Below are 65,331 nucleotides of genomic sequence, written 5' to 3' on the forward strand. Positions count from 1 at the left end.
ACTTGCAGGGAGTTGACACTCTACCTGCTGTGACCCGCTGCTGTTTAAAGATGTGCCAGTGGACGCACTATATTATCATCCTACGGACAGGCTTATCCATTACCAGCCCTCTTGCGATGCGAGTGAAATACTCGTATTAGAGCAACTGTGCGTTCAGAGGCTTCATTCAGGACAATGAGCTATAGCCAGAGAGTGACAAGCTAGAAAAATGTCCCCACTTTTCAGGCTGTACAAATGACGTTTGGCCACGATAACTCACAACTGGACACTTCATTCCAGGTCCGGAGCTGGCTGGCCAGTCAAAAGCTATTATACCATCTTCTTTATTTGTGGCCCATGGTTTTGGTAGTGGGGCCATCATATAAATACTGCTAAAATGCCACTTCAGTCAAAAATATTGGCCAATTCCTTCTCTGGTGTGACTGGGTCCGGATGGCAACCTGTTTCTGATGGTATAAACCTTTAAGAGTCAGGTGGTCAGGCAGCCAACATCCATCAGGTCCAACAGCACCGCGAGTTAGCTATTGGATATATATGAAAGTGGAAAGGAGCGACCAATGCCGCCGATCCCTTTCAGCCATTCTCAAAGCACAATAGTCAAATGAATTGATTACCAATCTATCATCCGTCAACTGCTTGCTTAGAGGAATAATCACTTTGGGATAAAGTACAAATGGCTATGAATACATTTCAGGGATGACAATCTTGGAGAAATAATGGTCTAATTTGTCACTTGTGACAGTCTATTTGATTGTTCTCGATGTTTCAGGCTAGAGGAATATTGGTCAGAATCACGCCGGGTTGTCAGAGCCAGGCCAAGGTGTGTGTGAATTTGTCAAGTGGTGCTTTAATACGGTAATAAGGCAGTCAGAAGAACACTTAGACTTCCTGAGGTGACAGCAGCTTTATCGCGCATCGCCTCATAAAGTCCCATCATATCTGTTTGCCTCTATTATCTCATGGCTGTTTCGCATGCTTCTGTGTGTAAGTGTGTGGGTGTATAAAAGAGGGGAAAGGAGTGTGTGTGTTTGTGCAGAGGGTTATGACATGGGAGCACAAAAAGATCAGCATGAAAATTGAGATGATCCTGTTTGAGGGCAGAAAAAGTGATTTTGAGCTTTTTATAAGAAAAATAAGCGAATCCTCCCACACTCAAGTGAAACATTTCTCTTTTTAGCTCGCATTCCCTCCTGAAGCCCGGGCAGCTCTGGTCAAACTTGGGTCAATAAAATGTCTGTCTGTCCATTGAGTTGCCACATCCATCAAAAGATGGGAGTTTGTCTTTCAAGGAGAGATAGAATTCAGTGGAGACAGAGCGAGGCTTTTCTGTGAGGCATGCAGGAAATTAATCAAGGAAATGGGGTTTTTGCTGTGCCTATATCACATCTAATCTATCCTTTGTCCACATATGGTCGGCTCCAAGCCTCACCAATCAAGAGCGACACACTGGCTTTATGAAAAGCCACTTGTTCTCTGCATAATTGGGGGGTCTCATTGCTGAGTTAAATAGGAGGTGGAGGTGGAGGGAGGGGCAGTCTTGTTTGCCAATGTAAAGTGTGATCCAGATAATAGCATTCTCATCAAAGGCGGCAATTACATTCATTACAACAGCACAAGGCGCGCTTGCAAGGAAATTAAGTGGTGAGAGGAAAGAAAAGCTTAATATATACCTCCTTTATCCAATCCCCCACCCCTTAGTTCTTTTTCAAATGCTCTTCGTGGAGCTGGAGACCTCAAGAAAGAAACTGTCTCAGTCACAGAAGAATAAATCTTGTCTAAGTCCCCCTTCACCTTTCTGCCTCCAAGAGGCTCCCGTCTATCGTTACTATGGCTGCACTTGTCTGGGATTCAAAAGCTTTTCCAGGAGGGTAATCTCTAATGCAGCCCAACAAATGACACCAAGTCTTTAAAAACTGCTCAAGACCTTCTCTAAATTAAATTCCAATTTCTTTCAGGAAAGGAGGAGCAAATCAATTGTCTTGCGTGGCGTTACCACAAACAGCCTGTAAATCAAGCGCTTACAAGGAGAAGGGAACCTTTTCATTGAGGCCTTTTAAAAGTGAATCAGAGCAAGTGGATAACACTGCAGCCTTCTCAAAGACAGGTGTTATCCCTGAGCCCATTCTGCATGTGGCAGTGTGTTTATATTCAAACTCGCTTGAATAACTTTGATTAATCCTGTAAAGGTTTGGAGTTCAAGTTACACCTTTTCAAATGTTAAGTATATGAGTAATTGTATAAAAAAAAAGACACATTTTGTATTTGCTTGTTTATATGTCATTAGGTAGCAATTGTATCCATGCAACACAGGTTTTCAGCTAACTAAAGTGAAGTGTAAGGAGTCGTTTCTATGCAAGTTTCAGTGTGTGTGACCACAGCATTTTCGAGTTTAAATGCCAACCTTACCAGGCTCTATTAGGAGTATTACCTGACCTGTTCTCTGTCTCATTAATACATTCTCACTGCCCTTTAACAGAACAGCTTAATATATCGTGCAGTGGACATTTCATTAATGCAAAATTAAGTTTGACCAATTATTCCCCTTCAGTATTTTTAGGCTTCATAAATCTTCCCTTCAAACAAAAGCTGTGCTGATTCCAATGTGTAGTTGGAATTATAACACAGCATTATTGTTTAAATGATTTGCATTACTGGGACTAAAAACAAATGAGAGCAGAGAAATACACACTTTGTCTTTAGGTGCTGACAAATCATTGTGTCCGTGTGTAAATTATTTAACAGGTTCTGGCTCTGGTGGAAACCTGAGCATAATTAGATTGCAATAAAATAACATTAGTGTGGATAGGCTGTTAGGTGATGTAATTGGCTGCTCCGGTGGTCATGGTTCAAATGATGAGGTCGACTGTCACATCTTCCACTGGTCCTGGACACGCTGTCCCTAGAGACTGGCAGTCGACACAGACAGGGCCTCACTGTATGACTTTACACACTCGGCTTCCTGTGCAGTGGAAGCCATGATGTGTGCAAAGTTGATAAGTTGAACCTATATCTGTAAGGTTAAGGGAACACTGGCCTACATCTCTTTGATTTGTGAGTTGTGTCATATGTTGTGTCTGAAAACAGTGAGTGGGAGAGAAAAAAGTGAGAATACCTGTTTCATTACTGAGACATGTGCGCCATCTAGTGTCCAGATGTGGAGCTGCACTCAAATGTAGGGAGTCAAAAGCCAGTTTACATGCAGGACCACATGCACCTGTCAGAAATGTGAATACAAATTTTGAATAATGCTATGTTATTCTGTATACAAAGGCACATCATACACATGCTCAGTTCCTCTACAGATTATGTAGATAGGTAGTTGAAGTTGTTACACTAAGCGAGTGACTCATGTTACAAAGTAAAGAATTCACAGGCAGGTTTACATTACTGCTGTAACTCTTTAACTCTGACAGTAGCAGTTGTAAGGTGGTAAAAGGATACAGAGGCCTCGCTCAGCTTGGTCGTTTATCATCTACTCCTCAGTGGCTTTCCTACAACTTTGACACAAATAGGGGAACGCGATCTTCACCAAGTGCTTACTGTTAAATTATTGATTGTCATAAAACATGAATGAGTCAATAGCTGCAATGCAATTGTTAATCATCATTTGCGCATAACTGCGAGCTGTAGGCCCACATCTGAAAGTCTGTCATGTCACTGATGTGAGTGAATATGCCATCATTTAACTTAATTAGCAGGTAGAAATAAATGGGTGTTTTAAATGCACGTCTGTTCAAAAAAATATGCCTAATGGATAAAAAGGTGCATTGTTGAAGAGGTGAATGTAAGATAATAGTTTTACACTTTGTACTAGTAAGAGTTTTAAATCGCTTACAGCCAATAACCCTTTCCTTTATGTTAAAGTATTAACACTTGAACAGGTAAGCAGCTGATGCTGTAACACCAATTCACTAGTAAAAGCCTCGTCAAAAGGATTGTTTATTAAGAGTTACAGTATATGGACGTTAGATTTAAATACATACATTTACTGTCTTCATACTATTAATGAAAATAAGCAGAAAGCATAGAAAGTTTACACATTTTATCACAGAACTCGTAACACGCTGTGAAAAAAAAAAAAACTTTCAGGAGTTTAAAAGTTTGTTAGTAAATGTTTGGAGGGCACTGCTTCATACATTTATTTCAAACAAACAATTGAAACACCTTTTATACCATGAACCAACCACCGAAGCGCTAGGTGAGTGCTTAGGTTAATAACACATTATTCATGATAAACTTTTTCTTACCCAATCCTCTGTAGCGCTTCCCTCCAACCCTGGGCATTTTCGTCTTTTAATAAGCGATAACGTCAGTCTTATGGTCCTTAAATTTACATATAGACGTATTGACGACGTATAATGTAAGTTTTAAACGTGTAATACTGATGTTTTTATATTTCATACATTGTGAGAACGAAGCTGCATTGCTCTGTATTCTGACCACAGTTTCAGCTTTGTCGGTAGGAACCTTTCTTCGGTGGGGGGAAAAAATCGCTTGAACTGGGGCGTTTTTAAACCGGTGCACACAAAGTGAACTGTCACCCCTCGAATAGGCTTATTGTTTTGATTTAGCAGGCTGTGTTTCAGTGTGAGGCGGCTGACGGAAAGATACATTAAATACAACCAGTACCGCTTAATGAAACATATACAAACAGTGTAAATAATGAACGCGTCGCACAGATTCCGGCGTTTCTGTTGACAGACAGATGCTTTCTCCAAAATAAGCTAAGCTAACGTAGCGCACGTAGCTTTGGCAACAACATGACGACGATGCGGAGCTGTGTGTAGGAGCGACCCCAGCAGACATTGGATCGAGCCGGTTTCCTGCTTGTCAATCAGTCAAAGATTATCTTGTCTTTGCGTCTGAAAAGCAACAACTCGGCCTCGTAAAACAAACAACATTTGTCAGATTTCACCGAAAGTTATCTTGCAAGAGGTAGGTGGACATATCTGAAAATTTGGCTTGCTAGCGTTGACCGAATTGACTTTTTTAAATTAAGTGTTTTTTTATAATATTGTAGCCATTTAGTAAAATGTCAAATGTCTCTTTGCTGTGTAATAATTGTGGTCGGTGAAACAACATTGCAGCGCTTCATTTCAATGGGTGAGGAAAAGCCGGACACGCTGGACTTTGTGAAGGATTTCCAGGAGTATCTGAGCCAGCAGACTCAACATGTCAACATGATATCAGGCTCCGTAAGTGGTGTTAAGGAGGCGGACGAGCTGCCACCAGGTAAAACTACCTATGTGTCATTTTAATGTGACCAACCTTGAGCGTTTAGAAGTGTTGATTCAGCTGGCAGGTTTGTAAATAACCATGCTCTTTTATTTAACGCAGTCCAACACACATGATACTAAAGTGTTGGACTACATGTTTTCTTAGATTAACAGCAATGTCTGTTATTAAAATACATTCAAAGCACTTGTCAAGTAAAGTAATAAGTTCTGTTACTGTGCCTTAACACAGACTGTAGTCAGAATGGACTGGATCACCCCTCCGTGGACATATCACTGGAGGACAGCACAGGGATCCTGGTGGATGGTTTTGAGAGGACCTATGATGGCAAACTAAAGTGCCGCTATTGCAACTATGCCACCAGAGGCACGGCCAGACTCATTGAGCATATCCGAATTCACACCGGTCAGTAATCGTAGTTTTATTTGAGCAAGAAAATACGGCATTGGGAGGGGGTTTTGTCATTAAGCCTGTTTTTCTTCATTTTTACAGGAGAGAAGCCTCATCGTTGCCACCTCTGCCCGTTTGCCTCGGCCTACGAGCGTCACCTGGAGGCCCACATGCGGTCCCACACAGGCGAGAAGCCGTACAAGTGTGAGCTGTGCTCTTTCCGCTGCAGCGATCGTAGTAACCTGTCGCATCATCGCCGTCGACGGCACAAACTCCTTCCAATGAAAGGTGCTCGCTCACTGTCCCACAAGAAGATGCTGAGTGTTTTACAGAAGAAGGCCAGCTCTTTGGGCTATGGCCGACGACTCCTAATCAACTTCAGCCCCCCTTCTATGGTGGTACACAAGGCGGACAATGTGAATGACTTCTCCCATGAGCTGCCTCACTTGCGTCAGGAGACCTACGATAGTCAGAGTCGAGCAGTGGAGGATGGGCACTCGTCAAATCAAAACCACCATCACCATGACTTGGTTATGGATAACCCCTTGAACCAGCTGTCCACCCTTGCAGGCCAGTTGGCCAGCCTCCCCTCTGAGTCCCAGGCCCAGACTCAACCTCCCATGTCTCCAGGAGCAGAGTCCATCGTGGACGAGAAGCCTTTCCTCATCCAGCAGCCCCACCCTGCCACAGCTCCCGTTGCTGTCACGGCCAGCATGGCCCACGCCTCCTCCTCTTCCCCAATCACCCCAGAGCCGCGGGCTCCTCCCCACAGCCACTGCAGCCCAGGAGGGGGACCCTGCAGTGAGCACAGTGGGCGCACCAGTACCCCTAGTATCTCAAACAGCCAACCTAGTACGCCTGCCCCAGGCCTGTCCGCCCCGCTCCAGGATCCCCATCACTGCCAGCACTGTGATATCTACTTCCCTGACAACATCCTCTACACCATCCACATGGGCTGCCATGGCTACGAAAACCCATTCCAGTGCAACATCTGTGGCCACAAGTGCAAGAGCAAGTATGACTTTGCCTGCCACTTTGCCCGTGGACAGCACAAGTAAAGGACCACTGAAAAGGAAAACTACAAAAAAACTTTTAATGGACACCTTGTTTTATTATTTTCATAGTCATTTTATTTATTGGCCTCTTACTCGGCCTTGATGTAGCCTAGCCTTTGAAAGTTGTACTCAAACCAGAAAATGGTACCTTTCAGAGGGTTTTCTTTTTGTATTGTGCCCATTCAACTGTATTATGAAGGGGTGATCAGTGTTTTTAACTGGTTGAGAATTTATTTGTGGTGGTGGAGGAAGGTTCATGATGTTCTACATAGCCAAACTACTTAACCTCCCTGAATGTAGTAGGTTGCAGAATACACAATTTTCCTTGATATTTTTTCTCCTTTATGGTTTGGATTTTCTGTAAATGTAGCACAGACATGAATGCTGTTCTCAAAGTTGAGCCTCCAGTACATTGACACATTTCTTTAACAGTGGCTAATGGAAGGAATACAATCAGTTGTTTAACGTTTTGTTAAAGTCATAGGAATCTACTATGTGCGGAATACATCATTTGAGGAAACCATACTCTTGTTTACCTTCCAAGAGAGTTTGGGTTGGAGGGGCTCCTCACACAACTGGTTGGCTCTAGTTCAACGCGTCCCTTTCAGAAAAATACAAGCCGCAAAATAAACAACTTTTTTACAGGGTATCTCTAGGTTGGCCACCCAAATAAATTCTCACCACTCCTGAAGTTTTGTCAACAGATTGATCTGATGATAAAAAAAAGAGTGAACCTGCTCGATCTAGAGTGGTCTCACTTAAGCCTTTTTGAAATTATTTCAATGCTTGGTGCATTACTACTCTTACTTTGCAGTGCCTGATATGGTCACTTCTCTTGTGTGGCCTAGACAGAGAGGACTGTTAGTTGAATAGTTATTATCACAAATCTCCTCTGCTTGCTGTAACGAAAAGGCCCAGAGCCTTCGACATAAAAGGTTTGGCCACTGTAGTCTTCTATGGTAGCCATGACTTTTTGTTGCCAAAATTATGTTCCATGAATGCTGCTAAGACATGTTGGGATCAAAACTAAACAGAGGACATCTACAGCAAAAACCTGGCCAAACTTTGTATGGGTGTGTTTTTTTTGGTCAGCCAATCAAGTTGTGACACTAGATTTTCTATAGAAGTTGTGTGTTTGAGACCGTCTCCACAGTGCCCTTCTTCATCAATTTCACTTGTTTTGTTAAAAATGTTTTGTTGTAACCATTTAGTTCCATCATTTCACCATTGAAACTTTTGATATTGTAAGAAATCACTTTGATATCCAGTATCTCCATGTTTAGGAAAGAATCACCAAGTCTTGTGTTTCATGTTTTCAGAATTGCTGTGTAGCAACAGGGATGCTGTTTTTTAGCCTTTGTGGTAACACTCACTGAGATTCCCCCATTGGATCCCTTTCTGAATATTACTTACTGAGTATTGTATTCTGAGTGGTTGGATAGATGTTCAGTGTCAAAAAAGCAAAACATTTTGCAGTAAGACTGCTACTTTATCAAGATTGTTCTTTGTATTGGGTACGGTTGTCTGTTGCTTAGCAACATGTGTGGAGAACATAGTTACTGTTTTTAGGACCACCTCCGTGTCACCATGCTAACCAGTAATAGGGGCCTCCAGTAATGACTGCCGTACGTTGTCTCAGTGTGTCGTAGGTTCATTGGTAATGGTGAATGTCGAAGCCTGATGGCGATCACTCATTCCCTCTGGGATGGCAAATCATTTTATTGTGACATGGATTAATAATCATACTAATTTATAAGTAAAGTGTTTTATAACCGAACTGTGCTTTGTCTTTTATTCATCCCATGTTTATACAAGATGTGAGCGTGACATAAGGAATTTCACAAACATGGTCTGCTTTTTGATAATGCTTTTAATCAGATAATGTTATTAAGAGAAAAGATGAGAAAGGAAAGTATAATTCAGTGTCACAATGGACAGAATGAAAAGACTTGTAATGATTGTTAAAGGTGACTGAAGCTGCTTGTTACAGATTGGTTTAAGCCTTGTCCTCCTTCTGAGTCCCTTCTTCCTTTTTCTCGGGGCCTGGAAAAGAGAGCAGTGAGTTTTGTTTTAGTTCTAAACGTATTAGCTACCATTATTCTTCAATGTAATCCATTGTTGTCAAAAGCAGGAATATGTGGCTACAAACCTTTGAGCTGGATTGGACCCAGGACCAGAGTTTGGTGGTCATGTTCTGGCCCCAGGTCTCTGGCCAGACGTCTGACGCAGCCGCGGCGGCAGCGAGAATTTTTGTCAGAGGCTTGGCAAACCAGGACCTTGCATTGAATGTACACAGACTCTGAGGCTCGCAGGAACTTGAAGGCCTTAAAGGTGAATTGGGCATAGGGTCTGGTGCCAGTGGTGTAAGCCCTGTAGGTGTTGTCTGCAGTACATCTAAAGAAAGACAGAGTTAGTGGACGAATGTTTTAGTAAGAATAACAAGAGTAGGGTCCTATATCCACCAAATACTATGATTTATTTTATATATATTGTAGTGGCAGAATTAAGTATTTAGTTTAATTAACTAATATGTTAAAATCCAACCTGCCTATTTCTGCGCTAAAAGCTAAAAAGCAGTATCAACGAAAGTTAAAGTACACAATTTGCAGAAAAATGTTCTGTGGCAGACATATTGTCAAACACAACTTTATCAGACTGTTAGTAAAGATGCATCAGTGTCTAATGATCTAAAGTAATCTATTTCAGTTGCTAGTTTATACAAATTAGTTAGGTCTACTGGGATGTGAGAAACACGAGGTACATCTGAGATAATAATTGTTTTATTACTTTATCAAAGCTGTCCTGTAATGAAAACTTATGAGGGCATGACTGGACACTCGGCTGAGGGTAACACTTCTCATTGTCCACCAGCGGGCCGGTCAAGTGGCTGTGCAGTTTGGTGAGGTTGCTAGACAACTTAAAAATTCAGTTGACAGCACCCACATAGACTTCCCCAGGTTTGTTGTGGATGGCCAGATGTGTAAGCCCCCACTCAGAAGGGGTAAATCATTTGAAGGGCGGGGGTTGGCCTCCAGAGAAGGATGAGCTCATGATGATAAGCAAGAGGAGGAAACTTTTCATTCAGCTCATCATTTTGTATTGCTATTCAAATAACACCAACAGTTCACTAGAAAAAATAATTTGTTTTTTCATAATATTTCCCCTTTAAGCTGCTGTTTAGGAGTTTATCATTTTTGTGTTTATGAGAATGTATAACTTGTAAAGTAACTATAAGCCTATCTGAAAAATGTAGGTATAATAGTTCTCTCTATAATGTAGTGGCATGTTTGTATAGAGAAGCAATATATGGAAATAATAGAGTGCCTCAACATTATATTTATACCTCGACTTCCTAGTCTTGATTTTAAAAACTTGCTATAGAGCCCAGTGCAGGTTATTCGCTCTATCTGCACTTTTTTTTGGGTAACAAAAAAATCAACCCACACCCTCTTCTTACCCGTTACGGACCAGGTAGTAAGGTCTGCTGGTGAAATCGTGGGGTGACGGTGAGGTCACACAGGTGTCAAGAAAGAGGACCAGGTTTCCCTCATGACTCTTCAGATCCACTTGAACGTACAAGTTTTGGTTGAGCGTCACCTTGTATGGCACTTGAGTCACCTGAGAGGATGAAAGTAAAGATGTCACCAGTGTTCCTGAAAAAAAGTTGCACAACTTAACTCTGCGACCACACCTTATTGTAGAAGTTCCCAGATGTGTAGTAATCCATGCTGGTGTTGAATTTTCCTGTCCCTGTAATGCTGCTGTTATCACGATGATGGATGAGAAACATCGTCTGAGCCACCGAGTCTTGATCCATTCGGCATCCCACGCTCAGTTTAAAGTAAGACTCCCGCGTGATCTCTCCATGGTTGGTGGTGTAGGCTTTGATTGTGTTGGTGTACACAACTCTGCCATTCTCTAACTGTCAAGGTGAAAACAGTTAAACCACTCAACATTTCACTGAACTTGTGGTACAATAGTTAAGAAGTTAAGGATATTGTTTATGTTTTCCTGAAGGTGATGAGTCGTCTACCTTTTGAACGTTGCCACAAGTATCAATGGGGTAATTGAAGACCACCTGATATCTGTTGACCTGGGGTCTGCAGTTCGGGTCGTTCAGGTACAGACTGTTACCATCGTAGCCGAGCGAGCTCAGGTAAGAACGCTCAATCGCAATGCTCATGTTGTCTGAGGAACAGCTCACTCGACCTGACAAAACACATTTCAACTGTTTGGATTACTCGAGGACAGAGTTAGAACGTTTTGAGGCCATGCTTGTGAGTGGGTCGCACAGTTGGTTGACTGAGCTATCCTGGTTATTTTTTTAAACAAATTGAATCAAGTTTGGTCCCTAAAATGTCTAACAATGGGTACAATGTTGACCAGTGACCTCAGATGTCTTTTTCTGTCCTTACATATGATCAGTTGACCGTCTAACAGAAGTAAAGAACACAGAAAATATTCACATTCTATAAACTGGATCAGAAGTTGCACTGAAAGCAGCCATTGAGACTCATTTAAAAAGGATAGTGGCCATAAATCAAGAAAGCAAAGTCTGAAATTTCCATTTTTTTTGTCCCTATTATGCAAGTACCTGAGCTTGGTGGTAAAGAGGTCAAGAAGTCAGCACTGAACCCTCGACCAACCACAGAACTGTCAGTCCTGAAGACCACAGTCATGTATTTGGAGGTAGAGTAGAAAGTACTCTGACTGTCATTGCAGACTTTCCCCAGAAAGCTTGAGCTGACAGACGGCCCGTCGTAGATTGAAATGGAGTCACAAGAGCAGCAGTTCTCCAATCTGCCCATTAAGAAACAATAAAAGCCATGATTTTTTTTTTTTATCGCAATAATAAGCAAAACTCATTCATGATAATTATCAATTCAGCAGCTGCATCAATGGTAAAGGATTTTCTGTACACAGTAAATTGTTATATTTATATCCAATTATAATGTGTCTCATTTATACTGAAGATCTCCAAAAAGCTCTTAATTCTTCACTCACTCCAGGTACGTGAATGACAAGAAGATTCTGTGGTCGTCTGCAGCTCTGAGATACCAAACACAGTAAGCATTGTCGTGGTAGTAGTTTGGGTGGTTGGGGCTGGAGAAGTTGCCAGAGCCAAACAGTGAGCCTCCACATGGGCTTGCTAAAGGGTGGGTAAGAGGGTACATGAGAGTCATTACATTTAGATACAGTATGCTGCTTTATTTGTACATTGAGGATCCTACCGGTGCCTGGTTGTTCAGTTGTGGAATAGCAGTAGGCTGTTTGGGGGGGGGGGGGGGGAATCGACCATTAGTTTCAGTATAACTTTGGATGATAAAAAAACAATTGCTGAGCTTTACATGCTAATACGTACAGTAGTAGTCACGACAACAGTTTCCTTTGTATTCACAGGAGCTGGAGCAGGAGCAGCTTCCCATGTGTCTGCCACAGTTGTAACGACAGGAAGGCTGATCTGAGCGACGTATAAGAGAAGTTTTAAAAAAAAGAATCAGTAAGCTCTTCTTCGAGCAGAATATGATGGTCACATTTTCCACATATACTGTGTTTTGAGATTTTCACACCTGTTGTGGCTGGCCAATCAGTGGTGGAGCTGCAGTACCCTGTATGACAGAGAAGGAACGGTTAAAATCAATTACAAACTTCTTTCACTTTTTGTAATTGAGTTAAATACACATGCTCATAGGTCTGTTGAATCTTAAACTAACAAACATTGCCAAACCAATGTCCTTATTGCTATTCAATCCTCTAGCAGCAGGACTTTGCAGTAGTCTAAGTTACTGAAGTATAATGTTTGAGTGTGTAATAGCAGCAGGCTGTTTGACAAAATTAACATGAGTGTCAGTATTATTTTGGTTGAAATTTTGATCTAAGTTTACTAAACGTTGCACGACACATGATACTTACAGTAGTAGTCTTGACAACAGTTTCCATAGTATACACAGGAGCTGGAGCAGGAGCAGCTTCCCATGTGTCCGCCACAGTTGTAACGACAGGAAGGCTGATCTGAGCGACGTATAAGAGAAGTTTTAAAAAAAAAAAGAATCAGTAAGCTCTTCTTCGAGCAGAATATGATGGTCACATTTTCCACATATACTGTGTTTTGAGATTTTCACACCTGTTGTGGGTTCGACTGGCCAATGAGTGGCGTAGCTGCAGTACGCTATATGACAGAGAAGGGGCCGTTAAAATCAATTACAAACTTCTTTCACTTTTTGTAATTGAGTTAAATACACATGCTCATAGGTCTGTTGAATCAGGCTGTTTGACAAAATTAACATGAGTGTCAGCATTTTTTTGGATCAAAGTTTACAAAGCGTTGCAAGACTCATGATACCTACAGGAGTAGTCATGACAACAGTTTCCATTGTATGGACAGGAGCTGGAGCAGGAGCAGCTTCCCATGTGCATGCCACAGTTGTTGCGACACGAAGGCTGATCTGAGCGACGTATAAGAGACATTTTTTTTAAAAGAATCAGCAAGCTCTTCTTCGAGCAGAATATGATGGTCACATTTTCCACATATACTGTGTTTTGAGATTTTCACACCTGTTGTGGCTGGCGAATCAGTGGTGGAGCTGCAGTACCCTGTATGACAGAGAAGGAACGGTTAAAATCAATTACAAACTTCTTTCACTTTTTGTAATTGAGTTAAATACACATGCTCATAGGTCTGTTGAATCTTAAACTAACAAACATTGCCAAACCAATGTCCTTATTGCTATTCAATCCTCTAGCAGCAGGACTTTGCAGTAGTCTAAGTTACTGAAGTATAATGTTTGAGTGTGTAATAGCAGCAGGCTGTTTGACAAAATTAACATGAGTGTCAGTATTATTTTGGTTGAAATTTTGATCTAAGTTTACTAAACGTTGCACGACACATGATACTTACAGGAGTAGTCATGACAACAGTTTCCATAGTATTCACAGGAGCTGGAGCAGGAGCAGCTTCCCATGTGTCCGCCACAGTTGTAGCGACAGGAAGGCTGATCTGAGCGACGTATAAGAGAAGTTTTTTTTAAAAGAATCAGTAAGCTCTTCTTCGAGCAGAATATGATGGTCACATTTTCCACATATACTGTGTTTTGAGATTTTCACACCTGTTGTGGCTGGCGAATCAGTGGTGGAGCTGCAGTACCCTGTATGACAGAGAAGGAACGGTTAAAATCAATTACAAACTTCTTTCACTTTTTGTAATTGAGTTAAATACACATGCTCATAGGTCTGTTGAATCTTAAACTAACAAACATTGCCAAACCAATGTCCTTATTGCTGTTCAATCCTCTAGCAGCAGGACTTTGCAGTAGTCTAAGTTACTGAAGTATAATGTTTGAGTGTGTAATAGCAGCAGAAATTAACATGAGTGTCAGTATTATTTTGGTTGAAATTTTGATCTAAGTTTACTAAACGTTGCACGACACATGATACTTACAGGAGTAGTCATGACAACAGTTTCCATAGTATTCACAGGAGCTGGAGCAGGAGCAGCTTCCCATGTGCATGCCACAGTTGTGGAGACACGAAGACTGATCTGTAAGACATGAAATGGAAGTTTTTTTTAAATCAGTTATCTTCTTCTAGCAGAATATGGTAGTCAAATTTTCCCATATACTGTAGGTTGTCGTGAGCATTTCATACCTGTGGTGGTTGTTTCAGGCCAATAAGTGGTGTACATGTAGCTGCAGTAATCTACATGCCAGAGAGAGTAAGAGAAAGTCAATACCGTTTTTCACACCTCTTATTGTGCAACACAGTCATTCTGGACTAACTGGGCCCATTTGCTCCAAAGTAAAAAGTAGATCGCATTAAAGCTATCTCATTGGATCAAATCTTGATTTCAAATAGCAAAGCATTATCAAATCACGTTAGCCAATGTTGTTTTCTATCCAAATAAAATTTCCAGTTTCTTTTAATTAGCCATCTTTTTAAATATTAGGTATTTAAAAAGATGGCTATAGGTAAAGTAGACATTGTTGTTGAAAAAAAACTAATAATGTACATATCAAAAAGAAAGATTTAATTAGAAGTAAATGTGAGGATCTTTCATTTTTCATGGATTTTGGAAGAAAAAAAGGAAGGCCCAAGTGCACATGCAACCTAAAAAGTCTGCAAGTTTATATTTATATGCACTAATATTTGTCTGTTTTTTCTTTTGAAATGGATTACCCATAGGTAAAATGGATTACCTAATCCTAAAATATTGCATTTTCAAATCAGGATCATTCCTATCCAGAGTGAACTCTTCAAACAACAAATTATGAACCCCAAACCCAAAAAGTGTTCATTGTAACAATAATAATAATAATAATAATAATAATAATAATAATACAATAATACAAATAAGCACTCTGAGGATTTTGACTGACTGGTTTCTGCTGCATGCAAGGATTGCTGAACCTGTAAATGCTGTTGATTTGTTAGACATGCAACTTACAGTTGTAGTCATAGCAACAGTTGCCATAGTGTTTACAGGAGCTGGAGCAGGAGCAGCTTCCCATGTTTGAGCCGCAATAGTAACGACAAGAGGGCTGAGCTGAGGGAAACAATTACAATTCTGTCAACCTAATGTTTTGGAGCTTTTGCATTAAAATTGTTTGGTCGTGCTGGTGTTTCAATACCTGAGTAGTCCTTTGTTTGTACTTCAGTCCATCTTTTTTCACCTGATGAGTAATGAGAAAAACAGACAAACAGAAGGGTCAGAGCAATAAAAACACTGACTGGTGACAGTTTGAGTAACAACAGTGATAAAAACCCTCTTTAGGAGTTGCTATCCAAACAAATACATAGTGTATTTAATCAGTCTGATGTTGCAAGTGACTGACCTCAAAATTACAAATGCATGTCTGATCTGTGGAATTATCTAATATGAACATAACAATAATAAAATAGTGCACATTACCTTGCACTGGGTGTGAGAAGATCACACTGCAAAGAACCAAAAGAGTCCACATGGTTACTGTGTTCAGCTCCCAACTTGCTTCAGATGCTGAACATTGCAGCTTAAATAGTCTGGTGAAGTACCCATAAAGTTTCTGATACCAGCAATAGTGACAGTGATAGATTGCTCACAGTCATTGTCGTGAGAAAGACACAGCTGGTTATCCATCATTAAGAGCACTGAAAGATTGTTAACCTCTGACAGCAGGATGTGTTAAATCATATTTCTTTTAGTGATACAGTAAAACTTCATGAGCGTTTTAGGGAACTCGCAAATGAGCAAAGAGTAAAGCACGCATTATGCATGTATACCTCAAATCTGCTTCTGATGTTTGAGTCTCTACTTCTGACCTTCATACTGAAAAATAGTGTCAAGAGCTAACATTTAAAAAAAATTAAATTCAAGATAAAGTGGAAAACTTGTTTTATGATCTCAAATTGGCTTGCTGGCCAAGAATGTTGTCATAGACAAGACATTTTTCAGGATAACTTTGTGTGAACAGTCAAAATAGACTTTGTATTTGGAGAAAAAAAACAAGTAGACATAAAGTTTCATAAATATAAACATTTATTTACAGTGAAATAAATCCTTTGTCACAAGTATGTTTCAAAATAAATGATGGCTTTGTATAGCCTTTGATAATGAAGGATGGAAGGATGAAATATGCATATTGGTAACCGAGTATTTCACCACATGTCTGTGAATATCTGAAAATGTTCAAATAAAGCCTCAGCATAGAGTACATTTGAACTGTCCTGTAAGCATGCACACATAAACAAATCAGATAAATTCATTATTTTAAAAAAAAAGCAAAACATTTTGCAGATTTTTTTTTTTTTTTTTACAAAACCTTGTTAAACTAATGTGTCTAATGCTAATTAGCAAATGCTAGCATGCTAAATTGAACATTGTACCTGCTAGACATTCATTGTGAGCGTCAGCATTTGGTCTCTAGCATTAGTTAAATTCTCTGTATTTAAGGATGCAGGGTTTTGTATTTTTCTGGCATCTATTGGTAATTGCTGTACATAACATAGTATCAGTGTTTTAAAGGTTGGATATTTAAATTACATACAATATTACTATTATCCTCAAGTAGCCTTTAAAACTTTGTTTTTCAAATATGATGTAAGCTGTAGATGTAAGTCCACGATAATATCAGTATAAACATAAAAAAAATATATAGTATATTCTGTGTATTAGTTGACATAGTGGTGGTAACAGGGAGTTAGAATTGATAGGTCAGAGCTATTCTTAATTCAATATGTTTTAAATATTTCAGTCTTTATTTCTTTTTAACAATTTTATTTTTTGCATTTGCCCTCCAAGAATGGCCACCTTAACATGGTGGAGGGGTTTGCCTGTCCTGGTGAACCAGGGCTTGCTGCCACCACGACCCAACCTCGGATAAGCGGAAGAAATTGTATGGATGGATTTTTCATTTGTCAAGAATAAAAATCTATTCCAGTTAGAATTTCAAAATATATGTTCATACCCCTCCAAGCATCCATTTGAATCCTATTCATTATTACATTGATACCAGAGAAGATGCACAAATGTTGCTTGAGTAGTTTTCTGATGTCAGTGTAAGAATGGTGTTCTATCAATGTTACATAAAGTTACTTTCATTTTTGCACAACTCTCAACTTCCCGTTATCAGTTATTGTCACTAAAAGGATGTTGATAAAAGATAAAAACCTGAGTCATAAAACACGACGTGACGTTATGTTTCTCTGTCTGGTGAGAAAATCCTGTGTACCCCGCCTTGTTGAATCAGGTGTGTGTGAAGGATCTTCCTAATAACGTTCAAGGATGTCGCCTCTAAATAACAAATACAAACCATACAGCTTGTAAAACATATTTGCATGCTTATTAAGAACATCTGAATCATGTTTGCTCTTTTCCAAGTACCCATTGTTAGCCCTACACATCTAGCTGTAATAAACAACCACAATTTATATTGAAGTTCAGAGGTTGTGTAAAAAAAGGTTGTGTAAATAAAATAAAAAAAACACAAAGAATGTGATGAGTTGCAAATTATTGAAATCCTATATTTGATTGAAAATATCTAATAAGGACATAAGGACGTTTATTGTCATTGTAGTCTCAATAGAAGCAGCATTTAAAAACCTCAGAAACACAAGATAAGAAGACATCAAGCAGTATTTAAAATCTGGCACCCCATGTACAGATGCTGTAGTCCTAGAAGCTGGCTGTCAAGGTTCAACTCCAACCCGCAACACTTCCCTTCCTGCTCTAGATAGTTAATACTTCTCACTTTTGAAGGAGCTCATTAAGCTTAAATACAAGTCAGTGTCTCTTATATTGTCAATAATTAAAGTGGATTTTAAGGTCATTGTTGTGAAAAAAAAAAACTTTCTGTTATATTACCTATCATTAAAGGTATTTCAATGGTCACTGTAAATAATAGATTTGCACTTATGTCAGGGATTTGATCATATGAATCATGATGTTTATAGATTATAAAAGAAACACAGGAGAAAGCCAAGTTCATAAAGATAACTACTATCTTAGTTGAGTAACGTTTATTTTGAGAAATCATCTTTTCTAAACACTAAAACAAGAGTACCTCAGGGTTCTGAGATTGGTACAATTCTCTTCAGTTTACACAGTTTATACAGACCAAAATCATATCTTGGAGGTTGATAGTTGAATGTGGAGAATAATTTGTATAAATATCTTGAAGAACTTTGTAAATTTCCACACAGCTCCCATACTATTTACAGTTCCTAAAAGTTCTTATCTTATAGATACAAGTGATTCAGGATTGAGACTTGTTTACTTCAAATTTGTTTGACCCCTATGTCATGCGAAATTTTGAAGAACGTGCACATTTAATCACAAGCACTGTTCCCTCTTCACAAATAACTATCTCCACAATCTGATGACATTTCAGTGAGTCACACTCAAACACAAACAAACCTAGTTGTCCCTATGCGCCCCACTGCTCCTTTGTGAAACCAGCTCTCCTTTAACCCCCATCCAGGGTGCGCTTGCGTCATGTCAACATGTGGAGGGGACATTGGGTGGTCTCTTTCCTATCTGTGTCAGACCTATTTATCTCTAGAAGAAGCACGTCCGTACAAAGCGGGCTGTGAGTCACGGCAGCAGAGCCCCTGACTCAATGTTGCTTTGGTTAATCAGTAACCAGAGTGGGAGCACCGGCTGGTTGGCCAGCGGGGTTAAATTAGGGAGCAGAGGAGTCGGGACCTCATTCAGGATCACCCTCAGCAGCAGCAGCAGCAGCAGACACACAAGGTAAGAGCAAATTTAAAAAAAATTCCAATTTCCAAACATTGCTTCTGAATGTTGAATCATCCAAAATTAAGGGAAATATCTGAGTGAGAATGATTGGACTTCACCATTTTATTCTTCCAAACCATCAAATCATGTTCCAAATTTATACAATTGGTTTTCAAGAAACCACCTCTGTCTGTTTTACAAACTTTCTAGACAACTATCTTCTTTATACTGGATTTAAAAAAGTGCTCTGTAAATAAAGGTTACTATTATCATTATTATTATTATTCATAGCAATAAAAAGTACTATTGCTGTAATGTTTCGACTTGAACCCAAGGTTATTATCAATCCCATCATATTGTAGTGCTCATCAGAATTCTGAATATGGACACACACTTAAAAACAGCAATCAAGAGTAAGCCATTTTTTAAATCACTGCGATGGAGTCATCAGGTACACAGGTGGGTTATTTGTGTATAAGAACATTTGAGAGCTTTGTTGATAAAAGACCAAGGCCATGTCCCATGGTACATGTCCAAACAGTGGACAATCTAGTGTTTGCTCAGCTCCTCCAAAAGTCCATCAGTCCACATTTCTGCATATTCAACTCAAGGGTAAAGTCCTTTTTTTTTTTTTTGCATAAGAGCATTCACTTTCACACATTTAAAGCAAGTACATGTAAAATGAGGAGAGGCGTTGTCAGCTCAAACAACTATAAACAATGGTTTCTCTGCAATCCTCAGACGCTCCAGCAATAAGATGCAATGGCCTGAAAGGAAATTGTGGAATGTATCTCAATGAACTTGAGTAAAACATTTATTCATGGTAATATACTTTATCTTTGTGTTAATGTTTTTAAATCTTTTAGATTCTAAAGTAATACTGCTAGATTTGTGACAAATGTTGTCAAAGGGAACAGTTGAGTCATTTTATGATGATGACTTTTAAAGCTCTCTCACTGTGCGTTCCCTAGCTAAACACGGCTTTAACTTGATCCAAATAGGCAATATCTGAAAGTATAACAACCATATTGTTTAAGTCAGTAAACACTCTTCAAATTTGCACACACATAGACGCACGTAGTAGATGCGTCTTCATTATCTATGCGACCTCCGTTGCAAAGGGTAACGCCTGCTGTCATTCACTGACCAGAAAGACGGAGGACACACAAAGCAGTCAATCCATCACTGACATGCTGCTCTATGTCCAATGTTCCTGCCAGCCAATCCTGTCGGAGTCAGAAAACCAGATTTAGCCAGATTTCCAACTAAATGTACCATTCAACTGGCTACCCATTACTCATTGCTCACAAAAAATCTGGCAGTTCACACATAAATAATCTGAAACTAAAACTATCTTTCTCCCTCCACAGAAGAAATCATTCTAAGGTGACCACCAACACAACGTAAATATGAAGATTCTGCAGCTGTTGCTTCTAGCCCTCCTGCTATGCTGCTACCTCTCAGGAAGCCAAGCAAACCGCGTCTACATCCACCCCTTCCATCTCTTTGCGGCTGAAAATGTCAGCTGTGAGACCATGCACTCCCAGACATCCAAGCCCTTTAGCACACTTCCAGTGGCTCCCCTTGATATGGAAGTCCTAACACCAGACAGCAGGGACCTGTCCAAAGTGGACACACAGAAGCAGAACATCACAGAGAGGACGGCGGTTCTGGCACAGCTTCTAAACTCTTTGGGTCTAAGGATGTACCAGGCTCTCAGCAGCAAACAGCAAAGCACCAACACCCTCCTCTCTCCAGTCAACGCCTACGGATCCCTCGTCACCTTTTACCTGGGAGCATCAAAGAGGACAGCAAGCTCTTTCCAGGTCTTTGCTTTTGATTTATAGCCATTACTATTACCATTGTTGCCTTATACTGATTGTGATACCAACACTTGAGCCAACCTCAATAATCCCTCTGCTAACAGCATGATTAAAACCTGTAGATTGTTTTGGCATTATGGCCAATTCTTGATACCACATTTTTGGTAGTTTCCGAGGCACATACTGGTACTGGTATGGAAACAACTCCCTTTTTGAATGAGTGAAAGATTGGTATGCTTGTTGTAATCTATCCTTTAAATGAGTCTTGTGAGTTCAATCAATGAACTAAATGTTTCCCAATTCGCTCCTTTCCTTGCAGCTTCTTCTGGGCTTGAGCAGCGACACTGACCAAGAGGACTGTGTGTCCTTAGTGGACGGACACAAGGTCCTCAAGACCCTGCAGAGCATCAACTCTCTGGTGGATGATGGACCCAAAGACGAAATCACAAACCAGGTGTGGACCTTCTCTCGCCAGGGTGCTCAACTGTCCGAGGACTTTATTCAAGGCACACATGACTTCTCGGACACTTCGTTCATCCGCAGCGTTGACTTCTCCAAACCTCAGGAGGCAGAGCAGTTGGTGAACAGCTTTGTGGACAATACATCCGGCGGGAAGGTGAATAGCATCTTCAATGAGCTGAACCCCAGCAGCGACCTTCTGTTCCTTACGTCCTTCTATTTCCAAGGTCAGTATCTTCTTCTCTTATGTTGAGACCTCTGTTGAGTGTGTTTTGTAGAATGCACAGTTTGAGACTTGAAGTATGACATCGGATATCTCATTTCAAGACTTAGCTTGTCTTTTCGTTTTATTTGAAATCAACAGCATTTAGCATTTTTGCCTTTCATTAATTCTAGATGGAAGGAAGAAATATCTGATCTCTTATCACAAACAGAATAACACTACATTTTCTGTGCATTTAGTATTCAGAATACACATGCTTATCATTGGCAGATTGGTCTTTGACGTACCAAATTTACAACCTGCAGACAACAATGTCTATTAAACTTTCAACTAATGCAGTACCTGATTGTGTTCTTTGGCCATGTCTGTTCAGGCAACTGGAGGACAGCCTTCCAAACAGAGAGGACATCCATGGAGTTTCATGTGGATGAATCAACCACAGTAATGGCCCCACTGATGACCCACACGGGTCAGTACCACTTCGTGAATGATAAGGTAAATCTTAGTTCAGGAGCTTTTAAAAATGTTAAATCTGAGATGTACTTTTGCAAATTTGTGTTCCCAAAGCCTATTAAGTGGAAAGATTTGTAAAATGTCCCTTTTCATACCACCAAGGTTCGTCGTTGCACAGTTGTGAAGCTGTCCCTAAGCAAGCGGTCCTACATGTTGATTGTGCTGCCTCATGAGAAGGCTGCCCTGCTCGACATAGAGTCGAGGCTCCGCACCGATGTCATGTCTGACTGGTATCAGAACCTCCAGGAAGGGTGGGTATTGTTGATAGTCCCTCCTTGAGGAACTGGAAATCCTAAGCATCTTCGGCCTTTTATTGTCATCATTATCTGGACTTCTTGCTAAGCTTAAGCATTTCCAGCAGCAAAAACTTTTTAATGGTGTTATGTTGTAACTTTTTGTATTGAATTGTTTATTCTAAAATTGTAAGCCTTTTTTAATGTAGCTGAACTTGTTGCAGGACACTTTTTGTAAAAGCCACATCTGCAGTTTGTATTTGTATTCCTAAATTAGAGTTAAAATACCTTAGCTGTTGCTCTGATCAAATACTGATCAGTATCAAACAAATATATAAGTACATAAGTTCATTTAACATTTAGCTAGATTGAATCTATAAATAAATATAAATAAAGTATTGTTATATTTTGGTCGCAAATAAGGCTATGTGCTCGTCTGAAACCTAAAACTATATACCCTTCTGCCCATCCTCAGTCTGTTGGAGCTCACACTCCCAAAGTTCTCCATGTCTTCTGTCACTGATATACGTGACCTACTGACCAACATGGATCCAGAAATTGAGGCCAAACTGTTGGGGTCCCAGGCTGAGTTCAGCCAACTCAGCAACACCAAACCTTTCATTATAAACAAGGTAGGCGCTCACTTTTTTTTTATTTTCTAACGAAACATTCTCTGTGTTTATGCACATCAGTTACTTATCTCTGTGTCTCCATACAGGCGTTCAACAAGGTCATGTTTGAGATGTCAGAGGAAGGAGCAGAACCTCAGGACAAGATCCAAGAAGCAGGAGTCCCACTGAAACTGTCCATCAACCGGCCGTTCTTTTTTTCTGTCATCGAAGGAGATTCTAACGCCATCCTCATGCTCGGCAAGATCACCAACCCGACCCTCTAGAGTTAAACAGAACTTCAACCTACAAAAACCTCCATAAATATAACCAGCTCATTTTTTAATGTACTTCATCGCCTGTATTTACCGTTAATTTAGGGAGTTGAAATCAATAATTCAGATGACTTTCCATTTGGATCATATGCACAAAAAGAGGCAATACTACTTACAAAGGATCTGTTAGTATTCAACAGTGTTGTCTTAACCTTTCTTCACAAAGGAGTGAACGTGGTTCCTTGACTCAGTATTTATATAACCTGTTACTTAAATCCGAGCCTTTTTAAAACCGTTAGTTGTTTGTTTTTTCAGCTGTAAAATTAATATAGCAGAGTCCTGTACAGTATTTTTCTGTAGAGTAGTTACAGTACCCATGATTCTCTACGATGAATGACTAAAACGTTGTATATTGTAACTAAGAGTTTATTTTGGTTTCTTTTTTCGATTTTTGCTGTAATAAAACATTTGTATCCCAGTGAAGTTCATTGAGTCTTTCTTTTCTAAGCAGGACTTCAGCTATAAACCCTTTTAAATGGTTTAAATGTGTAGTGTGTCAATAATAAAAACTCAGGAGAGACAAGTCTATGGAACTGGAGAGCGGAGAAATGCTGAACAACAGGTCATTTAACTTTGCAGTGACGGACTGAGATGTGGCACAGAATCACTTTCTCACCAACTACTACAAGGAAGATTGTTGCTAGCTAGCTCAAAGATAAAACCTCCATTCGCAAATGATAAACTCCCCTCGCTTATTTCCTACTGATTGTGTTTTGTGAAACAGACATTGTGGAGGAGTTACTTTAGGTTATTCTGAAGCCGTTTTTTTATACTTTCCTTTGATCAGATTTTTTTTTAAACCATAAACTCCATCAACTAATGGAGAAAATAAGACTAAGCCATCATAAAAACATTCATTTGACAAAATAGTTCAAACCAACTTCAACAGTAAAATCCTGCTTGTTCATTAATTTAACAGTAATTTAATTAACCCATAGATTAAAATATATATCATAGTATAACAGTCATAGATGCTTCTCTTCTTCATTGAGTAATAATACTTTGAATATTTTAAACACTTTAATTTACAGTAAGTGTTTTAGACCTCGAGATCCAACTTGGTCTCAAAACCGGTCTCAAGACCACTTTTTGAAGGTCTTGGGCTCATCTCGGAATAGAACGATTTTTTCTCGGTCTTGTCTTGATGTCAGACTGGGTGGACTCCAGATTTTAAATCAAAACCGGTCAAGACCACAGCTGATAGGCTATTTTAAGACCATTACTGTGATTAGAAGGAAAACGCCTCTTTTTAAATAACAAATAACTTCAACTCATTCATAATTCAATATTTATCCCCCGGTTACGTCCGCAACCTTCCCGGTGTTACAGTCTAAGTGAGTGACACGCTGCACACAAAATGAGGATTTGTCAGTGATATTTATCGTCTCGGTCTTGTCTCGGTCTCGCCCTGCCTGGGTCTTGGTCTTGACTCAGTACCGATCCCTAAATGTCTTGGTCTTGTCTCGGAGCACTCTGGTCTTGGTCTGGTCATACTGTTCTAAATGTACACCTCAATGACTTACTTGTCAAAGTATGTTTAGAATTTGGTATTTGTACCTTTACTCAATTAAATGTTCTGAATACTTCCTTCAAATACGACAACCCTTTGTAACCAGATACTTCTTTTTTTAATATCACAGACAAAAACACAGTACCCATAGTTCTTCATTTAATCCCATGTTATGTTACATAATTTTAAAGAAATTATATTATACATTACATTTGTATCTTTTTTTTAAATCACACTAAAAGTCTTGTTTTAGATTCGTCCTTCACCAAGTAGCAGACATTCATGTTCTGTCTTTACAGTTTAGTGTCTGTTTCCCAACACGTGATCCGAACAAGACTGATCCATAAAGCAGTGTTTGGTACGAGCACCCAGCGGCACTCATTTGGTGAAAAGGTTTTCATTATCACAGCACCATAAAGTCTCATTCGTTAGCATGCCTTCAGTAGAAGTTATGATGATCCACTCTCATTCAACAACTTCCTGAAAAGCTCCCGTTGGAGACTTCTTGTGCAATTTGGTTTTAATATCGCCACTGAACAAACGTCTTTTGGTAAGAAAGGGTTAAAAAAAAAAAAGATCTCAGTAGTGTCAGGTCTTGTCCTTCATCCTTCTTGGTTCGATCATCATTACCAGTTACCAGATCCTTTGATTTCCTTATCAAGTCTTCAGAAAATGCAGGGCTAAGTCCAGCAGGCTCATTCTTTTCAGTCACCACTGAGTCTACTTTCCCTGGTTCTATTCAGCGAGCTCTCTGGCCTCTTTTACAAGGTCCATCAGAGTGGAGAACATGGAGATGTCACTTGGCTGAAGACCCATCTTCTGGATCTGAAACACACAACAATACAAAGAATAAAACAAGAGTGTAGTACAGAGAGAAAATCCAAGTATTTCTACAGGACGGTGCACTTTGTCACAGAACTTAATATTCATTTGTCAGCACATATTGGCATTAGCATGTGCCACCCACCTGTTCTCCCAGGTATTCCACATCCAGTGCGAGTTGAAGTCTGATCTTGCTGTCGTCAGTGGGTCCACCGTTTGTTCCCGCTGTTGTAGCCGTGCTCGCGCCCTTTCTTGCTTGCTTCAGTCGCTTCAGACTCTCTTCCATTTTTCTCACCGAGCTTAGCACTTCAGAGATTGTCTCATAGTACCTGAACACAAGAAAGATGGAAAATGTGAATTGGATGCAGCTAGAAAGAAATCTTAATAAATAAACGCTACCTTCAGAAAAAAATATCGTCTTTCACTAGCACTAAATCTGGAAGAGGTCTTTTTTTTTTTTTTTTTTAAAGCGGCACTGGCCATACATTTGAATTCCTCAAAACTTGCAGGTGTGTGATTAATTGCTAACCTCTGTGTGCACTCTGACAGTGTAACTCGCAGCCACTCTTGCGCCGTGGCGGGGGTAACCAGCCCGGTCGAGTCGGTCAGCAGCTGGTGTAATGGCCGTAAGGCGTTGTCCATGTAGGCTGAAGCACGCACCGGCACATCCTGATCAAAAGAATGTTTGAATCACAGCAAAGCTTTAAAAACATTTTGGTTGTAACAATTTCAATTTTAACATTAGGTTATGTTAAGGAATCTGGTTGATAGTTCATGTTAAAGGTTTCGGCATTTAGTTCTTGTTGAGGATACAGAGAGCCACGTCATGTTTTCACTGTGTTTCAGCTTATTGTCATTTAATACACAGCTATGAAATGTAATGTAAACATGAATTTGAAGCTTTTTGGTGAAGGAAATCCTGAGCAAACAATCTGATTTGACTTACATGAAAATAAAAATAAAGAGTTGAGTATATAAAACCTTATCAGCACATTAGTATTCAAAGCAGTGTTGTAGTCCAATCACCAAACCTTGACTCTGAGTCACCAAAAAAAGTCCAAGTCCGAATCCCTGAGGTTGAGCATGAGCCGAGTTCTAAGATGGGCTTCAGTTCTCCATTGTAGTAAATGTATTTAATGCGCGAGTCAAGTCACAAGTCCTTAAAATCAGGGTTCAAGTCCAAATCCTGGACTAGGGTCCTGGACTCGGTACCACAACACTGATTCAAAGGTTATTGGTGCAGGTTGCCCAATCAGGTTGCCGAGCGGTTCGTTTGTGTGACCCATGTATCAGAGGCTGTAGTACTTTTCCTGCATATCATTCCCCACACTCTCTCTCACCGATTTCTGACTCAATCAACTGTCCTGTCTCTCCAATGAAGGCACAAAAAGACTGAATGTGATGCAAACACAGAAATGGTCAATAAATGTCTGCTGATTTTGAAGGTATGTCATTGTATAGGTGATAAATATATGCTCCCTGATTGCAAGATAAGTCATCAGCATTTTTCTAGGAAATAATCAACATGATTTTTGGTCATTTTTGGTGCCAGATACTGACAAAAGACGTCTATCCATCCATAACAAATCATTATTTTGTTGAGAAAAAAAGTTATATTAAAACCATTCGTCATTCAGGATCATCTGATTTTCATCAGAATCTGACTTGTCAATGCATGTTAAATGTGGCAAAAGTGACCGTCTATTGTAACATTTCCATCAGGAAAAAAACGTTAATGCCACGACATGGTACCCAGTGTATTATCCCTCCAGGTTTTGTCTTAGTCAGGCCAGCAATGTTCCTAATGATTGTTCCAAGACATTTGAAGACATGAAGCAACACAGAGGGACATGTGCGCATGTTTGCCGCCTCACTGACCTTATTAGTCCTGCGGTAGAGTCTCGGAACCTCAGAGGCGCTCTTCAGGAAGCGGCAACTGCGTTCAGTCAGATGCTGGGACATCTTTGTGTTCAGAGTGGGAATGCTTCTTGACAGGCAAGCCTTTGAGTCTGAAAGAGCATCTGACATAGAAGAAAACACTAGTTAATGATAATGTGTTTTGTGGCAGAGATATTGTCTTTGAAGATGACATTTTCAAAAAGCTGTTAGGGTTGAACCGTGGCATTTTAAATGTCAGTAAACAACAGATTAAGGTTTGCCCTGACTCGTGCCTCTGGGCATGATCTCCGTAACAATGGGCCGGCAGTAGATAATGTGCAGAAATCTTCAAACTCCCTTCCTGAGAAGTGTTGAAGTTAAGCTTGTATTCCAGCTTCTGTTTTATGAATCAATGCAAGTGCAACACAAGTGATTACAAGTGCACTGAACCCCCCAGCTTTTTGTTCTACCTTATCTCCAGACGCAACATTTAAGAGTAAGATCAAGCAAACATTGAAAAGTGTGTGAAAAGCTTCATTACTATGATATGTCACTGGATGGATAGCTCACCTTCCACAAGAGCAAAGTTTTTGAATCCGTTTGCTTCCAATCGTTGTCTGACCATCTCTGACAACTCTGGAATCTGAGAAAAAAATGGCATTTTTTTTTTTTTTTTTTAAAGGAACACTTTGTCATTGACATATCATTTTGTGCACGGTTAACCCTTAAGCATGTAAATTGGATATACTTTGGTGAATAAATGTCTTAATATTGTGTGCACACCTTCTCCTGCAGCTTTTGGATGTCAGCTGCGATGTAGACTAGCTGTTTAGTGGAAAGAGAGACAGGACTCCCACTCTCGCTACCGCCCTCCTCCAAAGATGTTCGGCTGGAGGTGGAGGAGGCTGAGCTGGGCAGAGGCCTGGTTGGCTCTTTGGTCACCTCTGGGGTTGGAGTCTTTGTTAACACCTGTGAGGATACCAAAGGAGATGAGGAGTAAGTGCTTGGGGTAACAGCGATGTGTCTGTTTATTTGTTTAAAAAAAGTCTGTTTTTTTTTTACCTCATCAAGAAACTCGGCATATCGTGCGTAAAGCTGCAGTGTGAGCTTCCAGAAGCGATGAGCCAGAGGTGACAGGTAGATTTTGTCTGACCAACATCTCACTAGGCAGGACCACAACACCTCAGACACCTGCAGGTGGTAGGTGCTGCTGCCAGCTGGAAGTGAACAGACATGAACACCATGATTGTGCAGTTAAAGTGGCATTAGGTTAACACAAGTGATCATAACAGAGAATACGTTTATACCTGGTGCTGCCTCTAGTCCATCACTTACGGCGTTCTCCAAACTTCCAGCTATTTCCTTGTACCTGAAAAAAGGACAAGACATGCAAATAAGGAAAGAACAACACAATCTGTTTGTCACGAGCTTACGCATCAGCTGTGCCCATGACATGTGTGCGCTTCGGAAACTTTGGAATTTCCCGAAAAGCTGTTGTGAAATGAGGACACAAGCTCTTATCTTTACAGTGTGAGCGTTTATGTGTGAGCATGGGGAGGTTGACAAACAGAAGAAATTCTCTTCTTTTTCACACAGATCAATGGACACTAAGTCAAGGTCCAGTGTCATGTTGATGTTCAGTAATAAGCTGATACACATCCTTGACTTTTCACATTTTCATCATTCTGCATGAAACTTAAACCCTTCAGCATTTTTCTAGATTCTTATCAAATTGAGCTTTGTGTGAACGTGTGAACGTCTGCCAACTTTTTTTTATGTAAAAAAAAAAAAAAAAAAGCTGAGAGGCTGGAATTTTAATCTAAGCTCGTCTCTTGAGTACTGAAAGCAACACTAGATGATTCTTCAAAAAGACATGCCACACTGAAATTCAACCTTAACTGACATCTAACCTTCTACATTTAAGCTGATGGTCTAAATCAGGGGTCTCCAACCTTTTTTCATCTGAGAGCTACTTTCAAAAAATGAAAGTGGCCAAGGGCTACTTGCATCAAATCGCCTGCATTTATTTACATAGCTCAGCTGAATTAAGCTACTGTTTGTACATGTGTGAAATTGCAATAAGCCAATGCTTATCAATAATCTTAAATTCACATCAATGTCCAAGAAAACATTAGTACTTCATACTTGTTTTTATGGGCCAAATATATGAATAGTGGGAAGAGGTGCATTTACCGTCGTCAGATTTTTATTTTTATTTTTAACACAGTCGGTCAACCTATGGGCAAGCTACTGAAAACCTGCCCGCGAGCTACCAGTAGCTCCCGAGCTACCTGTTGGAGACCCCTGGTCTAAATTCACCTTTAAGTCCATTCCCAACCAGTAAAAATGAAGGAATATCAGGTTGTGTATGTGTTTGACTATGATTGCAAATAGACTCTTATGCTTTCTTGTAGATGATTGGAAGAGAAGCTTGCTAGAAATCTCATGTTATCATTTTAATACAAGGCTACATCGTTGCTGGAAACAAACAGCCTGGCTCAGTCAAGGGTTAAAAAAAATAAATAGCCTACAATTATTCTCTAAAACTCACTCACTTAATAATTTTACATGAGTAGTTCTGCACACAATGTTATCTGTAGGCTTTATATTTAGAGCAGAGTTGGTGTTTAGCAAATCGTACCGTAATTGAAAGTAGACAGGCAGGTTCCATTTGTTGTGGAAGCTGGTATACGAGGGGTGAACTCTCAGTCTCTTCACACTGGCCTGTGAGCTGCACTGACGCTCAAACCTCCGGACAAACTCCACACTCGCACTGTAACGCTAGAACAGAAGATAAAGTGTTAACTCACTCACTTAACAGACAGGTGACACAACTGAGTCCACCAGCGCATAGTGTGCTAGAAACACAGTAAACAAAACTAAGACTAAGAAATAATTCACCTCATAGAATATGTCGGGGTTTCCAGGGTTGAAGAGGTAGGCCAACCTCTCCTCGATCGCTTTGATTATCTCGGGCCACACAGAGTTCACCAGGAAGTCATAACCTGGCACGATGTCAGCTTTGTCACTGAGGTGAGAGGAAACATCCACACGTTCAATATATCTAAATATATCATTTATATTGAATTGTAATCATGTTAGAAATATGCAAATAAAAAAATATAACTATCAAAATTGTGAGGTCAAGATGCCCCCACAGCTTTACAGATGAAAGTAGAGTATTTGACCCACAACAGAGAACTCCTTCATCCACTCATGCTTTGAGTGAATTTGCTGCCATGTTATCATGAATACCTGGATATAGCTCCTCCAGTGACCTCTCTAAGCAGTCTGCAGTGATGAGGAACAAACTCCAACAATCTAGTGTACATTAATTGGAGACCGTTTGGGCTGGACTTCACCGCCTTCTCTATTATCACCTAAAAGAAGGAGAAGAAATTAACTTGATATTTTAAGAAAAAAGCAGAAATGCCATTGGATCCACAGAGGCTTAAAACACGCAGGCTCATTTACCTGGTCCATGTATGGTTTTACCAGCACTTGTCCTACCAGGGCCTCGGCATCTCGAGTCTTGTCTATGGTGGCATATGTCCTCAGGCAGTGACGCACCATGACCACGTTGGATGTTTGCAGACCCTCGATCAGCAAACCCTCCAGAGACTGCTGGAGCATGGAGGTGATCCCTGCGATACGCTGACAAGAGGACGGACACTTATCAAATTAACAACAACCAAAAGAAAAAAAGTTTGAACAGATACTGTTGTTTTGGAATAATTCTCTGTATTTTAATGAACAGAAACTGATTCACTTTTTCAAATAACTATAAGACTGAACGATTGACAGTAGGGAATCTATGCCAAAGAACTGACTGATTCAGTGAGGAGCTATCGGTTCATCAGCTGTTCAAATGACTGACACTGAATGAAATCAACTTACAGGTCGGACTTTGTCGAGGAGGGGCATGCCTTTGCTCTGCACAGCGTGGAACTGCAGCTGGTTGAATTCTGTAGCAATCCTCTCCAGAATCTGACCTGCTAGCAAAGGACTGCACACATACACAGACATGTTTACAGACATTACATGGAAATGCATTTCTTACAAAACAAAACCGAAATGTCAGGTTTTCGCACTCTAGCCTAAAAAAAGAACATACACACAGGACTTGATTCCACTTAAATGATCTATTGATTGGCTTCCTATATGCCATACCTAGTCAGGATAAATAGTATTAAGCAAATATTTAAACTTAATATATTTGGAATATAACCTGCACACAGGAAATGACAGGTTATCTACAGAGTTTTCTGGCATGTCAGTGTCCCACCTGCTGATTTCAAGTGAGCTGGATTCTTTAGAGTTCTGTGAGTGGAGAATCTTCTCGATCTTCTCCACTGAGCGCACCACCTGAATCAGCCTCAAAACATACACCTGATGGATGATAAAGTAATAGTTTAATTGTAATATTTTATTTAGATTAGGTAGATAAACTAATATAGCAAAAAAAAAAAACTAACAGGAAATCAGGTTCATAATCTGCATAGCATCACATATAGCTTGATAAAAACAACAAGTTGATCATTTATCACAAGCACACCATGCTAGACCATCAAAGTGCATTGTAAAATACACGTTTTTCTTTTCTTTTTTTTTTTTATTTTTTTTTTACAATGAATGAAAAATATGAGACAAGGTGGTGAGGAACCAAACCTTTTTTTTCTGCAGGTCGTCCTGTTTGGACAGTTGGCTGTCTATAGCTTCAATCACCTCACTCACACAGGACCGCAGACTCTGCAATACAAGAGAGTCAGGCGCGTGAATACCATGAACACTCTATGGCAGGAATTCACCAAAGCTTACTGACTTTACGTATCAATTACATACCATAACCTCCTCTCGTAACTGCCCAAGTGGCACAGAAAGCTGATTGAGGGCTTTGTCCATCCCCACCTGCAACAAAGAAACAGAGCTCTAAAAAAAGACACCGTCTGCCCTCAAACTAGCAGATTTACTTTAAAATATAAAGACTGGGTGGTCTGCTCACTGTTACGCTTTGAAGAGCAAAACACTGTGTTTTAAAGATTGCTGTAACAGTTAAGGAAATTTAGTTTTCAACAATAATCAAACTGATATTTAGAAAACGTTAAGAAATTATTACTCTAAGCAAAACACAACACTAAACTCCGTATAAATCAAACAACTATTAATGCTGAGGTTTACTGCACTGCAGATTCCTTATACATATCTGTCTACAATAAACATGTGTGATAAGATAAACTAAAAGCATTGCCTTTTGGATTTACAGGCTGAATATACAATATTTCAGCTGATAGTTGTCAGGCATTATAACATTATAAGAATCTTTCTTGATAAGCGTAATCTTTCTTGGCGGCAGTAGCTCAGTCTGTAGGGACTTGGGTTGGGAATCGGATGGTCGCCAGTTCAAGTCCCGGCACGGACCAAGTCTGGTAGCTGGAGAGGTGCCAGTCCACTTCCTGAGCACTGCCGAGGTGTGACCCTTTCCTAAAGGATGGTCTTTATTCAAAGTACAGTATATTAATGCTCTAATGTAGAAACAAACAAGCAGTGACTCAATAGCTTTTTATGTTGAACTGCTATTTTAAGGATTTTTTGAAAACTTGATGACGAGATCGTGATGAATGCTATTTACACTACAGTGATTGATTGTATCTTTACCTTGAGCAAGGCATAAATTATTATTTATTATTATATTATAACATATATATATGTATATATATATACATATATTATAAAGCTGGACAGTGATTTCTAGCTGCCCTCCTTGTCTCCTGTTGACTACAAGCTGTTTGGTGTTCAAAACAACAGTTCTTATTTCTAACTGACCAGGTTGGTGGAGAGGTTAACAAAGTCAGCGTAGTCCTTATTAATGAGCTCCACCATGGCCGTTTTCAGCAGCTTATAATAAAGCTCCAGGTCCTCTCTCATCTCCTCCAGCTGGACCTGCTTCCGACACTCCGCCACAAACTGGTCCACATCAAAGTCATCCTGCAGACACAGACACACAAACACACAGATTTACAGCAGCTGGTAATCAGCCACACAGACAATAACATCCAGATTATAATCAAGTTGAGAGACGGAATGTTCCTCAGTTTAACAGTGACTAGTGCTAGGAGCATCCTGGATCAACAGGGAACTACAAAATGCTAGCTGGCTTGACATCATATCTATCGTTAGGGCTTAACGACACGTAATACCAAGGGGATACTTGCCTTCATAAAAACATCTTTATCGAAGCACAAAGAATCTGGTCCCTTTGGTAGGTTCATTTTGGACATTAAAACACGGCTACGATGTGACAGATATAAGTTACAAGCCTTCAGCTAGCTGCTGTAACCTAGTTTCCGCAAACATGGCAAGAGCACCCCCGAAGAAGAGCAAGGAGAACACACTACAGGATATAATTATACTTTAGCGCCCTCTAGAGGCAGTACGCGGTAAAGGTGCTGCAGCCTTCGATAAAATAAATAAATAACTAGTTTAGTTACAAAAAAATTAAGGGTAAAGTGTTTTGGAAATTCCATTAATTTTTTTTTCCTGTGGTGCTTTTGATCTTATAACATATTTTTTTATTTAATTGAGTGTGTCGACGTTTTTCTGAGCACTTCTTGCTTATGTTGGTTTCAGAGTTGACATTCACATTGTTTAGCTGATCCCAAGTCAATCCTAAAACATTTAAAAAAGAAACATTAAAATTGTACAACACCACACTAAAGTTCACCTTCTAAGCAAGATCGTATTGTATTGTAGGATCAATAGTATACTAAACATCTAGGCTACTAATAAAGCTTGTTGAGATTGTTATATGAAACAAATAAGTTTGAAGATTCGGTGTGCAAATTTGATATAACATGAAAAACTAAAAAAATATGGAGGAACAGTCACTTTCTGTGTCCAACATTTTATTTTCATATTTTAGTGTATAAAGTTGGTTTTCTGCTTTATGGGAGAAGGGGTTACACATACATTTGATATAGAATTTTAAAAAAATAGGGTTAAGTAGGCTGCTGGATAAAAGGGAACAATGACTGCCCTTATTTTACTTACAAATAACTTATTTCTAGTGTATGTTAATTGTGTATTAGTTGTTGTATATATTATCATTATTCCATATCCGTAATTTTATGGTATACTGAAAACTGTATTTTAATCATGTTCCATTGTAAAGGCCCAACTAGATCAGGGGTACAAAATAAGAAAAGCATAATTTTGGAGCTCAACACAATCTAAACTGTAACGGATATATTTTACAATAATAAAAAATAAAAGAGAGAACGATTTGTAGTCTATATTCTCAGCAACATTAAATCCAGTATCTCCCAGCAGCAGCAGCTCCTCCCTTAGTTGGATGAGATTAGATGCATTTTATTGGACAACTGGGGCAGGCTGTGGTGTCAGGTGATGCGGCAGCAGTCACTACTTTCTCTATTTTCTCTCTGCTATGTAGAAATCGCTGTTATCTCAACCCGGATGCTGTGCTACAACTATCTATAATTTTTGCCCAGTGCGCAGCGCTGTAGACACAGCGAGGAGGCGGAAATATTTCAGTACCCTTGAAGCGGACAGCTCTCCGGATCCACACTCTCCTGACTGCCGGAGCTCTGCATCCGAACCTGCAGAGCAAGAGGAATTTCAGTCATACTGAAGCTAGGGGAGGGTTTAACCACATCACGATTTTAGTTCGTGACAACTGCACAAGCCGCTGTGGAAGGGTGAGAAGTAGGGAGTGAAAAGGGGGGGAGCAGAGTACCATCACTACAGAGAGAGATGGCGGAGTGCGGGCGGAAGGCGCTGTCTCTCCTGGAAGCGGCCCGCTCCCGGTACGAGAGCCTGCAGATATCCGACGACGTGTTCGGCGAGTCCGGGGACGACAGTAGTGACAATCCCTTCTACAGTACCTCCGGAGACTCCGACTCCGATAACTACATGGCCGAAACGGGCGAGGGAGATCAGCAGCAGCACCAACACCACCACCACCACCACCAAAAACGAGGCGACAAGGAGAGTGGGCACAGCGGGAGTAGTGGAGCCGGTCCCCCGGGCGCGCTGTCCCGGAGTCAGGCGGAGGAGGAAGGCTGGACGGAGACTCTGCAGGATGTCACGGTGCCGCCGTACAAAGAGACATACGGTGAGACGTGATGCTGGCGACAGGATGAGTAAGGTCATTCGTGCTACTGGGAAGAATAGGGGTGGTGTGAGGTGAATGGATGGACAAATAGTGCAATCCACGTCCACGGTTCTGTGGCTCATGTTTGTACAGAACACGAGGCTGATTTTTGGAAGACCTGGTTGCTTTTGTCATTTGCATTTCTGTCTATATGCGTGTGCGTGCATCCTCCCTGTGCATGCGTGAATGACAGAGTGAAGCGTGACAGTGCATCTGTAATTGCTGTATTAAGTTAATAGCAAACGCTTAGCCTTTGATACTTCACCCCTTGGTGCTCTGGTACACATTCTCCTGTGGATGTGTGTGTGTGTGTGTGTGTTCTCGTCGCAGGGCAGAGCTGGAAGACATACTGCTGTTTAATTTAGTGAACCAGCATGTTGTCCCTTCTGGTTTTATTCACACACCCACACCCACCCACACACACACACACACACACACACACACACACACACACACACACACACACACACACAGAGCATAACATCATTTGTATGGAGAATCCATGCAGAAATCCAAACATGCTGGCTTTTGTCCTCCTGCGCCAAGTTCATTTACAAAACTCATAATTGCTTTGGCAGTAGATGCATGTTCTAAGCACCCTGATTTGGGTTGCACACCTTCCCATGGATGTGTGTGTGCAAACGGGACACTTGCACATGTGAATCGTGACAGCTTGAAAGCACGAACAAGGCTCAGTCTGGGAAAAAAAACAAACATCTTCTCAATAATTGTTCTTGTGCCGTTTCTAACCCTCTGCTTGCCAAACGTGCCCCAACAGTCAGCGCTGTCACTGCAGAACAGCTTTATCACTTAGTAGTACAATAGGGAGCAGGGAGCCTGGTTTTGGTTTCTGGTGCAGGCTTGTGTCAGGTACCATCTTCATTTTTTACGTCCTCTGCCATCTATTCTACGTCTTCCCAGCTGGTGCAGAGGTGATAGTAGAAATGCCATTCTGCAGTGACATATTTCACTGTTACACCCTTGAAGGTGCATATGATCAGAGAATTTGTAGGAAAGGGATATGATTGTTTGGTGTTAGAAGCACTCAGGCTTCTGTTTGTAGTCTGAGTAGTGCACTAGCATTGGCTTTCAAACAGGGAAACTGTCCGTATGGAGAGCAAAAGAGGTGGAGCACATTGAATGTAATGCTATACCGGCACCCATCACCTATTGTCTGATGATGACCATTTATCACTAGACATCTGAACACAGAAGCAGCTAGCAATTGTTCAATAGATGTCTCCAAACTCTCTATTTTTGCTTGTCAAGTTGCAAGTCTTACTTTACACAATGAATACGCACAACCAAGTAAGTTTTTGCCTGGATGTACTCTATCTCTGAATAACCAAGCATTGCTGGCTACACTGGAATGTTTAAAAAAAAAAGAGCAGATATGGCGATCATCACTGATAGCAAGATTACTTAGCAGGACACCAAAAAAATATCTGAAATGACTTTATTTACCCCTGTCCTTATTCTGGATTTGAAGAAGTTTCCATTAACCCCAATATCAAGCTAACTTCGGTATCCTGCACAGAGTTCAGATAAGGAGTTTAGCCTATTTTACTTATCCAAAATAATCTGAACCAAACTGAGTGGAGCTGGTGTCCTATAAGGAGTTTGATGAGCGAAAGCTCATAGGATACTCCCTTACTTACTGTGTATATTCTGTGCTGTCCCACTCTATTAGATTGTTGGTTTTATTTGCTCTGTTGATTTAAGATGGAGAGGCAGCAGGTGTGTGTGTGTGTGTCTGTCTGCTTTGTACAGTCTGGTCTGGATCTGAAGATACAGTTAGCTCCTGTTTGCACAAGCTCAGTCAGTGTGGGTGTGGTCCTGCCATCCGCATCAGGGTTGTGATGATTAAGAGCTGCGCGACTGGATGGACGCAGAACTGCCAGGGAGCGTAATCGCACTTCAAGGCTTTAAGAGCGAACTCTGATTTAATCTGCCTCAAGAGTGAAAGATCCTGAGCACCAGCATATCTACATAAATATGTCTCTCCACTTCTTTTAATAGCAAGGGATGAGAAGCTGCTTAAGCTTGATGAGGTTTCCATTAAGTCGGTCCGTGGTGGAAATATTATCAGTGATATTTTGATCATGCACACTCTGGATTTTCTCTGTCTGGCTCTCGGCAAACCTGTCTGGCTGTCTTCTTGTTACCTGTCCGTCTGTCTTCCTGTCCACTCCTCTCTCCCTCTATGTGTCTTACTTTTAAGCAGTGGCAGTGCTGACACAGTGTTGAAGTGACAGCTCCACTCCTTGGAGACTGTGCACCCCGTACATAAATCATCAGCCTCCATCAGAAAGCATCAAGTCAACTCCCAAATATTCCGACTTGATTGTGTTATGGGGTTTTTGTACAGTTACAGCAGCAATAGGTTTTCAAACAGGGAGCGGTAGCTGGAAACCATATTGGGCTTGCAAATGGTTTACCTAAGAACACCCCCTGTAGTGCAAGCGGGGACGAGGCAGAAATATAGGACCAGGGTGAGGATTACGAAGCATACATCCACATCTCAGATTATATAACCACCTTATTGTGATGTTGGAAGGAATTAAAGAGTTATTTATTCATTCGCTTTGCTGGACATGTCTGATAGATTACTGGTGCTGCCCATATGTTGGTTAATCTCACTGTACGTGTATTTCTCAAAGTTTGTCTTCTCTGCATTTTGCCTCATTTCATTGCAGAGACATTTGGAAATAAGAAATAGAAATACAGAAAAAGGCAAAATAACTTACGGCCTCCATAGTGGGCCGTTGAATGACGCCGCAAAATCATAGCATCCTGTTCAACTACGCCTGCATCGGTTTTTAAGAAAAAAACAAACATTTTCTTATGTTGTTTCTTAATGTTGCTAATCAGCTATTCTGGGTTCTTTTTTAGTCTTTTAGACAAGGATATCTCTGAGAAGACAGCCAGAAAGTGCACATACTGTATGTCTAGGTGCTCTTGTGTAAATTCTGCTAAATAATTAAGCATAAGGCATGTTTTGTCTACATAAATGGTTAACCCCCAACCCCCACAAACACTTTAATCTCCTTTTGTTAAATCCATGGTTATTAAAGCTCCAGATGCAGATTATACTTCTGTCTGAATTTTATCTTACTGTATGTGCAGTTTTGCAATGAGTTACATTGGAAATTGAGATTTTAAAGCTTCTTGGAAAAATAGCAGCCAATATTAATATGTAAATGTTTGTCAGAGTGATTCAGGCTCAACTCAAGATGAACTATAAAGAAAAATGTACGGAACAAACATAATCCAATTTGCCATAAAAATCATCCTTAGGTTGTATTTTTGGCTTCCCTTTGAAATGTACTGAAGATGAATCATTTCGCCTAGGTGGAGATCCTATCTGAATCTATGATGTTTTAATCGATTTTAAGTCTGCTCCAAGGAAGTCACACTGGATTTGACTTTCAGCTTTTTTCTAATTGTATGCAAATGAGTGAATAGCTGTGCTCCAACAAATTTTGCTAGCTTGGCTGCAAAAATGAGTGTTGTGAGCGTCCTTCTACTCTCCTCGGTTTGTGATTTCTCTTTTCTTGCTCTCCTCCACATCTAGCTTTAACAGTTAAGGTTCAAGTGTCATACTTGTTATCTTTCATTTTACATTTAAATACTGAAGTAAAAGAACATTATTTTGCTAACAGGCAGCCAAACACTGAAAAAGGCTCGAGAGAAATATGAAACCTTGTTCTGTGCTGTTCAGAGATAAAGGAATAGTGTTGTTCAATTAAGCCTACAGTTTTTAACTCTCTGTCTAAATTCCCTCTCTGGGACCCAACGACCTTTTGAGTAAATCTCTTAATTAACTAGCACAAACTCAGCAATCACAGTCACTGCATTGTGTATTGAATGATTGACTTCAATGTGATACCTAAAAGGCAGAGAGCTTTTAAAAAGGAGGTAAAATGTAAATTATAAGTGTCAATACATAGGTTACAATACATGAAAATAGGTTTAGGATATAGGATAGACAGGAAGTCACAAGGTTTACAGACACTAATAATATTCTGACATACAGTAATATGTGAAAGATATGATATGCTTACCACTTTTACTGTTGCTTCAAGCTAGCTAGTTTCATTGCTACCTCTAAGCTAACCTTTTAAACTGTTTCTTAAAGCAAGCCTTTTCCTAACGCTTGCTTTAAGCTAACCCTTTAATCTGTTTCTTTGAGCTATCTCTTTTGAGTGATACGTTTTAAGCTAACAATCTAAACTCTTACTTTAAGCTAACTGTTTAACTGGTGTTCTGTTGCCTTTTATATTGTAACTTCAAACTTTGTGATTTGTAACTATAAGCTAAACCTTTAATCTGTTATTTTGAGTTTACTCTCAACTGTTACTTCTCAGCTAACAATTGTAAAAAAAAATTGAAGCACACTATGTTAAGGATCCAGCGTGCCATTTAAAAAGTTACTTAAAGCAACGTTTAAGCTAACCATTTTAAATGTTTACTTTTCATTTACAAATCATATAGGTAGGCTACCTGTTAACTTAAATCTGTATTTGTAGTTGTAAATACATATTACTTCAATATGATCTTTTTGTTAGTTAATGTCTTGAAGCTAATTTTTAACTGTCTATAGCTGTCACCATGGTGATTACTTTCAGGTAACAATACATTTAAAATAACTTTTTACTGTTTATCCTTTTCCTTATTTAAACTGTTAACCTGTGCCTTTCTAGACTTAGTTATCCCTTTTAAGTGATTATTTTAACAGTTTGTGCATATTTTTAGCTACCTATTTTAACCCTTTTCATTTGAATGATTTTCATTAAGTTAATGGTTTATGCTAACTTAGTGCTGATTTCTTTTTTTTTTCTAAAAAGTTGAGCTACAACACAATATTCTTACTAAGTACCAAATACCCCTTGTTGAGAATTATTGAAGGATAACAGGTCTGCCATGTTTAATAGACTTTGTGTGTGTTTGTGAAATGCTGACAGGCATCAGGTGCCTTTCATTCATGGCTGCATGCTGCATCCGTTCTCAGATCAGAGCTTGATTTTCAGTCATTGCCTGTCGTAACACTAAAGGATCAAGACACTTAAACCTTCCACACGCATCAAGAACACGTCACAGTGACAATGTTCAGAGGGGTGGCTGTCATGTGGTGTTGACAAACAGTCTAACCGCTGCCTTGGGCTGGTGAAATTCATTCTAAAAGCTGCTGTGGCTTTGACATGAAAAAAGCACAGCAATGTGAATGTACTATGTTTTTCTGACAATTCTGACTTTCTCAATGAATGGTTGTCTTCTGTTAGTTCTCTCTGTAATTACGATATGGCAGTGTAGTTTACATTAGCAATAAATGGTTTGTATGCATCTCACACAGCCTTGACTATGACTGCTCAAGAAATCAAAATGTATCATCTGGTACGCTGACAAAAGAAGAATCTTTTTCTACCAGCAATCAAATTGAAGGCCTCTTGCCAGAGTTTAAGAACCAGGAAAGAGTGACAGTTTGGCTTTGAGTTAGCCCATATGGGACTCTCTATCCGTCAATCTGCTTGTGATTCTCACACTTTTTTTCCTCGTCATGTCCTCATCCAGGCCCGGCTCAGAAGATGCCGGCCACCGCCACTGCGTTGGACTTCTTCCAGCTCTTCGTTCCAGACAACTGCATCCAAAACATGGTCACTCAGACTAACATGTACGCCAAAAAGTTCCAGGAGCGCTTCGGCTCGGATGAAGTCTGGCGTCCCGTCACAGCCCAAGAGATCAAGGCTTTCCTGGGCTTTGTCACCTCCACAAGTGTGCACCGCTGTGAGTCCGTACTCAGCATCTGGAGCTCGGGTTTCTTCAGCAACCGGAGCATCGCCTTGAAGATGAGCCAGGCACGTTTTGAGAAGATCCTAAAGTACTTCCACATTGTTGCTTTCCGGCCGTCACAGGGAAGCAATCAGGGCCTGTATAAAATCCAGCCCTTCCTGGACTCGCTGCAGCAGTCGTTTGGATGCACCTTCAGGCCTTCACAGACACAGGTATGTACACCGTTCCACAGCCCTGCAGTGTCTCCCTAGATAAGCTTGTATTTTATGTCAGCTTGGTGCTACAAATACAAACAGATATCAGTATTCTCCGACTGATTTTTTTTTATAAACTGACTTTTCTTTTCTTTTTGTTAAGTTCACACCCAGTTCTCACTTGTTCTTCAAAGGTCATGATTGAACAGCTCAATTGACATTTAGAATTACACCTTCAATTATCTCTCATGAACTTCAGTATTTCCAAGGACTTTTAAAAGTAGAAAATCTTCTTCACAAGTAAATCAAAGACAAAATCATTTTAGGTTTAGATATAGGACAAAAAGATGCCAAAGTGGTTTTCTTAGCTATCAGGTCGTGCAGATACTGTTTTACTATTAGGTATTAATTTATCTTTAAAATAGTATCTGAGGATTTTCCCACTTATATAAAATGTAAAGGAATTTGCTCTGAACTGAGGGGGACTAACTAATAGCACTTTTAAGACTCTTGCAAAGCCTCTACACAGCAAGTATTTTTTAGTAAAGCACTTGGGTTTTTTCACAGACTTCCCCTCCAGAAGCCTTACTTCAACTTGTTTCACTGAATGCATTAGATCTACATTAATGCAACTGGGGCAGTAGAGCGCCAGCCTTGCAACTCTATTTTGGGTGGGCAAGAGTTTATTCAACTCCTACTTTACTTTCGTATCCAGATGAACAGCAGCAATGAAACGATCAAAGCATTCACAAACACATAGCCTGATTGAAGTCACGTCTGATAAACCTAATCAGAACCTCTGCATTGTTATTGTGATGCGATTGTCCCACTTGATTACTGTATTGTTTAGATGTGATGACAAAAAAAAAGCAAACTAGAAAAAAAGGTGCTCTTCTTGAGCACAGAGAGACAACAGCAATCACTCATGATTGTTTTTCCGTGTCCTCTACCTGATGAGAACAAAGCATGAAATGTGAGTACGATTAATAGCAGAGAGTTCTAGGAATTGATGGAAGAAAAAACAAATCGCATCATGTCATTTGCTCCTGATTGTCTGTCTTCCTTGAAGTTTAATTTTAACTTTCCTCTGACACAAGAAATGGTAAAGTCGCACAATAAATAACCTTAAAGGAGATCTATTATACTCACTTTCACCTTTAATTTTGTCAGTCTGGGACACTTATTGAGTAGCATTGGGAGATGTGTAGCTCATAAACCTCCTTATTTATCTAATTTTACTGGTGTCAGTAAAATCATTGATTTTACTGGTGTCAGTAAAATCACTCATATCAGCATCCACCTGAAACGGTTCATTTCAGCTGCTGTCTCTTTAAGGCCCCTCTCCCCATTGCATAGGGCACCCGGCATATCCTACAACCTTGCCCTATGCTTTGCTCTAATACGTTGGAGAACCTGGCATCAGGTTTCGGCCAAGTCTCGCAGAGTCCTCGTTACACCTCGTTCAGAGCGGCAGGAAACCACGTTATGGGATTATAGCAACAACTGTGTATCTTGTGTTTAAAAAAACTTTGCTGAGGTTTAATATGGACATCCAACATCGTAAAATGATATGTATGTATTTAAATATGCATCCGCATTATATATCTCCTTTAAGAAGGTAACTATACTAAGCTTTTCTCATTGATTATATTAACTTATGCTTATTCAGAAGCTGGTTAGGAGGAGAGCACCAGGGGTGGCTAATCATATTCTTGTGGGATCTGGAAACACCCCTGCAGCTGATGTTGAGCTCTTAAAAATTAATGGCTTTCTGGGAAGTAGATGATTAAATTGCCGTCTTCGGTTTGACTGCTATAACATCATCTTCAATGTGAAAGATGATGTCAGTGCTGTGATGCATTTGGGAATACACGCCTTAAACAGCAACCCCAGCCTCATATCAGCCTAACCCTTTCTACGCAGTAATATTACCTGTCAAAACAGATGGGAATAAAATTTGTTGCATAAATTTCCTTGAACAGCAATAAAAGGTTTGTTGAACTGTGGTTTCACATTAGAGCTCTAGATCTAAAAATGACTCGACTGAAACATTGAGGGCACACCAGCTTTCAGACAGCTTCTGTGTGTGTGTGTGTGTGTGTGTGTTATTAGCAGTGGCAGGGTTTGTGTGTATCTAGGCCAGTTTGTCTTGTCTGTTGGTTTTCTGTGCCGGGGGTAGAGAGCGGGCCCAGATAGTGAGAGTGGCACAGACCGAATCTGTTGCTCCACCGATGATGGAAATGTTATCTGTCATTTTACTGTGAAAAGCAGAAGGAAGTAGAGAGCTGACACATTTTGTTGAGGCTGCAGATGACAGTGAGTTTAGTCATCAATACATCTGTTAGTATTCTTAATTAATGAAGTATTAATGCAGTCAATTAGATGTCTGAAAATAGACAATGCCATTGCAAATTTCAAAAGCACAAGTTGACTTATTTAGTACCTACAGTCCAAAACGCAACAATATTTTGTGTGATATTTGAAAAGAAAACCAGAAAAAAATCTTGTTTACAAGGCAGGGGCAAACAAGTTTCTCTTTTTTTAAATGGCCATTGTGACTGTCATAAGTAGATGTAGTATATTTCCTACAGTTCCAACTAATCGATTAATCATCACAACATTTTTTTCCTACTTTTTACTGCCAAGAAATAACCAATAGAGGGTTATGGTTGTTGAAAAAGAACAGGAGCCTTTGTGAGCTGGTTTTATCTGCCACTTGGCGTTATTTAACCTGTATTTGTTAATGTCAATGTAAGAGTATAGGTGCTATCATGTCACCATGACACTGCTGAATGTTAACGCCGGGTTATGTCAGCACCTTCTGACAGCCATGCTCCACATTGTCTGTGTCTGTCTGGCACTTTTCCAGTCTGTTGACACTGTTTAGTATTGATTTACAAGGTTCAAATCTTTCAGAGCATGATTGGTCCAGTCGTCATAGAACAACCACTGCAGACAGCCAGCAAGTGCATTGACAGATTGTCTTCCCCTCTCTGTCCGATACAGGATAAGTGAAGCCATGCAAATGATTTACACGGAGCCCCCGTGTGCAGATGTAACCACCTTGTCCTCAGTTGATAGGATAAGGCAGTATACTGCCGTGCTAATGAGGCATCTACAGGATGAAATATCTCTTAAAAGGCTATTATGGGTTGGGTGATGTCATCCATCTAAAGGCTAAATAGCCTCATTAATTTTCAACTTGTTTAATCCACAACTCAATATTTGACTTGGAAATGACTTGTTGCTCTCTGTCGTGGAGCAGGAGAGCTGTTGGTTGCTGCATACATCAGCTTTAGTCAAATCACTGTGGAGCCATGCGGTCGATGGAGGAGGAGGAGAGGAAGACTCCAGAGGACGGGAAAGCAAATTGGAAATGCAAATATTTGTCGTGTGGTTGTTAGCATCTCTGATAAATATTTGGCCAGGTTTGAGGTGTTTTTCAACTGGTTTAATCGTCCAAGAAAAAACAAAATCTGAAAATATTCGGTTTGATGTGTGCGTGTGTGTGTGTGTGTGTGTTTTCTGTTAAGGCCTCTGTTTGTTTGTGTTTGGTTTGTGAATGTCTACCTGTTGTAATACACTCTTTAATCCCCCACTGAGACACTAATCCTCAGAATCTGATCCGACCCATCATCTATTTAGAGAAAGAGAGCAGACGTTGTGGAAAAAACGTACAAGAGGAAGATGACGTGCTTCACCCCACTCTTGGAATATTCTGACATTTCTAGCGACATGATCAACCACATGATGGAATAATATAAATATCACCATCATGTTGTACTGCACACTGTGGCTGCAGGAACTTCTCTGTTCTCACTTCAGATATTCATGCAGTGTCACATCATGGGAAAAAAGAAAGTTTTTATTTTATTTTGGAAGCTGGAACAAAGTCGCTTTCTTTTTGGCTTAAACCACTAAAATGATTACTAATTTATTGATGCAAGGGCAGATTAATTTGCAGACAATGGACTCATCATTTGATTGATTTAAATGATTCAGATTTAATCTGTAGTGTTTGTTTGGATGGAGAATGTTTTGAAGCATGCACATGACCTAAAAGTGTGTCTCTGTTATGCTTCTTTATGCATTCATGTTCCATCATATTTACATTTGAATCAATCAACAACATGCTCAGCATATGGCAGAACCACTGATGTGTGTGTATAACTTCTTTGTCACAAATATTTCTCTATGGGTGCCATTGAATATAATGCATTATTCAAAATTCACACTTCAGTGTAAAAACATCTAAGGAAATATTTTTCTGCCTTTTAGGAAGAAGTTAGTGTCTAGCTGGTTAAATTTTTCATGTATTTTTTATTTGTTTATTTTCACGAGTGTGAAGTTAGAAGAGAGTAGCAAAGAAAATGAAAGCATTGTCTTCACTTAGTTGTTTGTTTTTGTGCTCATGACAAATGATCTAGCCACTCTCAAAAGAGGAGAGAAAGACATTCTGAAGGGAGAAACATTAGAAAACTAAATTACAATGATAGAAAGAATAGAAAAGAGTGAAACTGACATAGGAACAGGGTTTTTCCTCTCTTTTTACAGATAAAGCTGCACATTTTTAGATTGTATTTCTGTCTGAAACAGATTGTTCTCACTGTTGTATCACCTTCAAACGCAAGAAGACTTGTACAGATTTGTGTTTGGCTGCCTTTTCTCTCGTAACACGAAGCTGTTATGTTACATCATTCACAGCCTCACTTGTGTCTCTCACAGGAAAGTACAGTTTTCTCCTTTGTTAAGGCCAACTATTCTTACAGCTTGTACTTGTGACATGGTTATATAAAAAAGACAAATTCACATGTACAGTAACACGGTCTGTGTGTGTGTGTGTGTGTGTGTGTGTGTGTGTGTGTTTCCAGGTTCTCCATGAGCCTTTGATAGACGAGGATCCAGTGTTCATCACCACCTGTACAGAGAGAGAGCTGAGGAAGAGGAAGAAGAGGAAGTTCAGCCTCTGGGTTCGACAGTGCACCTCCACTGGATTCATCTGTCAGGTAGCAGCGCACTTCAGTCAGCTTTTTAGTGTAGTTGTTACTGAAAAGAAAGTAGAATGTGGGAATAAGCAAGTGATCACAATCACGTTTCTTTCAGGTCTCAAAGCTGGAAAAGAAAGGTTTTTCTGGATACTATTACTTTAAGGGTTAAAATCCTCATTTCAACCTATAAAAGCTTGAGGCAGAAATCTAATATTGTACATGAAAGTTGTATAATTTTTCTGCCTGAAGTCAAAAAAGCCTTTTGATAAAACATCAGACTTTGATCTTCCCTGGTTTCTGGATCTCATTCTCAGGTTGCCAATTTCTTCCTCATTTTGTATTCAGCACATTACTTGCAGACGCTTTAAATAAAATAATCCAATTTCAAGAATTCATCAAGAATCTTGGTGGGCTTTACAGAACAGAAAACAGAAGGTTTGCTTTTAAGGACTGATGAAAAATCATTTTGATTTTGTCAGATTATTTGTAATCTTGTGTTAGAGTAGATTATATCTGAGTCATCACATCAGTAGGCGAACCTGCTCTGCTCACTAACAACCTTGGCCTTAATGCAACCTGCCACTCCTACGTCGTTTGATTATATAACACTGCCACTTAACCAGAGCCCAGCACTGCAGGAGGACTGCCACACAGACCTGTCCAACTCTGGCCGCTGCAGTGGACAGAGGACAAAACATTAAAAACCACAACTGCGAGAGGTTGTGCTTTTTTTATTTTAATTTTGTTTGTTTTATAAAATCTGTGGCCGCAAATTGAAAGCAACCTCTTTTCTACTGCCCAGTATGTGTGGGACTGGATATCCAGCAAACTGGGATCGAAGCACAAAACTGTAAACCATAAAGCAGGTTGTTGGAGTGATTTCTTATTCCAGTATGTCTGTAAACTGATACTGTGCTGGACTTCTAGCCCTCCAGCCACCATACACAGATACTGTGTGAACTGCTATCCTGAAGAAAAAGAAAATTACAGATGCAACGGCTACAATCATAGTGAATTTCCTGTTGCATTTAAGTGGCTGCTGTAGTAGTAAACTTAATACATAGGATCTGCAGAGGTGTGTTGGCTTGAACCAGAAACTGAAGAGAGTCAGAAACAGCACTGAAATGTTCTGAAGTGACACTGAACATCGATGCAAACACTTAGCTCAGAAAAATATTCAGAGTAATTGAAAAGATCGAACTTTATAGCCTCGTTCTGTGACGATGAATCCCGAAACTGAACTGACATGAAAGATTAAAATGAGCAAAGTGATTTACACTTAAGTTTGCAGGTAGCACTACAAACTTGGATCATCCATGTTGTTCTAGCTAAAAGCATCAAAAGCATCAAATGCTGTCATGATATCAAAAAATGAAAACATGTCAGTAAAGTATACTTGCAATTACTTACGTATCCATGACAAACTCTATCGAGTTTTTTTTTTAGAAACTTTGTATAACCTTTGTTTAAAAATGTCCTTTCAGTTTAAATACTGTGGATAGATAAATCTCTGATAAAAGACTGCTGCAGACAAAGGGTTTCCATCTTCAGCCTGGAAGATGTCCAGAATGACATTAGTGAAGAGAGGACAAACCATGATTTGAATTTCAATTTGAACATTTCCTTCTTCTGGAGTTGTTGCTTTGTATCAATTGATTGAACTGAAGAATCCAGCTTTACATCATTTTGGATGTAATCCCTGATCAACTTTATAAAACAGATAGTGTGTAAGAAGCACCACAGACTGATATTAAAGCCCTGTTTCCTTATCTCGTACATTAAACACACAGTATGACATCATTTTCTTTCACAGTGACTGTGGACGGACGTTTGGCAGTCACTCAGTATTTTACAGTCCCCAGCACACTGTGTGTGTGTGTGTGTGTGTGTGTGGGGGGGGGGGGGGTTCTGAAATAAGATCCTCTCTCTCGAAATGAATTGTGTCGAGGGAAAGAAAAAAATCTAAGAAATAAAACAAGTTAATGGAGCAAATCAATGAGATTCCATTAGCTAGTGCTACACAAACACACACGCACACACACACAGACACACGCACACACACAGACACACACACACACACACACACGCGCAAACACACACACACACACACACACACACACCCACACACACACACCATACAAACAGGAATGGATTGACCACTTAGTGTGATAGCTGAAAGCTTGCCGTAGATGCCAGCTAATCAGGCTGATGCCGTTCAGCTCGTGAACAACTGCAGAAATGTAAGTGCTGAAGAAGGACACCGGGCTGTTGGTGGGTGTACACTTCAGTTTGTACATATGTGATAATGGCTTTCTATGGAAGACAAGCCCTAGTTATTTCTTTTGAGATTTGTATCCTGAAGGGCTTCACATAGCAGCGTGCAGAGCCATAAAGCACGGTTCGGTCTGCTTTGAAGCAGACCAGCAGATCAGGACAGATCACTAAATTGTTTAGGAGTATTACAGGGAAGAGATGAAAGTAAAAGGGGGACGAGAGAGACTGAGAGAGAGAGAGAGAGAGAGAGAGCAAGAGAGGGGGCATCAAAGATCCCCGCCTTTGCTCATAGTGAGGATGTTTAAGGTCGGCAAATCCTGACAGACGATTCATGGTTATAAGACTGGGGTTAACCCTCCACTTCCTGCGCGCCTGCTTGGTTTCACTCCACAGATGACACCATGGCGAGCACATTACACGCAGCTGCCACAGACACCATTTACCATTTCTTTTTACCGTAATACCATCCTGCAAAACTGTAACAAAAGAAACTATTGAAATATAGGATACTGAATCGACCTTATTAAACTTTCAGGCATCTGAAAACGTCTTCATCAGGTTGTCTTATTTCCATATATGGTGACCCCGCTGCACTTACCAACAATAGTTTTAGAAACATAGAAAGCTTTGCAGCTTTCCAAATAAACGTTATGTTGACATGAGTCATTTCAAAAGTTTTTTTTTTTTTTTTAGTCCGACTTGAAAAAAATAAAACACAGGAATTTGCCTCTGTGGATTTGTTGGAGTCCTTGTTTTGTCAACACTCTGCAATAGAGATGATGGGTTCAATGGTCGCCTAACACATAGACTCACAATGGACTCTTTAATGTAAAATGTGATAGTGCAAGTCTAGCCTTCAAGCCACCAAGATGTAATATACATTTCACTCCCTTTTATACAGAATTTTAAATACTGTCATGTGAAAATGTTAAAAACATTTCTGCGTCCAGTTTCATCTTGATTTCTACATCCTCATCACCTTTTCTCTGGGAAAATATATTTTTAGTATCTTCTTGTACTTCTTTGTGTGATCCAATAAACACGTTGATGAATGATCACCCACTAAAAGGGTTTAGATTTATACAGAAGCTTCACAGTTTTTTAATGACGCAGACAGTAAAATGGGGCTTTTAGGCAAACTGAAATAAAGTTTTCTTGACGTATATGTGATTCATCTAAATGTCTTTTTCCTCCCACTCTGCAGGTCTCGGTCCATCTTAAGGAGGGTACAGACAGTCTGGCCACCTTGAAGAATAAGCCTCAGCTCCACAGCCTGGTGGCCAAGCAGCTCTGCCAGAACATCTCTGGAAAGAACACCATCATCTTCACGGGGCCGTCCATCACCAGCCTCGGCCTCTTCACCGAATTCAGCAAACAAGGTACACGATCAAGTCTCATAAACCACCTTTCCTTCATCCATCTTTTTCTTATCTCATCTCTTGTCCACTCCCTTTCATTTGTAGTTTGATGTGCAGATTGTAATCTCTCTCCTCATGCTATCGCTGTCTCTGTTTTTGCATTATTTATTATGTTTAATCATGTTGTGGTGAAAGCGTCCTCAGGCTAAACGGCACAGAGAGGACGACAGGCTGTTTACCTTCTAATGAGACTTCACAGCCCTACATTGTGCTGTTAGAAAGGCTCATTGTCTTCTTCTGCGTCCGTCTAAGTTTCAGACTCTGACGAGGGTTTTGTTGCCTCCCCTTTAAAAGCACATCCTTTATTCTTAAATATCTGATGCAAAAGAAAATGGAAATTTGATGCTGTTTTCCACAGATCTCATAATGCCAAACTTATCTTTAATTATAAAAGCTTGATTCTGTTGTTAGGCTGAGCCACATTTATTTTCTCCTCTGTGACCTCTTCTTCTTCTTTGTAATCTATTAATAGCAGATTTCAGCCAGTGTCCAGATGGCACAAAAGACTCACAATGTGATTGAAAAGCAGAAGACGAAAAAAAGCAACTGAACAAATCAGGCTCATTTGATGATTTAATCTGCAGTTTTTTAGCCGTCAGCTCTCACAAAAGCTTTTTAACTAAATTGAGCAGTTGAAAACTCAACCAGACAGATCTTCAGTCCTCCAAGTCAAGACAAACAAGTGGAGATATAATCAATATTCTGTCATCCTTATTAGATGAAGCTACTATAAGGCATTCAGACAGAAAAATATTCAGAGCTGAGCTTCATGAAGGAATTGTTTGAGAGTTTTCTTTCAAATTTATTAGGCTGGATTAGTTAAGTAAGTTAATTAAGCTGAACTCACTGTGGACACACACACACACACACACACACACACACACACACACACACACACACACACAAACTGGTGATTGAAATCACTCTCCAAATTGAGAGCGTTCAAAAACTAGCAGCAGTCAGCCACATGATTGTTTCACCGCTGCTCACCCATGTAGGAAATCAAGAAATGAAATGGGTTGAAAACTGAAAAAAAAGATAAGATGAAGACGACAAATGAAGAGAAACAGTACAGCTGAGGAAGAGAAACAGAGGCTCACATCTGAGGCAGAATGTAAGAAAACCACCATGAATTCATGAAAAAGAGTCTCTGCAGACTAGGATGAAACGAGGGCTGTCATTAACACAACTAACTTACAGTTATTTGCTGGATCAATCATTTGTTCCATAAAATGTCAGAACAGGGTAAAAATTGCCTCTCGCTATTTCCAAAAGCCCAATGAGGTTTCATCAAAGGGCTTCATTTGTCAAATCAACAGCACCAAAGGAAAATAAACATATGAGTGACTGGAATCAGGGAGTTTCTGGCCTCAAACATGACTCATAATGATTCATTAGAATCAAAATGAAACCTATAAACTTCACACAGTTGTAAAGAAATGACCAATGCATTTTCCCAAAGCTTGAGTTGAAATATTCAAAAGTCCAAAAGAGAACTGAATTTGCAAAATCAGCAGCTCATAAAAGAAGCAAATGTTTAAATTTCAGGAGCTTTAACCAGACAATTCTTGCATTTTTTTATTTAAAAATCCTTTTTTTAAAAAAGGTTTTTGGGCTCGTTGTTCCTTTATTAGAGTGATAGGACGGTGGATATAGCCAGAAACAGAGAGAGAAAGAGAGTGGGGAATGACATGTTGAAGAGGAGCAACAGGTCGGATTTGAACCCAAGCCGCCCGCTTGGAGGACCACAGTCTCTGTGTATGGTTCACTTGCCACTACGCTACCTGAGCCCAATTGTTGCTGATCATTGTAGTGTTGATCGCTTGTTGATTGACCTAATCATCACTTATTTGTTGGTTAATACAGTTGGCTATTTACAGTTTATTCTGTATTACTAGAATGTCTCTGTAGCAGATTTGAATATAAATGTAAGCGTTCCTTTGTATTTGTTTCCCTCCAGACATCTACTGCTGTGGTCTGCTGAGCACCAGGAAGAGCGATTGTACCGGTTTACCCCAAAGCATGCTGGTCTGCGGAGCCACGCCAGCACAGCGTGGCCAATCCCGAGTGATGATGAAGGGCAGCATGTCACTGATCAGCTGGTACAACAAGGGACACTTCAGGTTCCTCACCAACGGCTATGCCCCCACAAAACAAGGTACACTATCAAGCACTTCAACTCTTCGTGTTAAGTTTATTAAACATGCATTCGATCATCAGGTGGAGAAATGTATAATTAAAGGAAATATCGCCCTCATATTTTTGGGTCTGCCTTTACTCTGACAGTTTTTCAAAAATACGGTTAGCTTATTAGCAGGGGAAATCTGCACATTCATGTGAGGGGAAATGAGTGAGAGCTTCTATATGAATCCAAATGTGCATACGTGTGTGTGTGTGTGTGTGTGTGTGTGTGTGTGTGTGTGTGTGTGTGTGGAAAGTTCACTACACAAAATCGAAACAAATATTTAATTCAACAACATCATTTTTTGTCCCAGTGTTTAATGAAACCACGTAGTGATTGTTATGAGTGTAATTTTATTGCACTGACTCACTGGGAACTGAAAAACACATCCTTTTTAGCCTACACAGTTACATTCAGTTAGTTTTTTTTATTAAATGGCTCCTAACCTTTTTTCCTGGGAGACCCCTGATGAGCCCCCCCCCTCCAGGACCCACACTGGGGAAAAAAGTGATCCATTGTTGTCAAGAAATGAACATACATTTTAATTGTTTTCATTTATAAAACTTCAACATAATAGGAATACTAACCAAAATACATTTGTTAAAACTATCCAGTAAGATCGTAATCATGATTTTAGTTAGTAAGTCTAATTCTAACAACCTCAGAGCAGACAAAGCCTCCTCCCTGGAGGCCCGGACCCCATGATAACAGAAGTCTGGATTTCTTTCACAGCTATTTTTTTTAACTTGGTGTGGTAGATATCAAATGAAGCATACTTTTATAACTTCACAGTAAATCCATCTTAAGGTTCCCAGAGCAGCTGACATGTTTGACTTTGTTAAAAAAAGATCTTAATCAAAGACAAATGACAGTCAAGAACTACTAACACTAACTGCTGCGTCCATATACATGTCTAAGGACCCTGATATTTTGTCTGCTGGCTCTTAGCTCACACAGAATTAAATGTAAAGAGCCATCTCCTTTTTTTATTAGCACACCTGTGCTTTTCTTTCTGTTGAAAAGCCAGACTTTCTGTTGTCTCAGCCCCCCCAGGGACCCAAAGATTGAAAGACCAGCTAAAAACATAAATAGTAACAATGATCCTCTCCTGTGTCTGGTTCTCGGTCATGGGAACACAGACTCTGGAGACAGTGAGTCCTTTGAGTGGGACCTTGTTCCTCTGCTGTATGTCTCTCACTCATAGTTTGTTCTGTGTTGGGTTTGTGGCAGGTATGATCATAAAGAGGAAAAGTGGCGAGATCCCATGTCCCTTGGCTGTTGAGGCCTTTGCAGCGCATCTCAGCTACATCTGCAAATACGACGACAAGTACAGCAAGTATGTAAAACGATTCACAAACGGATCATTTGTGACTTTAAACGTGCTTTATTGCTGTGGGTTCATGGTGAAGAGTTGAGCTAGAAGAAAGAATGTGTCAGTGAAATGAAAGCACTCAAGCAGACATTCAAGACATTCAATAATTACAGAAAAGCAATTAGTTGGTTGACAGTAAATCAATTTGCATCCTTTTGGATGAGTAATGCATCACTGTAGGTCCACTTTTAAGAAAAAGTACCGTTCAACCTCTGGGTTTTGCATTTTTAGTCCTATTGATGCATAATGTGACACCACTGTACTCCACAAAAACAGCCTTATGATAACATTTTAAATGCAACTGACTCATGAGCATTATGAAAAAATGGAGAAAGTTGTGGTTCTTTTTACAGTTTTTGATGCTTGTTACCAGGAGAAGTATAATAGTCTGTCTTAAAGAATATAATATACATTGGAGATGGCTCGGTGCACTTGTTCTCTATAAAATCTTTGATTGAAAACCCTGGTGTAAGAAGCTGTTTTTCTCCAATAGGTACTTCATCTTCCATAAACCCAACAAGACGTGGCAGCAGGTGTTCTGGCTGAGCATCAGCATCGCCATCAACAACGCGTACATCCTCTACAAGATGTCTGACGCCTACGCGGTTAAACGCTACAGCCGAGCGCAGTTTGGAGAAAGACTGGTCCGGGAGCTTCTGGATTTAGACGACTGCTCCCCCACGCAGTGAGGAGGAGGACGAGGACTGCAGGAACACACTAACACACAAACACAATCCCCCCACGCATACACACATTTACACTCCTGTACAGACTCTGCAATGTGTCTATGTGACGATACTAAGGCAGTGCCAAGCTGATGTCTCTCTTACTATTTAGTTGTTCCCTGTGGTACTGTAACTACTCATCAAGAATCATGAGCCATGGGACTGGTCACACATGCCTCACCTGTAACGTCTCTACACGCAGGAATTTCTCATCAGGAAAGAGAAGAATGTTGGAACAATGAAAAAAAGGGACAAGTTCATCCTTAAATGATGTCAGCTCCAAGTTTAACTCCTATCACAGAGTGAAGTAACTGATATGAGCCTGAGTCTCCTGTGTGAGAGTTCAAAGATGTACGTTTGAGGCTAAAAGGCTCCATGTAGCTCCATATCTACGCTCTACAAAAACACCTGTAACACAGCTTAGTAAACCAGGACTATGGTGTGTGATCCCACGATGCATGCATGAAGAATTCGGATTGTGGTGTTCAGTTGTTCAGTGTGAAAATGATTTCTGCTCAAGGTTGGTTTTCAGAACTTGATGTATGTATGTATGTATGTTTGTATGTATGTATGTATGTGTGTGTATTTAGCAAGTGGACCTGCAATTTGTGTGTGCGACATTGAGCCTGAGGATGTACATGTACAGCTGTTGTGACCAGGATGGGTTGTGATGCTGTGTATTGTTTTGCGCTATAGAAGGACTGTCAGGTGACGTAAAGCCACAGCCGGCGTTTTGCCACCAACTCACAGCCTCCGACTTAAAAAGAGCCTAGAAAAGTTATTTAAAATAGACTTAAAGGCCCTTTAAACTGGATATCCATTTTTTGAGTATTTCTCTGTAACGGTTAAAAAAAATCACTAAAAGATAAAAAATAAATAAATAAATAATTTAGACTTTAAAGTGTAGCTTACTTGTATCAGTTTGTGTAGTTGTGCTTTGATCAGAAAGCATAAGTAAAGAACCACACAACCCTACAACTTTCAATAGATTTTGGACATATTTCTAAATCTTGACAAATGCACTTGTTAATAATAATAATTGGCCTTGTTTTTTATACCAAAAATCATCAAATTGGAAAGCCACTTTTGAAAAGCCCAGAGAAAAACACAAACAAACAAAGTCAATGTAAAATAACTAAGTCTTCTGAAAATGTGCTCATCTACAAAATCACACCAATCATAGTGATGTTGAGGAAACAGTTTTTCAGGGCCTTTAATGAAAACATATCAAACAGTACAATCACATCCACAGCCTACTCTCTAACCAATATTTAATCAGCAGATGAACTCGTCTTATTTCTCTTTTATTACTCGTGTTGTTCACTGTACTTTGGCTTTGCGGGGCAGAACACGCTTAAAATCCCTTTGATTGCAAGCCCAGTATAAGCTGGTGTTGCTTAGCAACAAGTTAAACCTGGGCCAGTTGGCACAGACTTGGGACAATATGTCTTGGCAAGATTTATACCCAGGAAGTAAAGACTGAATCAGTAGTGGCTTTTTACATGTACAGTAGGTCTGGATTTTCCAGCGCTGACCTTTATTTTAATTCCTCATTGGGATCTTCAGACATAAAAATGTGTTAGTTGTATATTTTTTATCTGGGGACTTGCGCATGCAGTAACACTTATGACTTTACTTTCTATCTCCTAGATTTTTTTTTGTCATGTTTTGGATATTGCTGCACATTTCTTGCCAAGTAACAGATTGAAACCTGCCATCTGGTGTCCGGCCAGTAGATGTGTGAATAAAAAGGGGTCAGGTTCATCTTTTTTAAATACACTCCCTAGACTATAACACTCTACCACACTGCTGTCTGTGGCTTTAACGCTGCCTCCACAGTCCACTTTGCTCGTTGTTGTAATGCTGGAATCATGTTGTGAAGATTTAAAGTGAAAGATTTTAATGTGTGCCCGCTCAGTCAGCATGGTCTGTATGCAAGATGAAGGTTTTGAGTTATCGTGTGATTCGCTTGCACGACTCATGCACTTTTTCCCCCATCACAGTCTGGCACTTTGAGGAGATTGTAAAGTTAGAAAAATGTTTAATAGATGATCCTTCTAGTTTCTTTTTGAAGCCAATGATAGTATACACTACTCCCAAAAGAATATGGAAAATATGAATAGATAAGTTCTGTAAATAATAGATCATCAAAAGGACTATAGCAAAAAAAGTGACTGACAGTTAATAACCAAAACAGTACGATTTCCACCTTAGATTTAGAGTACATGGTACAGTATGTATGTGTATATTTTGTTTACAAATTACTGTGACTGTACTTCCATAATCCCTCCGTCACTGAGACTCAAGATTGTGATTTTTTTAACTTTTTCACTAATCCAAAGCATCATTGTTGTTATTGTTGTTGCTCCGGCGTGTGTGAACCTCTGAATGTTGTTGTCACGTGTCTAATCACTGTTCACCTTGTAATAACACTAATTATATTAGGCGGCACCCTTAGCCTGTCATATCATTGTAAACGCATTGTTTAAATACAGAATTTAAAATGAAAAAAACAACATGTTTAGAAAGAGATGTATGTGTTGCAGCAAACCTGCTTTGTACGACCCTGCAGTGTTGTTAGGTGGTGAATCCCCATTACATACCGACTTAATGTTGCACTAACCTTTCTTCCTGTGAAACTTCAAAGTGTTTGATAGAAGAATTTGTTTAGCATGGTTGCCTACAAGGGGAAAAGCGCTCTAATGACCCACAGTAATTTGTAGAAACGGGCTGCAAATTCAGAAAGGTGCAAATTCAAAAATGTGTAAAAAGTCCAAAACAAATGTATCAACAGAACGCCGCTGCAAATGAAAAAAAAAGTGCTGCAAAAAGTCACCAACCAGTGATTGATCGTAGAGTTTGATAACAGGGAGTTACACTAGAGAAGTCAAGAGGTGAACAGCTGCTCTGATGAGGTGAATAGGACAAGGCAAGGATGGGAGAGGAGAGAGAGGGATGTTGGACATCAATTTGGGCTTACTGTCTCCATAGACATGAGCAGGGATTTGTTGAAGGAATCCCCAGAATGAAAGGAGCCAGACCTCTGTTGGCTGTATTCATCCCCGCCTGACTTTGTCACCACCTTTTGGTTTGGAAAACTTCTCCTCCTGGCTGAAAAATACAACTATTCTCTATAAAAACACATTTCACTAAAATGCAGTTCCAAGAAGTGTCGCCCCCTGCAGGCACTACTGGCTACATCTCAATTTATCTCAACAAGATTTTTTAAATTGCAGCCTGTTTCCATAAATGCATTTATTTTGTACTTGCATATGTTCTCAAATTTGCATCATTTCTGAACTTGCAGACTATTTCTATTCATGGAAATCTTTGGGCCTAAGCAATGTGTTTTTCCCTTCTCAGCCAACATAGTTCAACTTTGGAGAAAGCCAATGGTAACTGAGAAAAAAACCTTGACAGTAGGTTTTTTTGTTTAACAGTAAGAAAAATCCATTGAAGGTCAGAGGAAACAATGTCTGCACTTGGATAACCTTAGAGTTAAGGAATATACATTCAGTCATCACAAAGTGAAACAGAAATAGATGAAGCAGGCGGAGAGAGAGAGAGAGTGAGTACTCCAGGAAAATAAATCCAACTCTTTAAACCCCCAAAAAAGAATCCCAGACTGCGTCAGAAATGTTCCCTTCACGGTGTATAAAAATGAGCCTCTGTGATGGCTGCATTTGTAAATTGGCGTTAAATCTGCAGCTCATGGTGCTCTGAATTAGGCGTCTCACACACACCTTAAGATGGCGCTCACCATGAACTGTGTTCAGATCTTTTCTTAGTGCTTCTATCACTGCTAAGACCATGAATCAGCACCAGGGACACTGCAAGGCAGTAGTAGCTTGGCAACAAATTATATATATATATGAGTGTGAGAGAGGAAAAGAAGAGGTAGTATTTGAAGTTTAACTGCCCGTATGGTAATATTTTTATCACTCCAACTGCAGAGTGAGAGCTGAGTGGCTTCATGTCGACTCCTCTTTATCACTGATAAGAAGAGAAAGGGTAGAGGATTCTCTCCCATGATGCTTCTGTTCTTTTAGTTCAAAGGAAAGTTGCTTTGAAACACAAATAGATCGGAAAGGTGGCTTCATTTTTATATCTCAAGAGTGGATCTCTGAAGTGATTTAAAAAAAGAAATCACTCTTTCAATATTTCTGCCCAGCCAGCTTCATTGATCAGCAATGAGTCAGACATCTCTCCAGGGCCTTTTCTTCTATTTTATTTTTTCATGGATTCACAGGGAAAAACTAGAAGGTGGAATTCAAGACCAAGACTTGTATATTCAAACGTCTGTTCTGAATCTGGAGACATAAATGTGTCACCTCTCCTGCAGAGTGTAGAAAGCGGAAAATGTTTAAGACAGCCCTGTACATCTTTGCCGTTGCTGTGGTGACTCACCTCATATGCTATTCGTTGTAACATCTCGATAGCATCTCAAGGTCCAACTAAAGCTTCTTTACCCAAGGATACATAATCTAAAGAATTAGGTCATGAGAGAAATCTGTTATGGATTTTTTATTTTTATTTGTTAACATTGGTAAACTACTAAAACTATAGAGTTTCCCTCAGTTTCAATCTCCTTTTCTCGCAGCAGAGACATCAGATATGTTGATGAGGCTCACTCGTTAATGTCAGACGTGCTCATGGGAGTTAACAAAGGCAGAATGGAAGGTGCAACATACCATGCAAGGTAGAAAAAAGCTCTCACCCGTCAAAAAGTCTTTGAATTGCTGCAAACATACACAAGAATAAATCACCCTGACTGTTGGTTATGTTGTGGTAATGACATGCAGTGCTGTAGGAGATATTGTTCATGTGTGGCGTGCTGTATGTACTCGTGTGCCATCTCTTTACAGAGCGTCACACATGTCTGTGTCTATGTTTGGAAAGTGAGACATAAGAGTGAGTAAAGAGATTTACCTGTGGATGTGTTAAAAACATGAACAATGGCTGACCTCAGGGCTTCATGACTAACTGCTGTAAAAAATGTTCACTAACTGGAATAATCAACACACACTAATGTACTTCTATAACCTTATCAGGTGCTAAGAAAACCCTGTGTAAAAGTGATAGCAGGCTTATGTTTGTTGGTGTTGTTGACAGCTCATCAAATAAACAGTCATCTTTTAAGGTCATATGCTGCAGAAGTTGTACCACTGGAAAAAAAAACAAACAAGTTCACATATTTTCAATAAAATGTCAGAAATATACATGTTACAAGTCACCAATCGCAGGCTTTAACTTTAACAAGTGGTCGAACTATTTCACTTGTGTTCTGTAACTGTGGCTGCAGGATGGACGATGTGTGTATGTGCATGCAATCTAAACGTTTGGTGGAATAAAGTGTGTAAAATAACTGCTGTATGCAGGACCAAATAACTTCATACGGTTTGTGTAAAAGGTTGATGAGTTGTACAAGGTCGTCGTGTAAATGTGTCCTCATTAAAACTTGCCACATGTTGGTGCTCAATCAAAGATGTGAAGATTATTTCACCTGTCGAAAACGAGGCCCATATTTAACAATGAATGGCAAATCTAGGGTCAAAGTTGCATCATGGTACGTGTAAGAGACGCTGCTTTTTCTGCATCTCCATGATTAGAAGATTTTTATCTGCAGAACAATATCTTTCCACATTAGCTTTAACATTTGGTGCTTAATGTTAGTGTTCATTAACTTCTCAGAATGGAGTTGAGACTTTTATTCAGCTGTTTTTCTCCAGTTTTAACCGCCTCCCCTCTGTAATGAAAAATTACATTACAGTAGATAAATGGTTAGATAGACGGGCAGGCGGACAGACAGACAGACTGACAGACAGACAGACACCCCCAGAGCCTACAGGTGGATGGTGAGGTGGTGGTGGTGGGGCTGAGACAGCGCAGTAGACGGAGAGAGAGGAAATCTGGAAAATCTTGCATCATAAATTGACAGCTCACTGGAAGGAGGTGTTGTCAGGTGAATGTGGATAATGACGCATATCAGTGCAGCTCAAGTTTTCTGCCTGAACTCGTTTCTCAGGCGTCACCTCATTTGTGTGTCAATCGTGATTGCTGTTTACCAGCTTACACTCACTGGGTTCTGTCCTGCTTTTCACTCACGTTAAAGCGTTGATGCGCAAACATCTTGCAATCACAATAGTCTAATAGGTGTCCCGGGTTTGGTGCACCTGTAGGAATTGTGATTTATTTTTAACTTAGATTGCATAGAGAAGCAAAGGAATATCCAAGTGTTTGTGCACATTGTTTGTTGTGTTTTTTTTGGTTCTTTATCACGTACATTACACACAGACAGTCAGATTTATAAATGATGACAAAAACATGACCTCACACAGACAGTCCTCACAAATCACACCTAAGGAGCTAAACTTATTTTCAAAGTCATTACATGTAAAAGGAATTAGAAAAAAAGAAATACTCCAGACTATGATCATCATATCCAGTCGTGGTTAACCGTCATGCAAGACATGAATTATTGTTAGAAGTCTGTCAAAACCTCATAATGTGCTTTCAGAGAAGAAAAGGCCTGTATAATAATAGACAAGTGCACAGACAAAGGTTATATATTTGACTGGGATGTTTGTCCTTCACTGCAGAGCAAAGCAGGAGGAGGAGAGTTGTTTCTGCTCATAAACCTCCACAGCAACATTTCCAGTGGGACAGACAAGACAAAGCAAAGAGGCAAGAAGATAGGAGAATAATACTAATAGGTCCTGGTTTGGATTCAAAACAATGACTAATTTGCCTTCATCAGCCTCAGGTCATTTGAATAATGCAGCACTGTGGTACAAATAGATAGCCCTGATTTGAAAAGAGTAATAATAACTTAAATGTACCACACTTTAAAGCTCCTGTGAGAAACTTTAGGTTTGTGCTGATTTTGTCGCCCCCTGTGGACAAAGAAGTGGTACATGATTACATGGTACATGAGTTTTAATATACTTTTAACAGTCAGATGTATCCCTCACTGTGAATCTTTGCTGTAAAAAAAAGTCATAAAAGGCTGTTCAAGCTGTTGAGGGTGCTGCCTTTGTCTGACACTTATCTGCCTCAGCGATTTTAGGCATTAGAAATAACAGTATAGAAATAGGCAATCTTTTTGCTGATGTTCTTATTATTTACTCCTCCTAGGAGCTTTAAATAAAATGTTTAAGAAACCACCAATATTTAAAGTAAAAGTAAATATGCTGCATGAAAACAGGAAAACTATACCAATAGCAAAGTAGTGGCTTCAAAACTGATTTGATATCTTTGTTACAAGAGCTCACTGCACATTTCAGACACATTTTGAGTTTATTCACTCAGTTTCAATGTCAGTGTAATGACAGATTGGACCAGTAGAGGGAAGCAGATCACAACTCTGTCGGACACGTTCAAGTCTGACCATCATCTTATTGATCACTCTCTGAGGGTAAATGGGTTATTATTGGTCTGAGCACAAGAATGAGACTCTTTAATCGAATTATTTTTTGCGCCTTATTGATCACACGCACCGCAACAGACTGATCGACTGACCTGCAGGTTACTTATGCAGCAACCTCTATGAAGAGGCGGTTTTACAAAAATAGTGGCATGTTGTCCCATCTGCAGAGCTCAAGAAGCTTCCAGAGAAAATATTATTCCTGCCTCTGACTGTGCGTGCTGGAGATGTACATGTGTGTTAGGGAGAGAGAGAGCAAATTATGGCAAATGAATAAGGCCTGAAGGTTGAACTTAAAACTATGAATTTAAAGCTAGCAGATTGAGTATCATAAACTGTAGAGTCATTGCACACAGTTCATCAGTTCTCATTTGATTGTTATAGTCTTTAGCGAGTTTGATTTAGTCAACTCTAGTCTTTGCAGCACCGAGTCCAGCCAGTAAAGCCACAGCAGAATTCTATGGAGTTGGACAACAAGAAACAGACATAAAGAAGGACTGAAAAAATACAAATACACAAAAACCCCAAATACCTTTATTTTCAGGAAAACAAGCTGAAAATTCTGCATGTGAATGCATTTTTTAAATAATAATATCAATAAAAAGTAGAAGAAGAAGAAATCAGATCTTTTACTTGAAAAAGAAGTATTACCACATTGTGAAAATATGTATTTGCAACAAAAAGCCATGCATTTAAATGTCTGCTTTATCAAAAATACATATAGGCTATATATTGAACTGTACCCAAACTAACAAAAACAGATTGTAAAGAAATGATTTGCTGTTGAGTGAAAACACACAGTTCTTTTTTTATCAGATTGTATACCCATGATCTGGTTATTTATTTTTTAAAGATTGATTTTTCGGCTATTTGAGAGACAGGCCAGTGGATAGAGTTGGAAATCTGTGTGAGAGAGAGAGAGAGAGAGTGGGGAGTGACATTCAGGAGAGGAGCCATAGGTCTGATTGGAACCTGGGCCCGCCTGCTTCGAGGACAACAGCCTCTGTACACGGGGCGCACAAATTAACCACTAGGCCTCCGATGCCTCTGTTCTGGTCCAATTTTCAACGTGTCTGTGGGAGGGAAATGCACTCACTGCAAAGGGTCAGGCTCTAAATCGCCTCCTCTGACACCTAGCCCACAGTAGTGGTGCCGAGCATTTAATAAACCTTTTTTTAAAATAGTTTATCTTTTATGTTTTGGTCTTGTTTATCTTTGTAGGTCATACAGAGGTATTTTAATTAATTATAGTATGTTTAATAACCAGCTAAAAACTCCACACAGGAGCTTTTATCACTCTCATTCATTACCCAAGTGTTTGAAAGTGTTACAGTCTCTGCTACACCTCTACATTCAGTCCCCAAGAAATAACAATGAAGGCTATATTCTACGAATATCACCTACAAGCGCCCCATCGCACACCTTCTCAGAGTGAAACTGTAAAACATTACTCATCTATAATGTCCTGTAAAATGAGGATTAACAATGGGGTTTGTGAAAAAAGTATTTCCCAAGTTTATAACCTCTGTCTCCACTATGTCTGGAGTCTCCACCCATCCTATGTGTGCAAGGTTATGACATTCTCAACCCACACTCTTTCAATCACTCAAACACACACACACACACACACAACCTGTATGTGATTATGTTGTAATCAGTGGTCTACCAGACACCGGGGCAATGATTATATTTATGGGTTTCTTTTGATATCTTACCTTCAGGGGTCAGTGTCGTGTCATGAGGCGTCACCTGTTGGGAGATGATGCACAGATTTACTCAATCATCGCTTTCTGGAAAGGGTGAAACTACATTATAGACACTTTTATCAACGTGACAGCCACTTTTTTTTTGTTTGGGTGGTTACATATTTGTTTGTCAAAGAAAGGACCTGGTTCTAGATGATGTACAATGATTAACCAGAGTCTTAACATTTCTTTTGACTCCAAGTCTGCGGCCCTGTTGCGACACTTTTTACACGTGCTTTGGGAGGAATTGTTTGGAAAATGTCAGCCTCTCAATTTGCCGTGACACATGATTTTACAAACACATCATTCGCGCTTTAAGTAACCTGTCTAGATAAGTCTGTTAGTGGACTTTTCACACAGGCCAGGATAACACTAATTAGTCTTCAATAATAATGACTTCTTTTTTTACACATGGGTGTTGAGAAACTCTCTGCAAGCTTCATGTAGGCTTTTCCAGTCAGGTGGCCTGTGTGTGTGTGTGTGTGTGTGTGTGTGTGTGTGTGTGTGTGTGTGTGTTGTATGTGTGAGAGTGTTAGAGGGGATCTAACATCTCTTTGTCATGTTTCCTTGTGGTTGCTCACTCATGACTCACCATCTTCACTCTGCATTGTTAGATAGATACAAAGGAGTAGCAACAGAAGTTTGAAAAAAGGCACAAACACAGTAAGTAAAGGCACAGAAGTCTAATTAAAAAAAAAAAAAAAAAACTTTATGGAATAGTTTAACAATTTTGGAAAGAAATTCTACTCTATTCTGTGTTGCCAAAAGTTCAATTAAAGATGAATATCACTCTCATGTCTTTGCAAACAAATATTAAGCTACAACCAGTGGTCTGTTAGCTTAGCTTAGCATTAAAGCCCTAAAAATGCCAAATTTCTCAAATAAAATCAACCTACCAGCACCAATTGTCAGCCAGCCATCATTGGGCTGTTGGAACTAAAACCAATTAAAAATAACTGATTATGCCATTGGGTTGGCTAGCATGTAAAGAAAATTTAAAAATAATTTTGTGAACACAACATGATTTTTTTTGTTGGTAAGATCCATAAAAGACAGTGTTTGGCTAATTGTGTTGAAAGTTTTGAAAAATGAGACTAAAATTAAAGGTAAAGGGATGTTAAGAGATTGTAAAAATCTGTAAACAAGCACAATATAGCCAAAGAGATAATGTTAAGTTAAAGCTAGCCACCATACAATGAAAGTATAGGCTACTAGCATATTACCCAAAATATCTTTAGATGTATTTTAAAATCATAATAAAAGTACTGCATAGGTACAAGTACAAGTAGCCTACTACTACTTGTGCAGTTAGAAGCAGCAACTACAAGATCAGAATTTTCCACTTTAATTACTTGTTAGCTAGCTCTCTTTTCAAATAACTTTATTTATCCGTTAGGAACTTCATTTGTGTAAAAGAGCATCAGTACGCATACAGCTAGACACAAAAACAACAGCAGAAACACACACATAGCAAGATAGCTTCCACAAACTTAGCTAGATAATAGATAGCTGGATAGCTTGCTAGCTAGATTCACAGATAGGCCTACGTAGATACATAGATTGAAGGAATACAACGATACCTCGTAGTACAATTACAAATCGATGCCAGTATAGACAATTTAGACTGGTTTCCCCAAAAATAAACATTGCAATACTTTTTCCTTTAACCTTATTGGACATTATTAGCTGACGAAGAGAGGTGTAGGCTATACATTGCAGAAGCAAGTGAAGATTTGGAGGTTAAGAGCGCGTCTTGTTTCA

General features: G+C 39.7%; 5 protein-coding genes across 10 annotated transcripts; 3 read left to right on the top strand and 2 right to left on the bottom strand.

Moving 5' to 3' along the window:
- The first annotated feature begins 4,747 nt into the window (after positions 1 to 4,747).
- Positions 4,748 to 6,714, top strand: ikzf5 (IKAROS family zinc finger 5). The gene is made up of 4 exons (XM_061039994.1): positions 4,748 to 4,929; positions 5,086 to 5,232; positions 5,467 to 5,640; positions 5,728 to 6,714. Exons 2-4 carry the CDS (start codon positions 5,100 to 5,102, stop codon positions 6,681 to 6,683), a joined length of 1,263 nt encoding a protein of 420 aa, XP_060895977.1. The 5' UTR covers positions 4,748 to 4,929; positions 5,086 to 5,099; the 3' UTR covers positions 6,684 to 6,714.
- A 1,818-nt stretch (positions 6,715 to 8,532) lies between these two features.
- Positions 8,533 to 15,709, bottom strand: LOC132975446 (deleted in malignant brain tumors 1 protein-like). 5 transcript variants are annotated; one of them, XM_061039985.1, is made up of 15 exons: positions 15,586 to 15,709; positions 15,305 to 15,346; positions 15,121 to 15,219; positions 14,325 to 14,375; positions 13,579 to 13,677; positions 12,805 to 12,849; positions 12,043 to 12,141; positions 11,912 to 11,947; positions 11,685 to 11,829; positions 11,275 to 11,480; positions 10,714 to 10,889; positions 10,372 to 10,602; positions 10,138 to 10,298; positions 8,830 to 9,074; positions 8,533 to 8,723 (listed from the first exon to the last, which is right to left on the bottom strand). In XM_061039985.1, the coding sequence occupies exons 1-15, from the start codon at positions 15,635 to 15,637 to the stop codon at positions 8,677 to 8,679; spliced, it is 1,734 nt and encodes a 577-aa protein (XP_060895968.1). In that variant the 5' UTR covers positions 15,638 to 15,709; the 3' UTR covers positions 8,533 to 8,676. The 5 variants fall into 5 exon arrangements, with proteins under 5 accessions (XP_060895968.1, XP_060895967.1, XP_060895969.1 ...); XM_061039984.1 differs by lacking the exon at positions 12,043 to 12,141 and adding an exon at positions 12,594 to 12,692; XM_061039986.1 differs by lacking the exons at positions 12,043 to 12,141; positions 12,805 to 12,849.
- Positions 15,710 to 18,735: 3,026 nt separating this feature from the next.
- On the top strand, positions 18,736 to 23,500 carry agt (angiotensinogen). 2 transcript variants are annotated; one of them, XM_061039993.1, is made up of 7 exons: positions 18,736 to 18,903; positions 20,259 to 20,714; positions 21,031 to 21,397; positions 21,767 to 21,888; positions 22,009 to 22,157; positions 22,615 to 22,771; positions 22,858 to 23,500. In XM_061039993.1, exons 2-7 carry the CDS (start codon positions 20,298 to 20,300, stop codon positions 23,032 to 23,034), a joined length of 1,389 nt encoding a protein of 462 aa, XP_060895976.1. In that variant the 5' UTR covers positions 18,736 to 18,903; positions 20,259 to 20,297; the 3' UTR covers positions 23,035 to 23,500. The 2 variants fall into 2 exon arrangements, with proteins under 2 accessions (XP_060895976.1, XP_060895974.1); XM_061039991.1 differs by having other exon boundaries at positions 20,262 to 20,714.
- A 1,238-nt stretch (positions 23,501 to 24,738) lies between these two features.
- On the bottom strand, positions 24,739 to 33,665 carry cog2 (component of oligomeric golgi complex 2). The gene is made up of 18 exons (XM_061039981.1): positions 33,505 to 33,665; positions 33,116 to 33,277; positions 32,135 to 32,200; positions 31,961 to 32,041; positions 31,578 to 31,681; positions 31,190 to 31,298; positions 30,767 to 30,946; positions 30,548 to 30,672; positions 30,194 to 30,320; positions 29,934 to 30,073; positions 28,600 to 28,661; positions 28,355 to 28,509; positions 28,076 to 28,261; positions 27,863 to 27,935; positions 27,293 to 27,435; positions 25,944 to 26,083; positions 25,560 to 25,743; positions 24,739 to 25,417 (listed from the first exon to the last, which is right to left on the bottom strand). The coding sequence occupies exons 1-18, from the start codon at positions 33,568 to 33,570 to the stop codon at positions 25,328 to 25,330; spliced, it is 2,193 nt and encodes a 730-aa protein (XP_060895964.1). The 5' UTR covers positions 33,571 to 33,665; the 3' UTR covers positions 24,739 to 25,327.
- A 1,069-nt stretch (positions 33,666 to 34,734) lies between these two features.
- pgbd5 (piggyBac transposable element derived 5) lies at positions 34,735 to 59,546 on the top strand. The gene is made up of 7 exons (XM_061039990.1): positions 34,735 to 35,420; positions 41,031 to 41,461; positions 46,315 to 46,449; positions 49,910 to 50,084; positions 52,084 to 52,281; positions 53,536 to 53,641; positions 54,171 to 59,546. Exons 1-7 carry the CDS (start codon positions 35,060 to 35,062, stop codon positions 54,364 to 54,366), a joined length of 1,602 nt encoding a protein of 533 aa, XP_060895973.1. The 5' UTR covers positions 34,735 to 35,059; the 3' UTR covers positions 54,367 to 59,546.
- The last annotated feature ends 5,785 nt before the right edge of the window (positions 59,547 to 65,331 follow it).

The sequence above is a fragment of the Labrus mixtus genome, chromosome 6 (assembly GCF_963584025.1).
Source record: "Labrus mixtus chromosome 6, fLabMix1.1, whole genome shotgun sequence".
NCBI classification, from domain to species: domain Eukaryota; kingdom Metazoa; phylum Chordata; class Actinopteri; order Labriformes; family Labridae; genus Labrus; species Labrus mixtus.

Bases quoted from the DNA above. Each gene is read 5' to 3' on its own strand.
- ikzf5 (XM_061039994.1), top strand. From the start codon at position 5,100: ATGGGTGAGGAAAAGCCGGACACGCTGGACTTTGTGAAGGATTTCCAG. The intron at 5,233-5,466 runs GTAAAACTACCT...GCCTTAACACAG, and splicing joins GGCGGACGAGCTGCCACCAG to ACTGTAGTCAGAATGGACTG. The intron at 5,641-5,727 runs GTCAGTAATCGT...TCATTTTTACAG, and splicing joins GCATATCCGAATTCACACCG to GAGAGAAGCCTCATCGTTGC.
- LOC132975446 (XM_061039985.1), bottom strand. From the start codon at position 15,637: ATGTGGACTCTTTTGGTTCTTTGCAGTGTGATCTTCTCACACCCAGTG. The intron at 12,142-12,804 runs GTGTGAAAATCT...TACGTCGCTCAG, and splicing joins GCCAGTCGAACCCACAACAG to ATCAGCCTTCCTGTCGTTAC. The intron at 8,724-8,829 runs GTTTGTAGCCAC...TCTCTTTTCCAG, and splicing joins GGGTCCAATCCAGCTCAAAG to GCCCCGAGAAAAAGGAAGAA.
- agt (XM_061039993.1), top strand. From the start codon at position 20,298: ATGAAGATTCTGCAGCTGTTGCTTCTAGCCCTCCTGCTATGCTGCTAC. The intron at 22,158-22,614 runs GTGGGTATTGTT...GCCCATCCTCAG, and splicing joins TATCAGAACCTCCAGGAAGG to TCTGTTGGAGCTCACACTCC. The intron at 22,772-22,857 runs GTAGGCGCTCAC...GTCTCCATACAG, and splicing joins AACCTTTCATTATAAACAAG to GCGTTCAACAAGGTCATGTT.
- cog2 (XM_061039981.1), bottom strand. From the start codon at position 33,570: ATGTCCAAAATGAACCTACCAAAGGGACCAGATTCTTTGTGCTTCGAT. The intron at 32,201-33,115 runs GTCAGTTAGAAA...TCTTTGTTGCAG, and splicing joins TTAACCTCTCCACCAACCTG to GTGGGGATGGACAAAGCCCT. The intron at 26,084-27,292 runs GTCAGTGAGGCG...TCTTTTGATCAG, and splicing joins TCTACCGCAGGACTAATAAG to GATGTGCCGGTGCGTGCTTC.
- pgbd5 (XM_061039990.1), top strand. From the start codon at position 35,060: ATGGCGGAGTGCGGGCGGAAGGCGCTGTCTCTCCTGGAAGCGGCCCGC. The intron at 35,421-41,030 runs GTGAGACGTGAT...GTCCTCATCCAG, and splicing joins GCCGTACAAAGAGACATACG to GCCCGGCTCAGAAGATGCCG. The intron at 52,282-53,535 runs GTACACTATCAA...GGTTTGTGGCAG, and splicing joins CTATGCCCCCACAAAACAAG to GTATGATCATAAAGAGGAAA.